The sequence below is a fragment of the Convolutriloba macropyga genome, chromosome 1 (genome assembly GCF_964194025.1).
Source record: "Convolutriloba macropyga chromosome 1, txConMacr16.3, whole genome shotgun sequence".
In the NCBI taxonomy this organism is placed as follows: Eukaryota; Metazoa; Xenacoelomorpha; order Acoela; family Convolutidae; genus Convolutriloba; species Convolutriloba macropyga.
The window spans coordinates 67,468,417-67,540,505 of record NC_134468.1 but is presented as its reverse complement, the minus strand read 5'-3'; the positions used below and the strand labels follow the sequence as shown (position 1 = coordinate 67,540,505).

General features: G+C 37.2%; 2 protein-coding genes across 2 annotated transcripts; one reads left to right on the top strand and one right to left on the bottom strand.

The window, feature by feature from the left end:
• Positions 1–29,755: 29,755 nt before the first annotated feature.
• On the bottom strand, positions 29,756–54,153 carry LOC142341836 (uncharacterized). The gene is made up of 7 exons (XM_075393091.1): positions 52,773–54,153; positions 51,980–52,411; positions 51,402–51,530; positions 45,652–45,873; positions 35,866–35,954; positions 35,136–35,364; positions 29,756–31,239 (listed from the first exon to the last, which is right to left on the bottom strand). The coding sequence occupies exons 1-7, from the start codon at positions 54,022–54,024 to the stop codon at positions 29,837–29,839; spliced, it is 3,756 nt and encodes a 1,251-aa protein (XP_075249206.1). The 5' UTR covers positions 54,025–54,153; the 3' UTR covers positions 29,756–29,836.
• Positions 54,154–57,384: 3,231 nt separating this feature from the next.
• Positions 57,385–60,366, top strand: LOC142347632 (uncharacterized). The gene is made up of 4 exons (XM_075398951.1): positions 57,385–57,860; positions 58,266–58,445; positions 58,579–58,966; positions 59,140–60,366. Exons 1-4 carry the CDS (start codon positions 57,385–57,387, stop codon positions 60,364–60,366), a joined length of 2,271 nt encoding a protein of 756 aa, XP_075255066.1.
• Positions 60,367–72,089: the final 11,723 nt, after the last annotated feature.

The window sequence follows — 72,089 nt, the reverse complement described above, 5'->3', positions numbered from 1 at the left end:
TTTTTGAAATTCTGACGTTTTGATTTTATTTTGTTTCGTTGCCGATTCCCAATACCGAAAAGTCTCAGAAAAACTCAAACCAGTTCAACACAATTATAATTTCAGTTTCTATTCAAATTATAGTTTCTGGCATTGATAACTGTAAAACTAATCGTTTTAGTAAAACTTCAGGAAATTTTTGAATTTCTACTACAGATTTTTCCCCAGTTTTGTCCCAATGGATTTTATGACTAAACTCCAATGGTTTTCAGAAAAAAAATTGAAATTTCGTTTTTGACTGATTTCACAAACAATTTGAGATATTGACTTTTTTCACAAACATTTTCTTTTGATTCATGAATTTTTGAAAAGTAAAAAGGCAAACAGAGCAAATAAAATTCTGAACTTCTAATTAACCTCAGTTATTCATAAACAACTGAAACAATTCAACAATTCGACAAAATTCAACAATTGATTTGTTTTTTCCGAAGTTTTCCAATCGTATCACATGCCTGTTTGCGAAACATATCCATCTGTCACAATTGATTTGACAAAAGAAATCACGGATAGCATATACTCCCCAAATTATTTGACGACAGGCTCGAACAATTAGATTTAACAGAGACTTTTTGACAATAAAATTTTCTGTCTATAAACGGCGTTGCACTTTTAAACTTATTTTTCCCTAAAAGAAACAGATACAGACTTTTTGTAACAAAAGTACTGCAAAATTTTGCTCTGTGGGATTTTTATTGAGCGGTATCACCATAACGTCCCTAAAACATAGAAAGTAAAATTTGAAAAATCTTTTTTTTAATCTTTTTATTTGTTCAAGGAGTTATAGAAAATTAAAATTTTTTGAAAAATTCGCTTTTCATATTGATTTTGCTCTTATTTTTGAGCAGTTTTTAAGTTTCGTTAGTTTTTGCCTCATTACATTATATTATGCGACATTTTCCGGTTCTAGTATCCCTGGCGCGATATTGAGGCTAATCTTCGTCTCATCGTTATTAGTAATTTAGAATAAAACAGATTTGGATTTGGATCAATATTTTGCGGTTTTAAGCGGATTTTTTTATTTCATTCTGCCATTTCTATTAAGTTTGGCTTTTTTCATTTCGGGTTTGCTTTTATCTTGTCATTTTCTTGAAACGCAAGATTTTGTTGAACTGAAAACCAAGTTTTCACAAACATTTTGAAATTTAAACTTTTGTTCTTTATTATGCTTTGTTATGGATTCCCAAGACCGAAAGATCTCAGAGATTTTCCAACAAGTTCCAAACGAGCTTTAGGAATAATTTCAGTTTATAGTTTCTTGCATTGATAAATGTAAAACTAATCGCTTTAGTAAAATTTCGGTAAATTTCTGAATTTTTACTACAGATTTTTTGCTAGTTTTGTCCCAATAGATTTTATGACTGAACACTAATGGTTTTCAGGAAAAGAAAAAAAAATTCGTTTCTGACAGTTTATCTCATTTTTTAAAGTCTTCGTGAGTCAATAATAAGACACTTTTAAATCTAAACTTCGTTTTCATTTGGTAGCTAATCGTGGATATAAATTTGTCGCCATTTAGTTACGTAAGCGTCTGGTAAACTTTCGAGTTTGTTCCATGTTTTCTTTCGTTTTTTGGTTTGTTTTTGTTAATTACAATTGGACACAAAATTTCTGAATACATAGGAGACAATCAAAAATTCGAGAGAAGCTTAATTGTATCCTATGAATGTTTCAAGTAAATAACAGATTACGCAAAAAAATTGGCTACTCAATGTTGCTTTTTCGACTTTCAGTTATTATCAAAAAGAGGTTCTAAATGTTTCATACTCAAACCTCTGCACTTCTATTAGTGATTTTATTTTTTTAATTTACTGAAAATTCAATTTTCTTAAACAAAATTTTGCATTAAACGCTTTTGTTGAAATGAGTTGAAATGAATTTTTACTCTTTTTTTATTTATTAATGTGTTTTCAATTGAATTGTTTACCAATTTAACAAAGTAGTAGTCTGATTAGTTCCAACAGCGAACATGACTCACCTCAAACGTGATTTACCTCTTTGAATAATAGGTCTCGTAACCTCTACTTGATCTGGATCAGATTTTGAACTTTCAGTTCGGATTGATAAGTGCGAGCAGAGATCATTTTTACTTCTGCATCAAATTATAAACTAAATTGAGAATTTAAAATCTGTTTGAAGTTAAAAAGAGTTCACCTGTTACTTGCCTTTACTTACTCGTTACATTAGAAATTGAGATTTTGTTTGAAAATGGGTTTGGTGTTGATTTTCCGATCTCCCTTTCTTTTTACAAGAGATTGATCTCACTTGTAGAAACACTTTTTGTACAGACGTCTGTCATTTTCTAAAAATCCATCAAAGTTTCGAGAACAAAATGTGACTTCTTTAAATTCAATCTATGTCATAGACTGTTAGACAATTGAGATAAATGGATCATCAACAGCTGTGGATCAGCGAGGTCAGAGTATTCTGTGCAGTCTCACATTAGCAAGCTTCTTTCAATTATCATCAAAGAGAACTATAAACTTAAACGTTCTCCACTCGGGTCGCGGTGTCAACGCCATTCAAAGCAAAATTATGTAAGATAAGCGGTGAATGCGGAAAATTTTTTAAGATAAGCAGTGAATGCGGTAAAATTCGACTGTATGGATAAACCATTTTCTGTCGTTTTACTCGCTTCTTTTTGAATTCGAATACTGAGCAAGTCTTATTCGACCTGCTTTTTTTCTGAATCTGTTACATTACTGGATATTCTTTCAAATCTCGCAGTTATTGGGTATCCTATCAAACGACGATCAAAAAATCTTTTGTTTTTTGAATTCATCTCAAACATTTTTCGTTTTTTTTAAAAGCATCAAAACAAGATAGAAAATTCTTATTGGGTATTCTGCCTGCTTCATCACCGTTGAGATCATTCCAATCTTATCTCTACTCAATTTTTTTAAATTTCATTTTCAGGTCACAAACGAAAAATAAAAATGCTTTAGATTTTTTTCAAAAGTCTCAATTAGAGCAAATACGCGTTATCACCATGTTTTCAAAAAAAGTTCTCGAGAAATGCAACAAAGAAGAACTAAATGCAAAGCTTTTGGAGACCCATGAAAAAATACAAGAAAAAGACAATATCATAACAAAACTCGAAAAAGATCTTGTTAACTATGAAATGCAAAAACTAACTGTCGTACATCAAAAAGAAACTATTGATCGCATGGAAAAAGATATCAAATTTTTCAAAACACAAACCTCTAAAGATATTGACAATTTACTTGAGAGACAGGAGACGTCAAAGGGGAACAGTCGTGTTGATCCTCCAGTGAAAATTTATCAACCAAAAATGGTACCCCGATTTGCCAAGCAATTAGTTATATCTGACAGCACTATTCGGAAAGTAAATCAGCATGACCTTTCGCAGTAGACTGCAATCCACTCATATTCATCTGCAACAATAGGAGACATTTCTAATGTAGTTGATTGCTATTCCCCTGGAGCCAAAACGGAAATATTAATTGTACATGTCGGTCATAATTCAATTGACAAAGGTCTTTCTGGACAGGAGGCAGCGACTCAACTCAAAGATACAGTCGAAAAATGTATGCAAAAACACAAACCTCATCGTGTTGCTATATGCAAAATTGGTCCGGTAAAAGACGGTTGCTATGGAAGGAGAACAAACAATGAGGAAATATCTAAATTCAGTGGCCATCTAGAAATGATAAGCCTGGAGCTTGATGGATCCTATCCTTGATCACGAATTGAAGTTTTGGAAAACGCGCTATCAATTGATGATATATTTCTTGATGGAGTGCATCCCAATAATGGCGGTATAAAAAATCTGGTAAAAAACCTACGTCCCTATAAAATAACACATAACCTACCGGCATCACAGAATACAGTTCGACCTCTGAAATTACATAGAAAGTTAAACTTTGCTTGAGTTGTGTAACTTTTTTGACATGATATTATTATCGTGTGTTTTAACTTTCTTGTTTTTTTGGGAAATGTGAAAGACCAGGTATACATTAAGCAACGTTACTTAACTCAAGTAAATAAGAAACATGACAGTTTAGAAATTGTGCTGATATATTTCCAGAGAAAGCTCATTTTATTATTCATTGCGGCTGTTCGTTGTGTTTCACGTTTTCCTAACAGAAGTTTTTTGCTTCCTTGTAGTGACAAAAAAAAAATCCTGGACCTTTGATGCTTCAAAACTTTCTATGTTGCATGATGCTATATTTGGCTCTCAAAAGGGCATCAAATTTCTACTTTTCAACGCTCGCAGCATACAAAATAAGTATCAAGATATATCAAACTTGCTCCAGCAGCTGGATTCGGAAACTATTGTTATAGTAACTGAAACTTGGATGAGCGAAGAACAAAGCTTGAATATAAACCTCAGCGCTGAGCATAATTTTTTGCGTGAAAATCGGTCACATCAAACAAGAGCAGCTAAGGGTGGGGGTGTAGGTATATGGATTCCTAAGAACATAATATTTGAAGGCAGAAAAGATTTTGAGTTAGCTGATCCGAAATTTTTTGAAACGTTGTGGCTAGAACTAGGCAACCCATTAACGGAAAAATATCTCATTAACATCTCCTATTGTCCACATCAAAGCCTGAGTGACTTCTTTTTAGACGAATTAAGCCCAGAGGCTTCTAATGCGATCTCAGCTACAGATAATATTCTCAAATTTGTTGATTATAACATTGACATCTTGAGTGTAAATGAGAAGAAAAGCCTTCAGAATTTTGCGGCGGGACTAGGATTACAGTTATCTAACATTGATATTCCTACACGGATCAGCAACAATAAAAGAAGTTTTATAGATCACTGTTTTTCGACTGATGAACAAATCACTAGTTGGAAAGTCTTACTTCTTTCCGATATTGATCATAATGTAATTTTTTTGGAGCAAACTTTTTTGTTAGAAGAAAAACAAAACTATTGTATTGAACAAGATACAAAAAATTTTGTCGATGAAAAAATTATTAAAGTTCTGGCTCTTGCAGATTGGAGAACAGTTTATCAACAAAGAAACTGCGATGAAATGTTTGTAGAGTTTAACAGAATTTTTTGACATTACTCGAGAAAAATGCACCTACAGAGAAGAAATTAGTTTCTAATATAAAAAAGAGTAATTCAGAAAAACCTTGGGTGACAAAAGAAATTCAACATTTAGTTACCGAGAAACATCGTTACTTCAATGACTACAAATTGCCACAAAAAGTTGAATCATTTGTCTCATTTAAAAAGTACTGCAACCTTGTAATTCGAAAGTTAAAAGAAGCACAAAATCAATTTTCAAAGGAATCTTTTAAGAAAATCATCAATATCAAAAGAGAAATGGAGATTCATTAAGAAAAAACTTGGAAAGAAAAACAACAGTCCAAACATCACAGAAATTGATGAGAATGGTAGAAAAACGAAAGACAAAAATCAATATGCAACGCTTTTAACAGAGTTTTCAGCAATATGGGCATCTACAGAAGGCAGATTGTTCCATTGGACGTCCACAAAATAGAGCGAAAATTTCACTTTCGAGAGTTTAACTTTAGACCTTTTACATTGAATCAACTAATTGACAATCTAGATAACAACAAAGCACCAGGGCCGGAATACATCAATGCTTGGGCATTGAAATCCGGAAAATATGCTCTTGAGACACATCTTCAGATTATATTTAACGATTGTATTCAAGAGAAAGTTTTTCCAACAATTCTTAAGGATGCGCACATCACACCAATTTTCAAGAAAGGCGATGCTTCTGTTTTAACTAATTATCGTCCAATTTCTGTAACACAACATTCGCAAAAGTTCTTGAAAGGCTTTTACTTAATCAATTAGTAGTATATCTCGAAAAATTTGCGCTCTTGAACAAAAAACAATTCGGTTTCCAATCTCGAAAGTCATCTACTGATCCTGTGCTTTATTTTATTGAAAAATAAATAGGAAATATGGAAGATAACAACGACACGGGTGCTGTGTTTTTAGATCTTGCAAAAGTTTTCAATTCAATTTCACATGAGATCATTCTCAAGAAAGCTGAAAATTTCAACCTCTCTCAATGAACAATTTTACTTCTCTAATCTTTTCTCGAATATCGAACACAATGCGTAAAACTGGGTATTGACTTATCAGATAAAACAACTATTAATCATGGTGTTCCAAGAGGAACTGTGTTAGGACCTCTTATTTTTCTGTTATATGTCAACGATTTTTCTGACAAGCTGGAAGGTGAAAATGATGTTGTTCAATTTGCTGATGACACTATTATTATATGCAAATTTGAACGTAATGAAAATATTCTCCAAAAAATTGAAAAAATATTTGAACAAACAGACAAATACCTGACAGAAAATCAACTCACTTTAAATGCCGATAAAACACAGATGTTACTCTTTACAAATCATACTATATCGGATCCAGACTTTTCTTTTAACGGCGGAGTTATCAAACCAGCACATGCATGTCGTTATCTGGGAGTACAAATTGATTCAAACCTAACCTTTGAAAATCACCTGAACTCAGTTTTAAGCAAAATGTCTAATGCAATTCGTTCTTTGTATCTTGTAAGAAATCAAATACCTTTGAAAGTAAGAATTGATGTTTTCAAGCCATTTGTACTCTCTCATCTTTCTTTCAGTGGAGTATTTCTTCAAACTCTTAGAGTGAAAAACATAAACCGCATAAGCAGGCAAATTAACTGGTGAATAAAAGTTTGTTTTTTTGTCAAAAATTTGACCACTCCATTGATCTTCTCATTAAGGATCGTATCCTGTCAGCCGAATTGTTTATCTCAAAAAATGGCCTAAAGAAGCTACAAACAGATATAAGACAATGGGAAACATTATGTTTTCTAGTCGCCATTTTAAAATGTTTTCTAGTCGCCATAACGCTAGACAGAAAAAGAGAACAAATCAAATTATTTTAAAAAAGAAAACGAAAACGAAGTGGAGTAACAAATCCTTAATCTAGAAAAGCGTTCAAAAATGGAACAAATTGCCCTCTTCAAGAAGAACTATAACAGTAAAAATGGCTTAAAAACTGTCTCAACCGAGTTTTTGCTCGATCAACACAAGAAAGTACCCGTTAATAGATAAATAGGAGCCTTCAAATCCTATTTTTACCTATGAAAACGAACAGCCACAATTTGAAGATTATTATATTAACAACAATGTTGATTAGTTTATTTAACGTTTTAGAAAATGTTGATATCTAACCTTAGGGTTATAGTCTGAGTAATTTACATGTTTCGAAAACAAAATTACATAAATCAGGCGTTGAATGCGGTGAAAAGGCCTTTATTGCCTGGTACCGGTGAAATTTCATTTTTTAGCGGTCAAATTACATAAACTCACCGCTTTGAAAAAAAATTGTCCAAATTATGTAAGATAAGAGGTGAATGGTATGAAATTACACAAATTCACCGCTTATCTTAGTGGTGATTTAGCATACTTTCCCCGCTTAGAAAACGCTTCGAATTGTCTATTTTTCCAACGGAGTTGAGATGCATTTATTAAAAGACGCACGGAAAATATGCCACTTTAATGGTGGATATATGCAGTTGTCTGAAATGATCTGTGGGCAGCTAAAGGGTTTGTTGATTTGAAAACCACATTTTTCACAAACAATTTTAAAGTTCTGACTTTTTTGTTTTTCATTATGTTTCGTTATCGATTCCCAAGACCGAGAAACCTCAGAAAACTTCCAACAAAATCCAAACGAGCCTTCGGAATAATTTCAATTTATAGTTTCTTGCATTGATAACTGTAAAACTAATCGTTTTAGTGAAATTTCAGTAAGTTTTTGATTTTCTACTACAGATTTTTCCCTTGTTTTATTTCAATAGATTTTATGACCGAACACTAATGATTTTCAGAACAAGAATTAATATTACGTTTTTGACTGTTTGTCTCATTTATCAAAGTCTTCGTGAGTCAATAATGAGACGCTTCTAAATCTAAACTTCATTTCCATTTGGTGGCTAATCGTGGATATATATTTGTCGCCATTTAGTTACGTGAGCGTCATGAAAATTTTAGAGTTTGTTCAATGTTTCCTTTTTTATTTTTTCAGTTTCTTTTGGTTGGACTTATCAACTATACATTTGGACTTATAAAATTCTCTCATTACATTCGAGAAAATTTGTATTTCGAGAGATGCTTATTTGTATTTTTTGAATGTGTGCTTTCGATGGCAAACGATCACAATTTTTTTTAAAGAAAATAGCAGATTAAGGAAAAACTGATCAAAAAGACTTTCAAAAGAAACTGATCAAAAAGAGGTTCTGGTTGTTTCATACTCAAACCTCTGTATTGTATTAGAGTATTAGTTTTCTTAAATAAATTGAACAGTCGGATTTGTTTTTACAAAATTTAGCGTCAAACGTTTTTGTTGAAATGAGTTGAAATGAATTTTTACTCGATTTTATTTATGCATGTGTTTTCAAATCAATTTCACCAATATAACAGAGTAGTAGTTTGATTAGTTCCAACAGCAAACATGAACTACCTCTATCGTGAATTACCTCATCAAATATCAGGTCTGGTAACCACTACTTGAAAAGGATCGGACTTTGAACTTTCACTTTGGATTGATCTCACTTTTTGCTTTTTTTTACAAAAGATTAAATTTTAATTTAGATGAAAAATAGTCTTGAAGATGTTTATAAAGTTGAGGTAAAAATATGACTGTTCTTTTAACTGAGGTATTTTGCATACTACTTCACCATAACTACACAGCGTTTTTCCCCTGGAGTTAATAAACAATCGCGACCTTCAATTTATTTGGAAGGATGACACTCAAAAATTGGATTACAAAAACCCGCAGTTCCACAATGGAATAAAGTAGTGGTTGTCTAAGTTCAAAAACAAAACATTTTTGTGAGATCGGGTACAGTTCACCGGTTAAAAAACCCATAAGTTTTTCAAGAGCAAGCTAGCCATCAATATTTAGATAGTGACCTAAGTCTTGCAGGAGAGGCTGAACACCAACATTACTGGCAATCGATTTGAAGGAATAAGATAAAGTTTTGGCAGTAAATTTTTATTAAGTTGAGTTCTTTAACGATTGATAATTTGACGGTATTGATGGAACCGTCCCTAGTCGTACACAGACGCCACGGTGGACTTTCTCTTACATGACCGGTGGGCAGTTGATTTCGGTAGTAACTAGCTGGGAATTAGGGATGCCAGCATTAGAGTTAGCGGAGCGGTGGGAGCGGGTCAAGTGATGGCGGGAGTTGGCTGTAGGTGGAACGGTTGGACGCGAGGTGGTCCAAATCGGCAGTTGATGGAGGATGTACGCGGGATGTGAGGGATTGGAAAGGGGTCAAACTATTAAGATTAAGAAGCGCCCTTATTTTGATGAAATTATCTCCTCAAAAAGTTTCCGATCAATCTCATAATTACAGACTAGTTAGGCAAAAGGCTTTTAGAGAACTGCTCAGTCATGCCATCTGAGCTTTACATGTTTATGTTGCTTTTGAGGTTAAAAAAGTCAGAATGGACAGACAAAAATCCATCAATCAAGAAATTGCAAAAAAACCACAGGACTATTAGACTCTTCGCTGAAACTGGGTGTTGACTTATCAGATAAAACAACTATTAATCATGGTGTTCCAAGAGGAACTGTTTTAGGACCTCTTATTTTTCTGTTATATGTCAACGATTTTTCTGAAAAGCTGGAAGGTGAAAATGATGTTGTTCAATTTGCTGATGACACTATTATTATATGCAAATTTGAACGTAATGAAAATATTCTCCAAAAAATTGAAAAAATATTGGAACAAACAGACAAATACCTGACAGAGAATCAACTCACTTTAAATGCCGATAAAACAGAGATGTTTCTCTTTAGAAATCATACTATATTAAATCCAGAGTTTTCTTTTAAAGGCGGAGTTATCAAACCAGCACATGTATGTCGTTATCTGGGAGTACAAATTGATTCAAACCTAACCTTTGAAAATCACCTGAACTCAGTTTTAAGCAAAATGGCTAATGCAATTCGTTCTTTGTATCTTGTAAGAAATCAAATACTCTTTAGAAATCATACTATATCGGATCCAGAGTTTTCTTTTAAAGGCGGAGTTATCAAACCAGCACATGTATGTCGTTATCTGGGAGTACAAATTGATTCAAACCTAACCTTTCAAAATCACCTGAACTCAGTTTTAAGCAAAATGGCTAATGCAATTCGTTCTTTGTATCTTGTAAGAAATCAAAAACCTTTGAAAGTAAGAATTGATGTTTTCAAGTCAGTTGTACTCTCTCATCTTTCTCTCAGTGGAGTATTTGTTCTAACTCTTAGAGTGTGTCGTACTTTATTATTTTGCTGTGGTGATTCGCATTGCGAGTATGCAGACAGAATGTTTATGAGTGATTCGCGGAGAGAGATCTACTTTAACTTTTTTTCGCTTACTTGCGGAACGGGAGAACAAGAGACACTTTTGCAAACTGAATTGAGTTGCATAAATTAAGTGGAATGAATTAAACAGATTGAAGCCACTTGGGCACAACGTGAATACGTGATCAGACATGTCTGATCACGAAGCGGGAAACTATCAGACAACGGAATGAAATCATAAGGTAAACAAATTGAACAAATTAATGAAGGTGAAAGTAATTGAACTAATTTAAGGCATCAAATAAATTTTACTGCAATGATTAAATAAAATGAATAAATATACCATCAGGTATCACATGCCTTTCGCAGCAAGAAGAAAAATTGTAATATACAATTTTTCAGATATAATTAATACTAACAATATTTACAAATTAATACAAGGTCCCCGGTTAAATAGATAATATCAATATATTTGCTGGTTATCATAACTAAAAAGACGATGATTAATACAATATAAAATGTCTTTTCAGTTTCTTGAGTTTTACAAGTTCCAATCTTCATTTTCGTAATCTTGTTCCTCTGCATCAAGAGCAGTCATAGATCTAGCCAATGTCGGGGTGTCCGTCTCTAGCAAAGGTACATTTCGTACCGCGGGAGGCGAGACAGAACCAATCTGTGGTGACACGTTTTGCTCTTCCGGTTGTATTTCCAAGATTTGTTGCACCGATTCGACAACGGTGACAGGTGGTGCAAAGTTTTCGACATCACCCGCTCGTCGGGGTCATTTAGGCGGTGGTAGGATGTCTGATCCTGGAGATGACGTTTCGAAACCATAATATGACGGGCTTCGCCTATTACGGTCAGAAGATCGTATTGAAGATGATGTTGCGGGTGGATCAGTAGGCGCATTTGTAGTCGGTTCGCTGATCCATATCGCTGGAGGTTGAGCGTTTCGAATTGCAGCGAAGTTTGGCAATTTTGGGACGCGCCCCCGCATTGCGCGAGAAATGTTTGAGCGCTGTGAAGAGACTCCGCTGCCCGGCTCTCTCTTCCTATGTTTCATCTTTTTATCACCCTTTTGCTTTCGGGTGAACTCTTTAATGTGGCTGTGGATCAGCTCTTCAACGACCTTCTCCCCAGCACGTGGCCCGCGTCTGTCGGCATATACTTTTAATGGAGTCTGTCTCTCCTGATGGGTGCCGAATTTGGCAATATCGCTATTGCGGACGGTAACAATTTGTTTGCCCGGCTCCTTGATGGTCGATGTAGTTGGACTTACTTTTAAGATGTGTGATCCTGGGGCGAGAACTTCATAGAGGCCTTCAAGTTTCTTCTTGGATCGTCTTTTGCCGTGGATTTTGCGAGCCAAGTTTAGCTCTACCGATCGTTCTTTTAGGGGAATGGGGCGGATTGCTTTTGTTTTTAGAAATCTGGATTCACCATCCGTGCTCGCCCTCTCTCTTGCGCTCGCTTCCGTTGTGGCGCGTGTCATGCCCTTTTCAACTTCAATGTCGCTTCTGTATCCACTTATCCATTTGTCATCGGGCAATATTTCCTCCGGCATCACTGTTTCTTCGTCTAAATAGTGATTTATGATACCCTTATACGACAAATTCATCAAATTCGGTTTAGTTGCAATCACGCTTAGCGGGGTATTAGGTTTTCTCCCAAAATGTGCTTCGAAGGGCGAGATCTTTGTTGTTCTTTGTTTACATATTCGCAATTGGTGAATGATTATCTTTAATGCATGCTTTACATGAAAGGCGTGTGCAGCTAATTTCTCTTCTTTGATACATGCGAGTCTATTCTTAATTGTTTGAATTAATCGTTCCACCAACCCAATAGCACGGTGATCATTTACAGGCGCTTCAATAATTTCAATGTTTTTTTTATTGCAAAAAGTCTTTACTTGATGTCCAATTAAACATTTAGCTTGGTCTAAATGGATAGATCGTGGAATTCCGTGAGTTTCGTTGTACATGTCCAAAAATTTTAGAACATTTGGTCCATTAGCTTTTTCATACATATATGCAGTTGGATATTTAGAAAAACGATCAATTGCTGCCAAAAAATATACTTCATTGTTCTTTTCATCAAAAATTGGTCCCCCAAAATCGATTTGAATTTCCTGATTAGGTTCAACACATGGTATATGAGGAGTAAATTGCTTAGCGGGAGTTACGGATTTTAGATTCCTACCAATTACTGTGCACGGTTCGCACTCAGTGGCCTTGACTATTAGCTCCCGATGCATGTAAGGCCACCAGCAATGTGTTGCCATACAAATCATGCACCATGTACCTGGATGGCTGGCATGAATATCATCTGTGAGTGCTTCGCGATGTACGTTGGGGATAGCTACCTTCTCGTCTATGCATACGCACCCGGAGCGCACGTGAAGGTCCCTCCAGTACGAATGTATGTACGGGTTGATGGCTTTTAATCGGGCTTCGTTATTTGTCAGTATGCAATCCCTGACTTCTCTTAAGACGGCATCTTTGCTAGTGAGGGAAGCGATGAGCGTTTTACTGAATATCTTTGATACTATATAATCACAACGTGGGGACGTGCGGGCTCGGCGTTAACGGGGTACTAGCATTTGAAGAATGGGTAGGGGATGTTGGGGTTATGTTGTGTGCCATGCTTGTTGTCGGCGGAATACTAATGTTTTGCGGGCGTTGATTTGCTGTGCGGGGTGTAGATGTTGAATTAGAACGCGTACTCGCGGTGCGCGTGACGTTTTCACTGGTTGAGGGTTGATCCGCTGCGCGGGATGTATCATTGAATCGCACTCTGGTTATTCTTTTCTTTGACGGCATACTGTTAGCTATTAAATTGATATCTTTAATTATGGATGATGTTTTAGTTGAGTTTTTGAGAGGAGAAGAATGCAACTGAATTCTAGATCAACAAGGGGCAAAAAGCACTGATTTGAATTCTGGGTGGTGACTTTTTGAGTTATTTTCGGAATGTGATTCGATTGGCGGGATTTGTAATTGAGTAATTTGATGCTTGTGCTGCGCGTATGCCACTTTATTCCTAATTTGGATTAATTGTTTGTTATTACTGGTGTTTTGCAGAGCGAGAGGAGTGCTAAGTGGATTTTGAGAGGCGAGTGGTGCATATTTTAAATTGTTTAATTGGTAACTACTATTTGAGGTATGATTTCGCGGAGCGAGTGAATGACTAAATACATGTTTGCATACTTGCATAGCGTGTGTGCTAATTGAATTTATTGAGCTATTAAGGGACTCAAATTTAGGTGTGAATTTGTGTGCGGAGATATGTGTCTCAATTTTAGGTGTGTTTTGCAGGTCGAGTGTATGATTTGTTAGTAACTGGTGTAAACGTGATGTGGGGTGTTCAGTTTTTAATTCTAATGTGTTAATTGATTTCGAGATTAGTTTCAACTTTGCGACTATAAATTCTTCAACGTATGTGGAGATCTTTTTAGCTTTTTGAGATGGATTGCGAGAAATATAATCTACCAAACCCATTTCTGCCCAGGAAGGTGTTCAATATCAAATTGAAAAGCGAGAAGACGATCTACCCATCGGGTTAATCTACTGTTGTAGGATTTATTAGATCGGTGTTCTTTCATAATTGAGAGAAGTGCTCTGTGATCAGTAATTACTTTAAATTGTTTTCCATCCAAATAATTTTTGAAATATTCTGTGGACCAGACTACACCCAAAAGTTCAAGTTCGTTTACGCTATAGCGCTCCTCACATGAGTTTAAAAATCTAGACGCGAACGCAATTGGTTTCCACCCATCACAGTTAGTTGTTCGAGTGCCGCACCAAGACCTGACCGAGATGCGTCGCATTTCACGCGTGTTTCGAGTTGCGGGTTGTAGGGACTATTAGCAGTAGCGTTCGCTATGCGGGTTTTTATTTCTTGGAAACAGTTTTAATGTTCAGTCGTCCAAATGAATTTGGAAGACTTTCTCAATAGCGAACGAAGGGGGTGGCTTATTTGGGCTAAATTTGGGATGAATTTCCCAATATAATGAACGGCTCCCAAAAATGAACGGAGTTTCTTTAATGTTTTCGGTGCATCAAGAGCCAAAATTGCCGCAGTCTTAGATTCGAGAGGCGAGATACCCTCTTGTGATATATGATACCCAAGCCAATCAATTTATAGTTTTCCAAAGTGACATTTAGGTAAATTTTTCCTAAGGTTTTCATCATCTAAGCGTTGTAGGCACTTCATGACGTAATTTTTGTGATTATTCAAAGACCCTTTGCTAACAATTAAAATATCATCCAGAAAGCAATATGTATTTTCCAATCCAATTAAAGTATAATCCATAGCTTTTTGAAATTCTGCTGGCATGTCTGTAAGTCCGTAGAATCCTGTTTGAAATCTATACGTGCCAGTCATATCACCACTAATTATATTAAAGTTGCAATGATTAGCTGTATTAACATCTAAATTCAATTGACTGTAAGCGTATTTCAGATCGATCGTAGAAAAATAAGTTGTGTTTTGCGAGGCGGGAGCGCTTATTTGTTGAGAAATTGATTCAATGAGCGTATCAATATTTGGCATTTGATAATTGTTTTTGTGGATAGCTTTATTCAAAACTTTTGAATCCAATGCAAGCTTTATCGTTTGGTCTTTTTTAACAGTCACCACATTAGGTGAAATGAAATAATTATCTGGGCAGCTCGACAGTTTTATGATATGTTTTTCGGCTAATAATTTTCGAAGTTCTGTATTAACTTTGTCTTGGAGATTGATAGGAATTCGTCTACCTTTTTGGTGTCTAGCTTGGAAATTCTTGTGAAATTTAGATTTTGCTACATGACTTTTTGATCGTCCGATGCGTGATAACAAACCAGGGAATTTTGTGGCTATTTGCTCTTTAAATTCCGAGGATGCAATATTATTGACAGAATTACCTTTTTGAAGTGTTGATTGCGTTACTGCAAGCCCAAGTTGGTCGAACAAATCACGACCAATTAAGGACTTTAAGCCGTCAGCAACAACAGTGAAGATAGCTGTGTTGCATACCCATCCTTTGCTTGTGATCGGAGCTTGGATTTTTCCCAGTACTTGTATTGGCTCGATAGAGAAATTTCGTAGTTGTGCTGGTGACGATTCGTGGATCCAGAAAGCGCGGGGGCTGTTCTGAACTACTTGCGACGCGAGTGAATGATGCAATATGCTGCATGCACTCCCGGAGTCCACGAGTAGAGTTGTATTAACGTTTCCAATCTTGAGTGGCATATTGAGGGGTTCAACTTTCTCTACTGTGGAATCAATCATAGCAACTGTGTTGTCCTCTTCGCCGCTGCTGTAATCAGATTCATAGAGTTTTGGCGGTTGAACAAAGTTTACTGAGTCCTCTGGATGTGGGTCTTCTTCCACCACCCAAACCATCTTTTTCTTGGAATCTTGTGGTTTTGAGTTGATGGTCTTTTGTTGTTTGCGGCAGACTTTCGCAAAGTGGTTTAATAATCGGCAATTGTTGCACGTCTTTCCTTTTGCGATGCATTTTTCGCGATGATTTGGGAGCCAAACTCCACCACAGTTGGAACAGTTGAGTGTTGATCTATTATTCTGTCTTGCAGCATTGTTGTTGTTGTTCTGCCAATACGGTCTTCGTGAATTGTTATTGAACTGTACGGCATTTACGTTCGCCGGGACAACAATTTCGTTATGTTGTTGAATTTGGTGTTGATTTCGCATTCCGAGTTCCATGTTGATTGCCAAATCCAATGCTTGACGCGGTTCCACAGTTTGTTTTAGTAGCTCTTTTTGGATCTCAGGGTCGATCAGGTTTGTGATGAACACATCGCGTATCAGAGTTTCTTCTTTGTTCTCAAAGTCGCAGTTTTCTGCCAGTTCTTTTAGTTTGTCGTAGAAATGTTCAACAGTTTCCCCCCTGAGTTGTTTTGTGATCAGAAAGACGTGTCTATCAAATGTTATGTTACGCGGGCGGATGAATGCTTCTTCTACGATTTTCCAGAAATTAAGAGTTGATAGTGTATCTATCATAATATGCGGGTTCTTACAATTCAAGATACGGCGTCCCTCTATTCCAATACTCAAGTAGAGAAGAGATACTGATTTTCGGTCCGCCAACGACCACGGTTTGTCACCACACATTATGCCTATCTCGATAAGTCTTTGGCATTTGTTTTGCCAATTCATTTTTTGTTGCGCGTTGCGCGCGTTCCTTTCCCTTTCTGATTGTGCAGATGCACCCACAATCGTCTCTTCATAGATGGGTTCCAAGGGTAGCTCCACCATTTCAGGCTTCGGGCCGAGTAGCGTGTCCAAGATGATATTCTCTTTGGCTAAGAGCGCTAATTTGTATTGAACTCTCCACTTCTCCCAGCGAAGTGGTGGGTCCGGTGTCGGTTTGTCCCAGAAAGGGTCGATTCCAAGAGGTGTTCTTTTCGTAGCTGACTGCGCCATGTCGTACTTTATTATTTTGCTGTGGTGATTCGCGTTGCGAGTATGCAGACAGAAAGTTTATGAGTGATTCGCGGAGCGAGATCTACTTTAACTTTTGTTTCGCTTACTTGCGGAGCGGGAGAACAAGAGACAGTTTTGCAAACTGAATTGAGTTGCATAAATTAAGTGGAATGAATTAAACAGATTGAAGCCACTTGGGCACAACGTGAATACGTGATCAGACATGTCTGATCACGAAGCGGGAAACTATCAGACAACGGAATGAAATCATAAGGTAAACAAATTGAACAAATTAATGAAGGTGAAAGTAATTGAACTAATTTAAGGCATCAAATAAATTTTACTGCAATGATTAAATAAAATGAATAAATAAACCATCAGGTATCACAGAGTGAAAAACATAAACCGCATAAACAGGCAAATTAACTGGTGAATAAAAGTTTGTTATTTTTGTCAAAAATTTGACCACTCCATTGATCTTCTCATTAAGGATCGTATCCTGTCAGCCGAATTGTTTATCTCAAAAGTTGGCCTAATGAAGCTACAAACAGATATAAGACAATGGGAAACATTATGTTTTCTAGTCGCCATTTTAAAATGTTTTCTAGTCGCCATAACGCTAGACAGAAAAAGAGAACAAATCAAATTATTTTAAAAAAGAAAACGAAAACGAAGTGGAGTAACAAATCCTTAATCTAGAAAAGCGTTCAAAAATGGAACAAATTGCCCTCTTCAAGAAGAACTATAACAGTAAAAATGGCTTAAAAACTGTCTCAACCGAGTTTTTGCTCGATCAACACAAGAAAGTACCCGTTAATAGATAAATAGGAGCCTTCAAATCCTATTTTTACCTATGAAAACGAACAGCCACAATTTGAAGATTATTATATTAACAACAATGTTGATTAGTTTATTTAACGTTTTAGAAAATGTTGATATCTAACCTTAGGGTTATAGTCTGAGTAATTTACATGTTTCGAAAACAAAATTACATAAATCAGGCGTTGAATGCGGTGAAAAGGCCTTTATCGCCTGGTACCGGTGAAATTACATTTTTTTAGCGGTCAAATTACGTAAACTCACCGCTTTGAAAAAAAATTGTCCAAATTATGTAAGATAAGAGGTGAATGCTATGAAATTACACAAATTCACCGCTTAACTTAGTGGTGATTTAGCGTAATTTCCCCGCTTAGAAAACGCTTCGAATTGTCTATTTTTTCAACGGAGTTGAGATACATTTATTAAAAGACGCACGAAAAATATGCCTCTTTAATGGTGGATATATGCAGTTGTCTGAAATGGTCTGTGGGCAGCTAAAAAGTTTGTTGATTTGAAAACCAAATTTTTCACAAACATTTTTAAAGTTTTGACTTTTTTTGTTTTTCATTATGTTTCGTTGTCGATTCCCAAGACCGAAAAATCTCAGAAAATTTCAAACAAAATCCAAACGAGCCTTCGGAATAAATTCAATTTATAGTTTCTTGCATTGATAACTGTAAAACTAATCGTTTTAGTGAAACTTCAGTAAGTTTTTGATTTTCTACTACAGATTTTTCCCTTGTTTTATTTCAATGGATTTTATGACCGAACACTAATGATTTTCAGAAAAAGAATTGATATTACGTTTTTGACTGTTTGTCTCATTTATCAAAGTCTTCGTGAGTCAATAATGAGACGCTTCTAAATCTAAACTTCATTTCCATTTGGTGGCTAATCGTGGATATATATTTGTCGCCATTTAGTTACGTAAGCGTCATGAAAATTTTAGAGTTTGTTCAATGTTTCCTTTTGCATTTTTTCAGTTTCTTTTGGTTGGACTTATCAACTATACATTTGGACTTATAAAATTCTCTGATTACATTCGAGACAATTTATATTTCGAGAGATGCTTATTTGTATTTTTTGAATGTGTGCTTTCGATGGCAAACAATCACAATTTTTTTTAAAGAAAATAGCAGATTAAGGAAAAAAATGGCTACTCAATATTTTTTTTTGGACTTTCAAGAAAAACTGATCAAAAAGAGGTCAAAAAGAGGTTCTGGTTGTTTCATACTCAAACCTCTGTATTGTATTAGAGTATTAGTTTTCTTAAATAAATTGAACAGTCGGATTTGTTTTTACAAAATTTAGCGTCAAACGTTTTTGTTGAAAGGAGTTGAAATGAATTTTTACTCGATTTGATTTATGCATGTGTTTTCAAATCACTTGTTTACCAATATAACAGAGTAGTAGTTTGATTAGTTCCAACAGCAAACATGAGCTACCTCTATCGTGAATTACCTCATCAAATATTAGGTCTGGTAACCTCTACTTGAAAAGGATCAGACTTTGAACTTTCACTTTGGATTGATCTCACTTTTTGCTTTTTTTACAAAAGATTAAATTTTAATTTAGATGAAAAATAGTCTAGAAGATGTTTATAAAGTTGAGGTAAAAATATGACTGTTCTTTTAACTGAGGTATTTTGCATACTACTTCACCATAACTACACAGCGTTTTTGCCCTGGGGTTACTAAACAATCGCGACCTTCAATTTATTTGGAAGGATGACACTCAAAAATTGGATTACAAAAACCCGCAGTTCCACAATGGAATAAAGAAGTGGTTGTCTAAGTTCAAAAACAAAACATTTTTGTGAGATCGGGTACAGTTCACCGGTTAAAAAACCCATAATTTTTCAAGAGCAAGCTAGCCATCAATATTTAGATAGTGACCTAAGTCTTGCAGGAGAGGCTGAACACCAACATTTCTGGCAATCGATTTGAAGGAATAAGATAAAGTTTTGGCAGTAAATTTTTATTAAGTTGAGTTCTTTAACGATTGATGATTTGACGGTATTGATGGAACCGTCCCTAGTCGTACACAGACGCCATGGTGGACTTTCTCTTACATGACCGGTGGGCAGTTGATTTCGGTAGTAACTAGGTGGGAATTAGGGATGCCAGCATTAGAGTTAGCGGAGCGGTGGGATGGGGTCAAGTGATGGCGGGAGTGGGCTGTAGGTGGAACGGTTGGACGCGAGGTGGTCCAAATTGGCAGTTGATGGAGGATGTACGGGGGATTTGATGGATTGGAAAAGGGTCAAACTATTAAGATTAAGAAGCGCCCTTATTTTGATGAAATTATCTCCTCAAAACGTTTTCGATCAATCTCATAATTACAGACTAGTTAGGCAAAAGGCTCTTAGAGAGCTGCTCAGTCATGCCATCTGAGCTTTACATGTTTATGTCGCTTTTGAGGTAAAAAAGTCAGAATGGACAGACAAAAGTCCATCAAGCAAGAAATTGCATAAAAAACCACAGGACTATTAGACTCGTCGCCAAATCAATTAGACTTCTTTTTATCAGCACGCATTAAATATTATAGCCCACAGATAGCAAATATGGGGTGCTATAGTTAAATGACAGTGCGAAACAATTCATTCGGTTCTTCGAAACCATGAACCTTCAACATCTTCCCAATTTTTTTCGTAAATAAATTCTCAGCATTGCAAAAGAACTTAAAAAATTGGTACAAATTTAGTTCCCTGTCAACAGAAAATCAATACTTTTTCACGGCGGATTACTAAACCACCGCAAAGGCGAATAAAGATAGAGGAGAATGATAAAACTGCAAAAACAAATTTCTGCCGATTTTTAAGCATTCCAGATTCGAAGTAAATATAAAAGAAACTTACAAATTTTTACTGTTCATTAAAAAAAGAAAACCCTCGAAAACTTTGAACCTTTGCAATTGTTTTTGCTAATTTTTTTCTTTCTATATGTTGTCCTTCTATTAATTTTGGGCCCCATTTGTTCTTTATGACACAATATACTATTGGAAAACTCCAATTTTTTTATATGCGACAAACTGTTAACTTCATTGTTACATTTTACTGGGTACAAACTTTTGAAAATAACCGATACTTTCAAACTTTTGAAAATACTTTTTAAAAATTAGTAACAGTGCCCTTTTGGGTACGTTCTTGACAATTTTCAAATGGCTGTAAATTCATTTTGCCCCAACACTTATTTTCCAGATTTAAAACTGAAGGCCGACCCTCTAAGATACTGCATGTTCAAAGATGAGTAATGGAAGATGTGTTAGATTTCATACTTCAGTTTAAAAGATAGCCAATGGCGTAATTAAACTGTGCAAAAATTAAACCCGTGTTGTGATAGCAATAAGTTTTAATTCGCTATCAAATAATTTTTGTACCAATTTTTGTTTTTTATTGCAAGTTTTGTCAACTTTACCCCATTACAAAAGTCAATGAAAAAGATTCTCCTCTAACAAAAAAATTATAAGGCATACCGAAATGAATCATTATCTTGAAAAATTTGGCCAAACTGCTGCAAAAAAATGCGAAGTAGGCTCTCAAATCTGAGTACACTGTAGTTTGCGTGGAAGAGTGTTACTGGATGAGCGTTTTTTGAAGAGTAAAAAGGCAAACAAAGTACAAAAATATGAACTTCTATGTCAACTCAAGAAATCAAAACAATTGAAAAGTCGCTACAACAATCGATTAGTTTTTTCCGAAGTGTTCTAATCGTATCACATATCTTTTTGTGAAAAATATCAATCAGCCATATTTTTTTTTGACAAAAAAACACGGATAGCATAAAGTCCCCAAATTGTTTTGGAAGGCTTGAACAATTAGATCTAACAGAGACTTTTTGACAAAAAAAATTGTGTCTACAAACGGCGTTGCACTTTTAAATTATTTTCCCCTAAATGAGACAGATTTTTTGTAACAGAGCGTCTGCAAAATTTAATATGTAGGACATTCAGTTAGCGGTATCACCAGCACGTCAGTAAAGCGTAGAGAAAAAAATAAAAAAAGTTTCTTTCCAAAATTTTTAATTGTTCGAAGAGTTATAGAGCTTTGAAACCCTTGTAAAAACTTCACTTTTCACATTGACTTTGCTCTTAATTGTGGTCAGTTTTTTAAGTTTTGTTAATATTGGCCTAATTATGTTAACATTTTTAACATTTCCGGTTTTAGTAACCCTGGCGCGTTAGTGAGGCTAATCTTTGTCTCATCGTGATTAGTAATTTAGAATTAAACAGACTTGGATCTGGATTTTTTCTTGAAACGTACACTAATTGCAAGGTATTTATTTTAATGTTGGTTATAAGCAGTTTTCTGAAATGGTCTGTGGGCAACAAAAGAGTTTAGTGAACTGAAAACCAAGTTTTCACAAACATTTTTAAAATTTTGACTCATTTGTTTTTCATTATGTTTCGTTATCGATTCCCAAGACCGAGAAACCTCAGAAAATTTCCAACAAAATCCAAACGAGCCTTCGGAATAATTTCAATTTATAGTTTCTTGCATTGATAACTGTAAAACAATTTGTTTTGATAAAACTTCAGTAAATTTTTGATTTTCTAATACAGATTTTCCCCTATTTTTCTTTCAATGGATTTTATGACTGAACACTAATGGTTTTCAGAAAGAAAAAATTGAAATTTCGTTTTTGACTGTTTACCTCAGTTATTAAAGTCTTAGTGATTCAATAATGAGACACTTCTCAGTCTAAACTTCGTTTCGATTCGGTAGCTAATCGTGGATATACATTTGTCGCCATTTAATTACGTAAGCGTCTTGAAAATTTTCGAGTTTGTTCCATGTTTCCTTTCGCTTTTCCTGGTTAATTTTGGTTGTATACAATTGGACTTATCAATTTTTTTGATTACATTCGATACAGTCTAAATTTCGAGAGAAGCTTAATTGTATCTTCTGAATGTGTGCATTAGATGGCAAATGCTTACAATTTATTTTTCAACAAAACGGCAGATTACGGAAAAAAGTGGCAACTCAATATTGTTTTTTTTTTGGACTTTGAAAAAATACCGACCAAAAAGAGGTTCTGGTTGTTTCATACTCAAACCTCTGTACTTGTATTAGAGTTTTAGTTTTTTTAATAAACTGAACAGTCGGATTTGTTTTTACAAAATTCAGCGTCAAACGTTTTTGTTGAAATGAGTTGAAATGAATTTTTACTCGATTTTATTTATGCATGTGTTTTCAAATCAATTGTTCACCAATATAACAGAGTATTAGTTTGATTAGTTCCAATAGCAAACATGAACTACCTCCTTCGAGAATTACCTCATTAAACATCAGGTCTGGTAAGCTCTGCATGAAAAGGATCAGACTTTGAATTTCATTTTGAATTGATCTCACTTTTTATTTCTTTACAAGAGAATAAATTTTAATTTAGGTGAAATGTTGTCTCGGAGATTTTTGCATACTACTTCACCATAATTACACAGCATTATTCCCCTGGAGCTGCTAAACAATCACGACCTTCAACTTATTTGGAAGGATGACACACAAAAATTGGATTCAAAAAACCCGCAGTACCACAATGGAATAAGAATAGTGCTTGTCTAAATTCAATAACCGAAACAGATTTGTGAGAACAGAGGACAATTCACCTGTTAAAAAGCCCGATATGATTTCCAGAGCTAGCTAGCCATCAATATCTAGTTTATGGCCTGAGTCTTTTAGAAAATGCTGAAAACCAACAACACTGGCAATCGAATTGAAGGAGTAAGATAGTTTTGGCAGTAATTTTTTAATCATTTGAGTACTTCAAAAATCGATATTAAGGGAACCATCCATTATCGTACGCAGACACCAAAATGTACTTTGTCTCATATGACCGGCGAGCGTTTGCCTTCGGTAGTAACCAGCTGGGAAAGCCAGCAATAAAGCTAGTGGAGCGGTGGGAGGTGGGTCAAACGATGGCGGGTGTGGGCTGTAGGTGGGAGGGCTGGACGCTAGGGTCCAAATCGGCAGTTTAAAGAGGATGTACGGGGGACTGTGAGGGATTGGAAGGGGGTGAAGCTATTAAGATTAAGAAGCGCCCTTATTATGGTGAAATTATCTCCTCAAAACGTTTTCGATCAATCTCACAATTAAAAACTAGTTAGGCGAAAAGCTCTCAGAGAGCTGCTTAGTCACTTAACGCCATTGAACTTTAGATGTTTATGTTGCTTTTGAGGGAGAAATGTCAGAAGGGACAGACGAAATATCCATCAAGCAAGAGGTTGCATAAAAAGACCTAAAAAAACAGGACTACTAGACTCATCACCAAATCTATCAGACTTCTTTTAACAGCACGCTTTAAGTCTTATAGCCCACAGAAAATATGAGGTTCTGTTATCAAATGACAGTACGAAACAATTAATTCGGTTTTTCAATACTATGGACCCTTCAACATCTTTCCAACGTTTTTCGTATACAAATTCTCATCATTGCAAAAAACTTTAAAAACTGGTACAAAGTTAGTTATCTGTCAACCGAAAACCAATACTTTTGGACGGCGGATAACTAAACCACCGCAAAGGCGAATAAAGATAAAGGAGAATGATAAAACTGCAAAATCAAACTTCTACCGATTTTTTATGCATCCCAGATTCAAAGTCAATAAATAAGAAAGTCTCAAACTGTTACTGTTCAGCAAAAAAGAAAAGAAAACCCTCGAAAAATTTGGACCTTTTCTGCTGTTTTTGTTAATTTCAATCTTTATATATTTTTTCCTCCTATTGATTTTGGGGCCCATTCGTTCTTTATAACACAAAATACTATTGAAAACTCCAATTCCTCTAGATGCGACAATTTGTTCATTTTATTGTTGAATTTTACTGGGTACAAACTTTGGAAAATAACCGATACTTTAAAATATTTGAAAAAGCGTTTTGAAAATTAGTAACAGTACCCTTTTTGGGTACATTCTTGACAACTTTCGATTGGCGGTAAATTCATTTTGCCCCAACACTTATTTTCCAGATTTAAAAATGTTTCTTACTTTATTTTAAAAGATAGCTGTTGTACTAATTAACCTGTGCAAAAACTAAACACATTGTTTTGATAGCAAAAAATTTCAATTCGCTTTCAAACAGTTTTTGCACAAAATTTGGTTTATCTCTGCTTTCTGTAAGTTTCTGTCAAATTTGTCCTCGTTAAAAAGGCTCAATAAAATGATACCGAAAGGAATCATTATGATGAAAGATTCGGCAAAATTGCTACAAAAAATGCTAGGTAGGTTCTCAAAGTCGAATACACTGTAGTTCGCATAGAAGAGTGTTACTAATCCAAGGAGACTTTTTTCTGAACTAAAGGCATTTCGAAGAAATTTTTTTCCCAACCTCATGAGTGGAAGGAGGAACTATATGCTTAGCTGGATTATATCGTGAAAACAAATTTAGCCGATCGATATATCTATCGTAGTCAGTTGTGAGCGGTATCGCTAGAAAACCCGTGAAGCGAGAAGTGTAAAGTTAATAATTCTTTTTGGAGATTCATCTCCTTCGAGTTATAGAGGTTTTGATGTTTGGTTACCATTTCAATTTTCACACTGATTTTGATTATAATTTAGTCATTTTTTCATTTTGTCCTAATTATGGTACCATTTTCAACATTGGCATCTAGATTTTTTCACTTGTTCTTTGATTTTTTCACTTCTTTGCTTTTTTTCACTTTATCTCGTTGTTTTCCGTTAAAGTAAATTAAATGCAAATTATTCATTTTCTAATGGTAGATATATGATGTTGTCGGAATTGGTCTGTGGCTAACTAATGATTTTGTTGACATTAAAAACAAAAAGGTTTCAGTAAATTTTTAAAAAATTTTTGTTAATGACCTGAGACTTTAGCAGATGCTGAAGACCAACAACAGTGGCAATCGATCTGAAAGAATACGATAATGTATGTTAAACATTTGGTAAATTAACTAAATAAAATTAATTAATGAGGGTGAAGAGTGGTCAAAGTTTGAAGATTATGAACCGCCCTTCACAACATGGAATTTTCTTCTCAATACAGTTTCGGTGAATCTCATACTTAGAGACTAGTTGGGCATAAAACTCTACGAGAGCTGCTCAGCAACTCAATGACATCTGGGCTTTACCTGCTTATCCCGTTTTTCAGGACGAAAAGTCAAAATGGTCAGAAAAAAACTGAGCCAAGCGAAATATTGCTTTAAAAAAGACCGCATGACTAATATAATTGCTACAAACTTCGTTTGCGAGCAATTAAATAGATTGAGAGCCGAGAATCAAGCTAATCAACTCCTAACCCGTAAAAGTTCTGTGAATGTAAATCAGTCCGCTCCAAATGATCAGAAAACTAGCCATGATGTCTCGCAATTGATTGTAGAATATACGTTTAGAAGTACCTAGAATTTGATTTCAGAAACTAAATAGGTTGCTTTTAATGATTTAGATATCAACCAATTGGAGCTACTTAAAATTTAATTTCACGAAATTGCCTTCCTGGGGAGAGCGTAAGTGAGACACTTGGCCACCCCTAGTCACCGCCTTTCTTTCATTTAACTAGCAGCTATATTTAAGCAATACAAGCGTCGCCTGTAAAATACCATATTAAGTAAGACATTACCAAACTTTGATCCTCTAAGTCCCATTCTTAACACGGCGGTTAAAAAAGGTAAAAAAAGACCAACTCAAGGTTATCTTCTTGATTCAACGTAAGTCTTTTCATAGGCAATTTAAGTAGAGCATACGTCTTCATACGTTTTTGGTCGAGATTGTCTTCTCATCAGTCCAAGTCTTAAGACGGCTCTTTCTATTGGACTCAACATCAAACCAATTAAAACATCAGCAAGTTTTTAGTTTTGGGGAGGGGGGGGGGGGCTGATGGCGGGGGGACTGAGGTGGGTCAAACTCTTAAGATTAAAAACCGCCCTTCACACCATGAAATTGTCTCCTCAAAACTGCTTTGGTGAAGCGCAGTTTTAAAGAATATTAAGGCTCAGGGCTATAAGAGAAATTATTTCCCTCCGAGCGCTATCTGTTTATCCCGTTTTTGAGGACGAAAGGTCAAATGTTTCAGATGAAAAATCAGGCAAGCGAAAATTCGGATAAAAAACATAGCCGGTAAAATATCGGAAATGACTCAAGAGCCGTGCATTATAATCTCTAACCCTAACTTACCAAAATCGTAGGTGGAGGGGGATAAGTAGGTGGGGGGGGGGTGTTAGGTAGGTTGGGGTTCAGTAGTTTGGAAAAGTAGGTGTGAATTTATATAGGATCCAAAATCTCAAGACCTCTTTACCTTGAATATTTCCAGCGGTTCCTAATATCTGTACATTACGGATTAAGCTACTGTTAAAGTCCAATGTTCGAAATCAGAAGTCGATAATCAAAAAGGTAATTGTTCGAAACGAAAGTTAAAATAAAAAGTTATGAACAAACTTTTTCTAGTTTAAAAAACCTCTTGGAGTCGTAAAAAAGAGCGCAGGACTAATATAATTGCTATAAACTGCGTTTAAGAGCATTTAAAAACTGGTAAGACGTTAGTTCCTTGTCAACAATTGAATACTTTTTAATGGCAGATAACTGAGCCACCGCAAATTTCCAGAGCTTTTTGGTAAAGATGAATGGAATAACTGCGAAAGCCATTGTCTGTCGATTGGTAAGTCTTCCAGGTTTTAAGTAAACATGATGCTGGACGGTAATTTGCTAAGACTCTTTCAAAAGCTGTTGCAAAATATGCATAAACATGAAAGTGTCTTAACTGATAATTACCCCTCTTTGACAAGGGCATCCATTCAGAGCAGTGTTTCACGCAAATAGTTTTGAAATATCCTAAATCTTTCACAAATCGATTAAATTCAGTTCAGCCGTTGATGGTTTTCCAATAAACCAAGCATTACCATCATGCTAATCAAAACATGCTACAGCTAAGCATGCTAAACTGATCTTTGGCGGCGATTATGGATTTCAAACTCATAAATGGACAACGCTTTTCACCAAGGTTGTATGCCATTCCTCTAACCCATTCTGCCACTTCTTGCTAAAGCTACACAAAACATTATCTTCAAATATTTGCTGCCGTCAAATACATCTAAGCTGGTAGACAAACTTTGTTTGCCGAATGTCAGGAAGGATGGTCTTTCCTTTCAACTATTCAAGGACCACCAACTACCCTGGTACCGCTATTGATTGTATATCTACTTCAGATCTCTCAACTCAAGACAGAATTGCGAACGCGCTTATCTCGCCCATTCATCGAGAGCATGCACTCAATTCCTCCAACTTTTCAATTGTTTCCTGCTTGTATTTTATGTTTTTGCCCGCGGCGTCACTTCACCAATGTGGTTTCAATCAGCATTCTTTAATTAGAAAGCTGAGTAGTACCTGTCTATTTCTGAAAAGTATAGTCAGGCCGTTGGTATAATTAAGTTTGCTCAATGCTGAAGCATTGTTCTCCACGTCCATTTTGCTGACTTTTAAAGAGAAGAGGCTAGTGATAAGGCTTTCGTTGTAATCCTGAGATGTATGTTATCAACTCGTTTCCGTTGATTGACAGTTTCAAGCGATAGCCCGAAAGTTTTTTAGATAATGCAACTTTAGATGTTTTAAGATCCATGATATGTTTAGTATGTTATAGGCAGGCAATTGATAGCTTCGTATTTTTCAGAAGCAGTGTATGTTCTTGAAACTAAAAATAATCGGCAGAATGTTGTTTTTCAGCTCGATGTCGGTTGAAAAATCGTATTTTCCATCAAAACATCAGTTTACTGACCAACTTAGTTGTTTCTCTAATGAAAATCAATTTTATAATTCCACTTAAAAGTATAGACGAGTAATTAATATGACTCAGGACTAATGCGTTCAATAGTGATAATCTGTGTTTAGGCGGGTACGATGCTTTGATTGCATTCAGAGATTTTACGCCACGATCCTTTCTTCTGCGAAGCTTTTTAACCTCATTTTGCATTGATAGCGTTGAATCTAGGACAACTCCGAGATATTTAACGTTTCTTTATTGTAAATTTTGCAGTTGTTCAGAGCAAGTTCATGTGACTCGTGCATGACAAACTTTTTTGTTTACTAAACAGGTTTAATAAATTTTGCCCTTGCAAAAGTTTAATATTTCTCAATTTTTGAGCTTGAAGCATATCGTAGCAACTAGCCATAAGCTCCAAATTATTTCTAGTTATGCAAGACCCTTGAACATTTTCACATAGAAAATGTATGTCATGATCTAGATACGCCTTTGTATTCTGGTGTAATAACATTCGTTCCAAACGCAATTGGCGACTAACACTCTTTTTACTTAGTTTTCGTTCACGTGCTTGAACCAGTCGCCTTTGCCTCCTCTATTCTAGTTTCCCCTTCAAAGCAAGCTGCAATTGAAGGACTGTGAAAACATGTTACAGTTAAATGAATTTATTGTGAATGAATTTAATCGGTATGCAAATTCTGAACATGTGGAAAAGCAGCAAAGAAAATAAGAAGAGAAAGGAAAATTATATGAATAGCTGTAACTCTACTTCTTCATTTAATTAATTATTAAGCTCGCTTTAAAAATATATAGTAGAAACTATTCACACACTTTCTACATCGCATCATATCGTACGTAGTAAAGGCCATATTATATACTAAATGGTAAACTCTGCAAAAAATCTGTAAGACATTTTAATCTAAGCTGACAAAAACACTATTAAAGTTGTTCGATACAAAATATTACTGCAGTTTTATAATTTCGTAAAGAAGGGATGAAAATAGATTTGGATAAAATTTCAATCCAATAAATTAACAAATCTAATCTCAAATGAAAAGCGATCGATGCTATTTGTGAAGTTTCATCGTTGAATCAATCAGTTTGTTTTAATTCGGACCAATCAAACCACCCCATTTTAATCAACAGAATACTTGAAATATCTGTGCAAGTTTCTGAGCTAGAAAACTGGCCAAACAGGAAGTACTAATTTAAGTTCATTCTGAAACAGAATACTGTAACTACAAAATTAAGACGCATTAGTTAATTCATACTTTTCGATGAAATCGGTATGACTTTCAATTCACATCTTAAAAGGTGTAAATCCTAAAATTCAAGTCTTCATAACATGCTTGCGCAGCATGTTCAGAACTATTCCCACATCGATCTAAAAATATATCTAACGGATAATGGAAATTTCTTATTACGCTAAACAAAACATCAAAAAAATTGCGTGAAACGCATTCCAGACTTATGAAGCAAAAATTGCTCAGCAAAAAATGGTCGAATTTTGAATGGTCCGGAATTCGTGTTCATAACAAACCAATACATCTAGCGCTACGAGGAAAAGTCCCCAGTGTGATTTGATCTACAAAGTTCAATGCCACCATTACAAAACCAGGACATCCGTTGTGTGGGCGTTTGTTGGGGCTGAGTTTGAGAAGGAACACTACTTGGCAGAGTCAGGTCAGGGGGCAGCTTCCGAGTCATTGCAGCCAAACCTGGACTAATAATTGCCGCGTTTCCTTCCGCAGCATTTGACATCGAAGCTGTATTACATGCACTGTTGGCTGCATGCGGATTGGTGATCAAAAGGCTGTTTCGAGGGGGAATCGGTGGCGGATTCTCATCAACTCCTTGCGATGGACCAGATGTAGCTGCCAGGTGTTTGTAACATCGGAACTCACCGCACTGTCGATTGTGTGAAGGCACGTTAGATGCTGCCACAGGTGTGGTCGGAGATGGCTTAATGGGAACCCTGGGAGGCAATATGGGAACCTGTTCCGAGGGCGTGATCTCTTGTGATTGCCGAGATCCTGGGGACTTGTTGCTCAAGACTGTCTTGTGGAAGCTCGGCTTAGAGATTAAGCTGGGTCGCTGTACCGAAGATTCTTCGCTACTTTTATTTGAAGATAGATTAAATTTATTAGGGAGAATTTGCTCTGCTGTTTGTGACTTATTACAGGGAGTGGCGGCAGTTGAATTAGTGGAGCAAGCTACTGACACTTCTGTGCTCTGAGGTGCAGCGGGAGTATCGTTCGCAGGATCTGAATGTTGCGCAGCGGTCATATTTATATCTTGAAGGATATCGGCAAAAGGCAATTGTGTGGGTCTGCTAGCGCTTTTCCTGGGAATTAAGTCGCATGGTATTCCACCCATGGGTACAATATTCGGGGGGTTATTCATTAAAAAGGCGTCAGAGTCTTGAAGTATTCGGTTTCGTCCAGATCTATTTGAAGGCAATGTGCGGGAGCTATACTTAGGCACATTAACATTGTTTTCCTGTTCAGCGTCTTGCAATGTCTCCGGAAATGTCAAAGCTGATGTCATCATGTTAATTTCAGCAGCAATTACGCTTTTCGCAGGTGAAACCATTCGATCAAATGTTAGCTCAACTTGACTTGTAGGTCGCACTTTCTCTTTCTGTTGCATTAACTGTAGTTGACCTGGAGCCCTTGGGGTTGAAACTTGAGCAAAGCCCAGCACGTTTGAGGCAATGTTCTCCAATGCATCTTCGGCAAGGAATTGCAAGTTTTCCAGATTGTAGTAATCCAGAGGATTCTGGAGTACCTCAATAACGTCATCAGGGTATCCAAATTCGCGGACAACGCTCTTCTGAATCTCTCGTTGAATAGCCAGCTTGTTTGTGGTCGTCTGTGCCAAGGCCTGCTTGACATCAGTGCTGTTCTGCAACTCGTGCTCTCTCGCAATCATCTTTCGTAAGGCTTCTTGATCGGGGACTAAAATGAAAATCAAACTTGTACAGGCGTACGTACATACATGCTTAAATGACTAGATCCAAATTTCCTTTCAAATGCAACAAAATGTTAGAACATAAGCGACTAACGCCGGGCGAATTGATCTCAAACGACCGGTTGCCTTCGTCAGCTGCTAGCCACAGTTTAGTGAGGCTAGCTTTAGGTTAATTGAAGAGGCGGGAGGTGGGAGCACCGAGGGCTGATGGGGGGGGGCAACAGTGGTGGAGGGGGCAACAGTGGGGGGGGGGGGCAACGGTGGGAGGGGTTTTTTGAATGCACGGTCCCTTATGGCCTGAAAGATGTGCAGGGGTGGGTATTGGGGGGTGGGGTGAAGTGAGAGGGGGCTGGTGTGTGTGGGTGTGGGTGGGGGGGGGGGTTGACCTCTAAGAACCGCCCTTCACACCGTAAGTATGTCTCCAAAACAGTTTCAGTGAATAGCATACTTGGAGATTAGTGAGCTGAAAGTCTCTCAGAGCACTTAATACCCACTGGGTGCTACTTGTTTAGCATACTTGGAGATTAGTGAGCTGAAAGTCTCTCAGAGCACTTAATGCCCACTGGGTGCTACTTGTTTATCCCATTTTTAAGTCAAATGGGTCAGACAAAAACTCCGTCAAGCGAAAAATCGAATAAAAAAGACCGACAAGTCCAATATAATTGCTACAAACTTCGTTTGCGAGCAATTAAAAATAAGAGAACATGAATCAGGCAAGTGTGTAAACTTTAAGCCTACATAAACGACCCTAGATACTTCAAGTCTTAACGGCCCCCTAAATTTAGATACCAGACACTTAAACGCCCTGTCATACTTAAAGACCAGCAAGGCTGGCTCTAAGAGAATTTCAGTAAGTTAATGTCCTAGGGCTTTACCACTTCATCCCACTTGGTCAGACGAAGAAAACTATCGACAATAAAATTGCATAAAACATAACCGACTAACGTCGGGCGAATTGCTATCAAACGACCGGCGAGTGGTTCGCTTCGGTAGTAGCCAGCTGGGGCTTGGGGATGCTAGCATCAGGGTATGGGGGATAGCAGAGTGGTGGGAGTGGGGGGAGTCAAGAAATGAGGTGATATGGTTGTGGGAGACCTGGACAAGAGGTTGGTCCCAATCACCAGGTTGGATGACCGGGGCGTCGGGGGGGGGGGGGGGGACTGAGGGGGGTCAAACTAAGAACCGCCTTTCACACCCCGAAATTGTCCCCTCAAAACAATTTTGGCAAATTGCAAACTTAGAGACTACTAAGGCTCTAAGAGAGCTGCTCGGCCATTTGATGCCCTCCGGGCAGTAGCTGTGCATCCCGTTTTTGAGTATGAAAAGTCCAATGGGTCAGACGAAAAGTCGGTCAAGCAAAAAATTGCATAAAACAGATCACATGACTAACGTAGCCGGCAGATTGCTGGAATAGCTGCGAAAGAATAGACCTGCGTGCCATATAATAGAGATAGAAACAGATACAGATCTAAATTGAAAAAAAAATTGACGGCGCTAAAAAAAACTGGGTAAAAAAAGATTCAGCGATAAATCAATAAAGCTTCTTAAAATTCATTCCGCAGAAGCCTCTTATTAGGGACCTTTACAGCACATATGAGTTCCTTTGACCTTACACAAATTCAAATTGAACTTAAGTTTTAACGTGCAAAAGTCAATTTTTTGAGTGAGGTAAGTCATGATCAAAATCTAATCACGCGAATAACCTAAAATTTTTGCTAAAGCGAGTGAGAAATGACGTCAAGCGCGCAAATGCCGTTAGTGACAGGAAGAAGTCATTCAGTAAAACGAAAAAAGAGCGTCAGACGACGAACAAAAACCAAGAGCACCGCAATATAGCTACGCTCAGCTTACAGCTTCGCAGCTATAAAAATAATTGCTGCAAACTACTTTTGAGAGCAATTAGAAAGACGATCAAAAACTGCTCTTCTATTGAGAGCAATTGATAAACATAACCGACCAACGTCGGGCGAATTGCTCTCAAACGACCGGCGAGCGTTTGACTTCGTCAGTAGCTAGCCACGGCTTATTGAGTTTTAGTTTTCCAGCTTTGTTAAACAAACCAAATAGAAAACTGTATTTGCAAAATAATTCAAAATTTAAAAGAAAAGCTTCCAGATTTCGCAGTGAAAATGTTCAAAACTATTTTTTCTCTCCTGAGTTATATCAAGTCACCCATCTGCAAGACTTGAAAAACTTCGTTGGCCAGTAATGATAGTTAAAGGACAAAAACACTCAAAAATTTGAAAACAATAGCAAATTTTAACGAAATCTTGCAAAAATTCAAGACATTAAAATCTTCAAAACCATTTTTTTTGTCTCAAGAGACTATCCCGTATCACTATTTCAAGCTTTAATTAGTTTTACTGGATCAAAAACATCCATAAACTTGGAACATGAACAATTTTTCGAAAATTAAAAAATTAAATTTTATCAAAAAAGTGCTAAAGCTGGAGTCATTAAAAAATTGATAACAATTCCATGAATCTAGAAACTATGCAACAGCTTTTCATGAAGCCTTGGAGGAGGTCCCTAAGACCCTGGTGCCGGAAAAAATTATCAAAAAGTCAAAAGATTCGAAAAAATTTTAAAAAATTGCAAATAATTTTAAAAATTGCAGGTCTTAAAATCTTGAAAAACCTTCCATTACATCTAGAAGCTATGCAGTAACGTCGGCTCAAACTCTAGAGGAGGTTATGTGGCTGTTGAGGTTGTAGAAACCAAAAAAATGACAAAAAATTTCAAAAACCTTGAAAAAAAATAGAAGTTGCAAAAAAACTGCTAGAATTTGTGATAAAAGTTGTAACCAATCCATGGCCAACAAACATTTTTCAGTAACTCAATATCAAACCCTAACGGAGATTTTCTGTTAGGCTGAAAAACCTGAATAAATGACAGTTTTGTAAAAAAAAATGCCGCAATTCGTGGTGTTAAATCTCGAAAAACAATTCATTACATTTAGAATTTATACAGTACCTACTTTTGAACCCTAGAGGAGGTGCTCGAGTATTGAAACCTAAAAACCAACAAAAACTTGAAAAACTTGAAAAGTTTTACAAAAAAAATGATAAAATTTGTCATATTAAAAAATTGAAAGCTATTCCATGGCAAAAAAATTGTATCAGTAACTTATTATCAAACCCTTAAGGACGTTTTCTGGACCCTGCGTCCGGAAAGAAGTGGATAATAAAAATTAAATGTCAAAAATAGGAAAAACTTGCACGTTTTGTCAAAAAAAGGCTAAAATTCGTGATGTTAAAATGTTGAAACCATTCCACTACCATTAGAAACTATGCAGTAACCTAATATAAAACCCTACAGGAGGTTTCTTGACACACCTAGGGCTGAAAAAACACAAAAAATGACAAAAAATTTCAAAATTGAAAAAATTTGTGAAAATTAGTATAAAATTGCGTGTTTTTAGCGATCGGTTGTTCGTCAGTAGCCGGGAGGCGCGGGGGGGGGGGGTTGTACACCGGGGAACTGATGGGGAGGGGGTGGGCAACAGTGGGGTGGGGGGGGGCAACAGCGCGGTGGCAATACGGGGGGGTCAACAGTGGGGGGTAACGTCAACCTATAAAAACCGCCCTTCACAACATAAGTATAAGTCTCCAAAACAGTTTGAGCTGAAACAGAGCTGAAAGGCTCTAAGAGCACTTAATGCCCGCTGGGCGCTACCTGTTTATCCCGTTTTTGAGGACAAAAAGTCAAAAGCGTCAGACGAAAAATCGGTCAAGCGAAAAATCGCATAAAAAAGACCGACAGGACTAATATGATTGCTACAAACTTCGTTTTAGAGCAATTAATTACAAAATACAGCCAGGACTCAATTAGTTTCTAGAATCGTTATTTGAGGGCCATTTAGTGGGACATTGTTTGAACTCACTAGGCACTAGAGAGGACAGTTTGGCGGAGGAGGCAGAGGTGGTCATGTGTGAGGGGTGTCTGACACTGGGGCAGGATCTGGTGCGGGTCAGGGAGTGGCTCCTCTCTCTCGGATCCACCATGTATAGATTGTCAGGCACTTGGTTGTTCTGTACTCTCGCTCTGTAGTCCTTGAGGAACCTCAGCTGCTCATACGACAAACCAGAAGACAGTCGGTCCGCAAGTGCAATCTGAAACGAGACAACCGAGTGTAAACATAACTTACAAACTACCAAAGAATTAGCTTGGGGCAATACTGTATTGATCCGCTTTGCTTTTGGTTTCAGAAAGGCCCCCTTAACGAATATGGGTAGTTACACGTCAATCCATTATGCCTATATATAGCACGTGCACTTGGGTGTCGCAAATAATATACACCCACTAAGCTTGGTGAGGTGAACAACTCGAGATACGAGCTTTTTAAGTACACTAAATTAGTCGTACCGAGTCCAAAATCACCGCCATTTTTATTCACATTCTCGCACTAAGGTGCAGCCAATTAGCGCGCACAAGCAATTTCAGGAGCCAAATATTCTGAATGTGATAGAATTATTCCATTCAGAAAGGAAAGAGAAAATTGACCAGACCCAAAAATCGCATTAACAGACCGACACGATTATTGGAGTTACATCCAATTTTGCTAGACACAATAAATGGCAACTTCGGATCAGGTTCAGATGATTTTGACTTACTTTAGCTTCGTTGAAATAGGGCAGGAACAGTCGGGGTCTACAATAGTCACCAAAGTTAGCCGAGCGGATCCAGCCATTGCTCGTGTTCTCTATAACAACAGATTTAATTGAACATATACATAATAGAGCTGGATAATAACACTTTTGAATTTCGTTGAAATCGATAAAAAAACAGAAGCAACTGATGATTGATAGGGAGTTTATTTTAATAATAGAAACGTCTCTTCATTGAAAAGTTTTTCAAAAGCGTTTCAAGCGTTTTTTTAGAATGTTGAATGTCTGTTTGCTAACTATTTTGTTTGGATCATCTTTAACAAACAAAGAGAAGCTAATTAATAACTGTTTCCTTCGCAACAGGAAAGCTGAAACAAAAGAAAAGGCAACTCAAGGCGTACAAAACAATCGCACACTCAATTTCACTTCATTGAGAGCGCGAAATGACGTTACACATTACGCCTCAAAACATACTTTTCAAAAATTGGTAACCTTTGTAGACAATCGTGACAGTATCACATCATATCAAATATGAGTAAAGAAAAACTGTAACCACTTTCCAAATCAAAGAAGGCAAGTACTGAAACAGAAAAATGTTAAAATACCAGGTCCTGACTGATGGATGCAATTCCAAAACTCTAAAACGCTAAAACTATAACTAGCAAGCTCACAATAACATTACTATTAGATAGGTTTAAATAGGCAAAATTGATGTAGAAATTTCATTTCAGCGAGCATGAAGGGAAAAAATTGAAATCTGCTATTATATTCGTTGATGAAACCTCCGAGATTTGAACTTTGTGATCAAAATCTCACGCTCCTAAAAACTCAATGCATTCACGTTTCACACTTGTTCTGCTGAGCTATTGGAAAAAAAAGAGAACATAACCGACTAACGTCGGGCGAAATGCTCTCAGAAGACCGGCGAGCTGTTGGCTTCGTCAGTAGCTAGCCATAGTTTAGTGAAGCTAGCTTTAGCTTAATTGAAAGGACGTGAGGTGAGCGCAGGGGGGGGGGGGTGCACCGGGGGAGGAGCTGATGGGGGTGAGGGCAACAGTAAGGGGGGGGGGGGACAACGGTGGGAGGGCCGTTTTTGACTGCATGACGGGAACAGATAGACAAGGTGAAGGGAGACGGCTGGGAAAAGAAGGAGATAGAACGAGAAAAAGACAAACAACAAATATACGACAATAATATAAGAACAGGTAAAATGAAGAAAAACTGAAAAACCAAGAATTAAACTAAACATTGAAAGAAAGAACTTCGAAAAGGAAAAAGATAGGGGAAAAACTACAGCAAAAAAGACGAAGCAAGAAGTAAATGAAGCAGAGAGAAAGGAGAAAAAGTGGGAAAAGAAATAAAGAGAAGAGATGCGTGTACAACGATACGGCGGCTGATGTGGAGGAGAGGGTGCAGCGGGCGGGAAGTTGAGCCGCCTTTCAGACCATGAAATTATGTCTCCAAGTTTTGATGAACCACATACTTAGAGTTACTGAGCCCAAATGTTCTATGAGAACCTAATGCCCTCCGGGCATTACCTTTTATCGTGTTTTCGAGGTGGAAAAGACACGAAAGACAAAAATCGGCCAAGCAAAAATATCTCAGTAAAAAGACAAGATTAACATAATTGCTACAGAGTTTACTTCAGAATTCACTAACAACAGAAACAAAGAAGCAAAAGCACCGACAAAACGAAACGTAAACGATGGACGTGACGGATATGACGCATAAAAACGAAAACAAAACAGAAAGAGCGAATAACGAAAAGAAAGAAAAACACCAGAAAAAGACAGAAAAAACGTCAAGACAAAGGAGAAGCGAAAACAAAATAGGAAAGAAAACGCTCGGAGCGTTCTCTTCAATCCTTTGTGCAACACTGCTTTTTTCACTGATCAACTCTTTTTCGCATCAACACCTGTTAGGAACCATTTTTTATTAAAACAGCCTTTTGGTCTTCGGACTTTCCGCATAAACGCATAAAAAAGAGTTTTCATTTGCTCCATTTACTCCAACTTCATTAACTCCATTTTCATTTCCTCCATTTACTCCAACTTTCAGTAAATCATTTTCTGGTATCTGCGCATTTTCGGACATTGAACTCATTTTTTCTGTGGACTTTCTGTCCTCATATTTGTCATTGAACTTTACTGATCTGTTCACTTAAATATGCTTGTTCTATAGCTCTCTAGAACATGCCACTCGAAGCAGAAAGTTAAGTTTATTTTCAGAAAAAAATTAAATCAGTAGAAACTATAAATTTTGGTTATTACCAACCAAAATTAATCAAACAAAATGGCCAAAATTTGCTTAAATTTACCCATTATCAAAATACAAGTCAAAATCCATAATCATGATATCGAAAGCCAATCAAAACAGCTAATTTGAACCACCAGACCTAAAAGCTATAAAAATTGAAGAAAAATACAAAAACTGCTAACAAAGCATACAAAATAGCAAAATCATAAAACAGCTCAAAACTGATAATAAATTATCCCTTTCTGATTCAGATATCTGAAACATGCCCGGCAGATTGTCGGAAAACAGCCGCCGTTGATTCCCATAATCAAGATTGAGATTGAAAGAAGAGAAAAACTCGCACAAAAAAATGATTTTTGTACACAAACAATTGTGAAGTGCGAACTGTTTTGATGTTATTTTGGAGCTGAACATACTCCTGTTTCGTAGTGAGACGACGTAGGGGCCAGTCTAAATACCAAAAAATTTTAGAGATGGTAACTAAGAACAAAGTTCGAGTAACAGGCATCTAAAATGGCTTTATGTGTTTTTCCCGTTTCTATTTCTGATTTCGTTTTTTTTTATACTGACTACGTTCATTTTGAATTGCTTTGTTAAGCAACTCCTGTCTAAAATTACTTTTAGCACAATGAGAGAAGAGCGAAACTAGCCTGGAGACGTCAAAAAGATTTCACACAAAATGTTGAACAAGCTGTGAACTAAGGTAAAGCAAAAAAAAAATTAGTACGACGAATTAAAAATAGGAGCATATATTAGCCGGCTGAGAATCTGAGGCGGCTATTAGAAATGAAGCAACTAACGTCGCAAAATTTGCTCTCCAATGACAGGCGCGGAAATTTGGGACTGTAGCCTAGGTAAATTTTCACTTATGGGTGCGAAAACATCAGCCAACAGACTATTCAAACCAGGACCTCATAAGTCCAATTCCGTCACCTCGACGGAGGTATGAACCACTTGGCTATCAGGGCCCTGTCATCCATCCAGTCTCTAACAATTGGCTTTGTTTAAACAACAAACTTTATTTCGGAGTGAGAGCAATTGAAATCACACAAAAAGTCACTTGAGAAGTCAAAGATTATTCTAGAAAATCGCAAAACAGTCAAGCAAAAAATTTGCATAAAAATACACACATTACAAAAATAATTGGAAGATTGCCAGAAAATAGCCGCAAAATCTTTGCAGATCTGCAATCTCAGTAAAAGAACGACGAAAAAGGAGCTTTTTTATAAACGCTGAGATGTTATATTTTGATTATGAATCTGTATAACTTATTGCTGTTTCTAATAGCCGCTCTTAAATAACCTTCAATTAGAGTGGCATACACTCGCTTGGGCTTATCTCTGAAATAAATTTAAAAAATTCAATTTCAGAGAGTACGGCAGTTTTGAGAGAGAGGTAAGTCAAGTGTGACCAAAAATTTAATCACGCAAATCAACGAAAAATTCGTTCCACTGAGAGTGAAAAATGACGTCAACAACGCAATTAAGTTGAAATTGGATGAAAAAATGAATTTAAAGCAGATTTTTTTGAAGTGGCTGTGAGGTCATTGGTAGTAACAAAAATCTTGCCGACGAAATAAAAAACATAGCACAGCAAGTTCTGACCCAGAATTCAAAGGAATTTTCATTGAATAAACAAAAAATTGACCTTGAATGCGCTATGACTTGAGTGCAAAAACCATTTACTAAAAAAAAAGCAATGAAAAAATTTTAAAAAAAGAATCAAAGTCAAAATGCCGCATGTGGACAAAAACCACTAGCGAGAAAGGTAAATTTGATTCAAACAAGAAACTAGGCCTAGAAAGAACTATGAATGGATTGGGAATCCCATTTAAAAAAAATGATCTAAAATAAAAGAAAAACAGAAAATAAAAGCAAAATCTTTTGACTTCGACTTTATTCACATTGCGCAATTCAATGCGTGAAAGAATTTAAAATCCAATTAGTTGAAACAGTGAGTTAAGTAAGGCAGAAGTCAAACGTGAAAATCTTGACTAATGTAAAACGAAAAACGTGATCAAAAAGTAAAGCGAATTGAAAAAAAACAGCAGGACAATTCAAAGAATTTTCATTGACTAAACAAAAACTGGACTTAGAGCGGACTATGAGTGAATTGGGAAATGCATTTCCAAAAAATCAGCAAAAAAAATTAAAATTGGTTCAAACAAAAAACTAGGCGTAGAATTAACTATGAATGGATTGGGGAAAGCATTTAGAAAAAATCCAATCCAAAAAATCGAAACAGACCCGGCAGATTGCCAGAAAATAGCCGCCGTTGATTCCAATAAGCATGATTGGGATTGAACGAATAGATATTGAAAAAAAAGATTTTTGTACAAAAAATTTTTTAAGTCCGATTTAATTTGATGGCATTTCGTAGTTGAACATACTTCTGTTTCTTAGAGAGAGGCTACAGGGGCTAATATTAACACCAATAAGCATAAGAGATGGTAACTAAGACTTATAGGAACGACGTTCAAACAGCGGGCATCTAAAATTGGGCTTTGTGTTCTTCCCGTTTCTATTTCTGACTTCAATTTTTTATACTGACTCTGTTCATTTTGAATTACTTTGCTGAGCAACTGATGTTCAAATTCACTTTTTGCAGAATGACAGAAGAGAGAAACCAGCCTAGAGAAGTCAAAAAGATTTCACGCAAAATGTCGAAAAAGCGGCAAAATGGTAAAGCGAAAAAAAGTTGAACAAGCTGTGAACTAAGGTAAAGCAAAAAAAATTAGTACGAATTAAAAATAGGAGCATATATTAGCCGGCTGAGAATCTGAGGCAGCTATTAGAAATAAAGCAACAAACGTCGCAAAATTTGCTCTCCAATGACAGGCGGGGAAATTTGGGAATGTAGCCTAGATAAATTTTCATTTATGGGTGCGAAAACATCAGCCAACAGACGATTCAAACCCGGACCTCATAAGTCCAATTCCGTCACCTCGACGGAGGTATGAACCACTTGCTATCAGGGCCCTGTCATCCATCCAGTCTCTAACAATTGGCTTTGTTTAAACAACAAACTTTATTTCCGAGTGAGAGCAATTGAAATCACACAAAAAGTCACTTGAGAAGTCAAAGATTATTCTAGAAAATCGCAAAACGGTCAAGCAAAAAATTTGCATAAAAAATACACACATTACAAAAATAATTGGCAGATTGCCAGAAAATAGCCGCAAAATCTTTGCAGATCTGCAATCTCAAAAAGATAGCAGATCTGCAATCGCAGATCCGCAATCTCAGTAAGAGGAAGACGAAAAAGGAGCTTTTTATTAAACGCCGAGATGTTATTTTTTGATTATGAATCTGTATAACTTATTGCTGTTTCTAATAGCCGCTCTTAAATAACCTTCAATTAGAGTGGCATACACTCGCTTGGGCTTATCTCTGAAATAAATTTAAAAAATTCAATTTCAGAGAGTACGGCAGTTTTGAGAGAGAGGTAAGTCAAGTGTGACCAAAAATTTAATCACGCAAATCAACGAAAAATTCGCTCCACTGAGAGTGAAAAATGACGTCAACAACGCAATTAAGTTGAAATTGGATGAAAAAATGAACATAAAGCAGATTTTTTTGAAGTGGCTGTGAGGTCATTGGTAGTAACAAAAATCTTGCCGACGAAAAAAACATAGCACAGCAAGTTCTGACCCAGAATTCAAAGGAATTTTCATTGACTAAACAAAAAATTGACCTTGAATGCGCTATGACTTGAGTGCAAAAACCATTTACTAAAAAAAAGCAATGAAAAAATTTTAAAAAAAGAATCGAAGTCAAAATGCCGCATGTGAAAAAAACCACTAGCGAGAAAGGGAAATTTGATTCAAACAAGAAACTAGGCCTAGAAAGAACTATGAATGGATTGGGAAAACCATTTTTAAAAAAAAACGATCTCGAAATCAAAAAAAAACAAAAAAAAAATCTTCTGACTTGGACTTTATTCAATGCGCAATTCAATGCGTGAAAGAATTTAAAATCCAATTAGCTAAAACAGTGAGTTAAGTAAGGCAGAAGTCAAACGTGAAAATCTTGACTAATGTAAAACGAAAAACGTGATCAAAAAGTAAAGCGAATTGAAAAAAAACAGCAGGACAAGTCCTGACGTACAATTCGAAGAATTTTCATTGATTAAACAAAAACTGGACTTAGAGCGGACTATGAGTGAATTGGGAAATGCATTTCCAAAAAATCAGCAAAAAAATTAAAATTGGTTCAAAAAACTAGGCGTAGAATTAACTATGAATGGATTGGGGAAAGCATTTAGAAAAAATCCAATCCAAAAAATCAAAACATACCCGGCAGATTGCCGGAAAATAGTCGCCGTTGATTCCAATAAGCATGATTGGGATTGAACGAATAGATATTGAAAAAAAAGACTTTTGTACAAAAAATTTTTTAAGTCCGATTTAATTTGATGGCATTTCGTAGTTGAACATACTTCTGTTTCTTAGAGAGAGGCTACAGGGGCTAATATTAACACCAATAAGCATAAGAGATGGTAACTAAGACTTATAGGAACGACGTTCAAACAGCGGGCATCTAAAATTGGGCTTTGTGTTCTTCCCGTTTCTATTTCTGACTTCAATTTTTTATACTGACTCTGTTCATTTTGAATTGCTTTGCTGAGCAACTGATGTTCAAATTCACTTTTTGCAGAATGAAAGAAGAGAGAAACCAGCCTAGAGAAGTCAAAAAGATTTCACGCAAAATGTCGAAAAAGCGGCAAAATGGTAAAGCGAAAAAAAGTTGAACAAGCTGTGAACTAAGGTAAAGCAAAAAAAAATTAGTACGAATTAAAAACAGGAGCATATATTAGCCGGCTGAGAATCTGAGGCGGCTATTAGAAATAAAGCAACAAACGTCGCAAAATTTGCTCTCCAATGACAGGCGGGGAAATTTGGGAATGTAGCCTAGATAAATTTTCATTTATGGGTGCGAAAACATCAGCCAACAGACGATTCAAACCCGGACCTCATAAGTCCAATTCCGTCACCTCGACGGAGGTATGAACCACTTGCTATCAGGGCCCTGTCATCCATCCAGTCTCTAACAATTGGCTTTGTTTAAACAACAAACTTTATTTCCGAGTGAGAGCAATTGAAATCACACAAAAAGTCACTTGAGAAGTCAAAGATTATTCTAGAAAATCGCAAAACGGTCAAGCAAAAAATTTGCATAAAAAATACACACATTACAAAAATAATTGGCAGATTGCCAGAAAATAGCCGCAAAATCTTTGCAGATCTGCAATCTCAAAAAGATAGCAGATCTGCAATCGCAGATCCGCAATCTCAGTAAAAGGAAGACGAAAAAGGAGCTTTTTATTAAACGCTGAGATGTTATTTTTTGATTATGAATCTGTATAACTTATTGCTGTTTCTAATAGCCGCTCTTAAATAACCTTCAATTAGAGTGGCATACACTCGCTTGGGCTTATCTCTGAAATAAATTTAAAAAATTCAATTTCAGAGAGTACGGCAGTTTTGAGAGAGAGGTAAGTCAAGTGTGACCAAAAATTTAATCACGCAAATCAACGAAAAATTCGCTCCACTGAGAGTGAAAAATGACGTCAACAACGCAATTAAGTTGAAATTGGATGAAAAAATGAACATAAAGCAGATTTTTTTGAAGTGGCTGTGAGGTCATTGGTAGTAACAAAAATCTTGCCGACGAAATAAAAAACATAGCACAGCAAGTTCTGACCCAGAATTCAAAGGAATTTTCATTGAATAAACAAAAAATTGACCTTGAATGCGCTATGACTTGAGTGCAAAAACCATTTACTAAAAAAAAGCAATGAAAAAATTTTAAAAAAAAGAATCAAAGTCAAAATGCCGCATGTGAAAAAAAACCACTAGCGAGAAAGGGAAATTTGATTCAAACAAGAAACTAGGCCTAGAAAGAACTATGAATGGATTGGGAAAACCATTTTTAAAAAAAAACGATCTAGAAATCGAAAAAAAAAGAAAATAAAAAAAAATCTTCTGACTTGGACTTTATTCAATGCGCAATTCAATGCGTGAAAGAATTTAAAATCCAATTAGCTAAAACAGTGAGTTAAGTAAGGCAAAAGTCAAACGTGAAAATCTTGACTAATGTAAAACGAAAAACGTGATCAAAAAGTAAAGCGAATTGAAAAAAAAACAGCAGGACAAGTCCTGACGTACAATTCGAAGAATTTTCATTGACTAAACAAAAACTGGACTTAGAGCGGACTATGAGTGAATTGGGAAAGGCATTTCCAAAAAATCAGCAAAAAAATTAAAATTGGTTCAAAAAACTAGGCGTAGAATTAACTATGAATGGATTGGGGAAAGCATTTAGAAAAAATCCAATCCAAAAAAAAACGAAACATACCTGGCAGATTGCCGGAAAATAGCCGCCGTTGATTCCAAGAAGCATTATTGGAATTGAACGAATAAAGATAGTGGAAAAAAGATTTTTGTACAAAAAAAATTTTTAGGTCCGATTTATTTTGATGGCATTTCGTAGTTGAACATACTTCTATTTCTTAGAGAGAGGCTACAGGGGCTACTATAAACGCCAATAAGCATAAGAGATGGTAACTAAGACATATAGGAACGACGTTCAAACAGCGGGCATCTAAAATTGGGCTTTATGTGTTTATCCCGTTTCTATTTCTGACTTCAATTTTTTATACTGACTCTGTTCATTTTGAATTGCTTTGCTGAGCAACTGATGTTCAAATTCACTTTTTGCAGAATGACAGAAGAGAGAAACTAGCCTACAGAAGACAAAAAGATTTCACGCAAAATGTCGAAAAAGCGGCAAAATGGTAAAGCGAAAAAAAGTTCGACGAAGTAAAAAAATAGGAGCGCAATAATAGCCGGCTGAGAAGATGAGGGCGGCTATTAAAAAAAAGTAAAAATCAAAGTGAAATTGCCGCATGTGAACAAAAAACCACTATCGAGAAAGCGAATTTTTGTTCAAACACCGTTTTCTCATTCTACTTTAAAATTAGAGTGAAAAAATTTCACGCCGCAAAACCACTCGCTTTTTCGCTCCACTTCCTGTTTCGGTGTGACCAAAATCACTACTCCAATTTGACTTTAAAAATCATGAAAATGTGTGAAGAGATAATTGAAAAAAAGACAGCACCCCAATACAATTCTTTGAATTTTGAAAAACCAAGAGAAGGCTAATAATAACCCCCGCTATTGTTGTGCGGGTATTAATAACTGCTTCTCATTCGAGAGCAATGAAAAACTGTCAAAAATTTGGCTTAGAAAGGACTGGCAAGACTAAAAATTAGTTCCAGATCAATTTAGAACGCAGCTTCGCTCTATGCGCATTGTAATTTATCACATGCCATTCCATTATTTCTAGCCTCACAGACTTTCAATTGAACAGCTGCGGACAATATGCTTTGTTACGCCTGTTATTAGGTCCATAAAAATGCGTAAAATTTGACTTTAAGAATGTGCCCCGGCTGCGTATCTATTGGCTTGACCAACACCTAACAGAGTAAAACGTGCTGTAATGCTAAGTTAATGCTTTAAAAATTTGGAGACAGTACCAAGTGACTGGTGGAGGTTAGCAGGGGCATCTGCAATGTAGGGCACCGTGATCAACTTCCTCTTCACAGCTGATGAGTAGGTGGTGGATGTCTTTGGGATTACATGAGCAACTCGAACCAGTGACAGGAGAGGAGCCGCCACTCGCAACAACAGTTTGTCCATCTTGCAGGCCTCTGAGTCAACGCTGGTACTGGAACAGCTGTTGCGATCTGAACTAGTGCCTAAAGCATACACAATGTGGGTTTCAACAACGATAATTGGGATTAAATTCTAGATCCCACGGGCCCAAAAACCTAATGATGCAAGAAATTGGAGAGCTTGAAAAACTGCCTGAGATACAAAATAAATGCTCTTCTGGTCAGTTTTGCTATTTTAAAACTCCAAATGTCAATCTCTAACTTTAATGATTTTAAATGTAATTTATTGCGCTCTCCAGTTGCCTTAAGTTAGTGTGATGTCCTCGGTTCGTCTTCAGTCGTTTGAAAAAAGTACATAAAAAACAAAAATACACACGGGAATGAGCAGCGAACTTACTCCAATGGTAGCAAAGACTGACGCTCAAAAACCCTTCGACGCTCAAAAACCCTTCGCTTAGCAGCCGCAAATAAAAAATGACTTCCTATTTTCATACAAAAGTCTTTACAACGATTTGTTGCTTCTAGACAAGAGTAAAGACATTGAACTTTAAAAATGGAAAAGTTAATTACTGGAATAATACGCGTCGAGAATAATAAAAGTGAAATAACAACAAACAAAAATCTGTACAATTTCGCAGCAAAACTCAACCAAAGAATTCTAGAGACAACTCGAAGACTTGTAATCACGGCAGACGAATCCCAAAAAAATGAAATTCCATAAAAACTAAGGAGCCGCAAACAAACTCCTTGCGAAAAAGATTTTCCTGCTTTCCTCAGTTATTACTTAGGATCGATTATCAGTAACCTTACCCATAACTCCATCAAGTTTGGGTGTTCACCAATGCCACGACCAGTAAAGCATCACCCGTTGGTTCTGGTTTGTCTGAAGAACGTGTCTCAAAAATAACCGGCCAAAGCCCAAAAACTGCAAAGTTTTTTTCGGAGCCACTAAATGTAATTAGTACCACTAAATAGTAGTAGCAGCAAAAGACTTGAATTACCTTTTAAGGGCTACAAAACTGATCAAGTAAATTGTATACAATAAATGTCATTAAACGAAACAGAAAAGAACACAACCAAAATTAAAGCTATACAGTTGCTTATACACGGAATCTTCGAAGAGCATGAACTACTGTAATCAAATTGTTGGTCTCTCAGTTTTATCAATCCTTTCCTTATGACACATTTTGGAACTGATTGCGATAAAAACAAGGACAGCTTTAGTTCTCTAAAGAAAAACGATTTCTCCGTTAGCCTTACAGCGCGAGACGAAAACCTTTAGCGCAAAAAGACATCCTTCGTCTCTGATGTATAAAAATCGTTAAAATTGAGGCAATTGCTGTTGTTCAAAATGGAGAGAAAAAATCTCTCTTCTCGTTCAATAAGCTGATATATTGGCAAAGAGTTTGCAACCCTGAGATGTCGAACATAGAGGGCATCACCATAGCGCCATTTTAGTCCGTGATAATAAGAGTCCCAATTTACGTTATGCTTTTGGTAAACAAAGGAACGCCTTGCTTTCAACAACTTTGTCTGAATGTGGGGCTCCTATTTCAGCGAACTTGACGTCAAAATTCCAAGATTAGTCAAGCAAGGCACTCACTCAATATCATCAACACCAAAAGATACAGAAAAAAAGACGAAGGAGTAATATGCAGGTAACGACATTTGCTTGAATTGAAGGAAAGTTCAGTACAATGAGACCACAATCATAGCGCGCTCAGTTCTTTCTGTACATTTCCAAAAACACTCTCCACGGCATAATAACTTGGTGTCGTCGGCGAAACAAACTTGACTGAACTCAGGAACTGAAATCATTACGTAGATGTAAATTAGAAACAAAAGCGGACCTAAAACACGACCTTGCGGAGCTCCACCATTAACCGGGAACTCGTCAGATAGAAATCCATCCATGTTGACTACAGGTCTACAGCTTGAATGAGAGTACAAGAGTGAAACAAAACTTATGGAAGCCAAATCTCGACAATTTAAAAAAGATTATTTACAAAAGTGAAGCGAATCAAACGCTTTGGCAAAATCTAAGTAAACTACAACTTGGTGTACCATTTCGTCGAAATTTAAATGTAAATTGTGCAGAAAAACTACTGTATAACTGTTGAGTGGAAACCATGCTGAAGAGGGTTGTGTATGCTCCAATTTTGAATAGATGCAATTGAAAAGAAATGTTTCAAAAATAAAGAATAATAGAGGTAAGATTGAACTTGACCTGTAATTTTCGACGTCTGCTCTGCTAGAGAACCCTTTTTGTGGACTTACAGGACTTACATATGCATATTTCCATAGATTAGGCCAAGTAAGAGACTCATTAACGAGTAAACAGGTAGACAAAAGGAGCCAAAATATCCACTGCTCTGCCATAAATGGTGGGAGGAACACCGTCACAGGCAGCCGTTGAACAATAAGGAATTTTCTGAAGATGTGAATGAATTTCTTCAACGGAAAAACCGACTTCGCCAATATACGTCGTGGGAAAAAATCCAATCTGAGGACCAAATTCTGAGAAAAACTTTAATTGGGACGCAATTTCGGACATTGAGCATGCTTCGGAGAGCAGAAGCGTCGTTTGTTGAAAAGTTGCATGTTTTTGCCAATACAAAGTGCAAGTCTATTCCGATGTAATTTGCTAACCCATTTTCAAGATCACACAATTTCAGAAAATTATGCTGTTTTTGGGCTGTTGAGTTTATTCAAACAATGCATTGTGATAGATAACAAAAAGGAACTGCTTCTCGTGTGCAACGTTTCTTTGAAACACTGTTCTCTATTGCAAAATCAGGCAAACGGCAGCATTCAAGAATAAAGTCAGCCAATATATCGTAACTTCTGCAAACAATAAGTCGGGTCAGGGGTAAAAACTTCATTAATGCTGGGTGAACAAGAACAACAGCCACTTTTTCTTAGAAACACACTCATATACTGATTTGAGAACACGGCCGTAATGGTCAGATACTACTGCAGATTTTAACAAAGTCCCACAACTCTTCCGTAGAACAAAAAATCAGTTCTAAAAAATTGCCATGTTTGTGCGTGGGTGAGTCAGTCATTTGAGTAAGCAAGAGCTCAGAAATAAAATCAAGTAAAGGTTGTCACCTGAGTGACGAGACAAAACAGTACCCTAACATATATAAGGAAGATTAAAGTCACCCAAGAGAACCAACTGGAGATAGAAAATATAACTATACAAAAACGTTTCCAATTCATTTGATAAAACTCGGAGCGTTCCTTCAACTTCGTATGGACTAACAAAATAAACTGAATTCCGGGGTGGCAAATAAACTAGCACAAAGGATAGGATAACAGTTCGTAGTTTTAGAAGAACGCAGCCATAAAAAATGAAATTGAGTGGAATAAATCACTTACAGAAGCGGCAAACTCGTTTCCAAGACAATTAGAAGTCCACTATGCTGCCCAGCAGCTCAGTCTGACCGAGCATTAACTGAACGACGCTCCCACTGAGGTATCATGAATTGATTCATTGAGCCCTATTTCGATTAGACAAACAATAGGGCATTTGTAGAGCATATAGTTATTAACCGATAAACGTTTTTCAAAAGAAAGCATACTCTGAACATTGAGTAGTAAGACAAAAACCGCAGAGTGACATCTATTATCAGCTACTCATTTTCCTCAGAAACTCAGCCGCGTTTAATCTTGAATACATCCCCCGGCATACGACTCTGCAGTTCACGTTTTTGAACATGAAGGTTATAATTTTGCATTTGTTCTGAAGAAGTCACATCGGGAGCGCTATAAAGGTTTTCAAACTTCTTATAATTGCGCAATTTTCCAGAGTTTCGAAAAAATTCTTTTTTAAGGACGTCTTTGAATTTAATCAGAAGGAACTGATGTCCCGTATGCTCCTGAATCTTTTCAAATCGTTTGGTTAAAACCTCATTAGGATTTACAGGAGCACTTAACGCTCTAGCCAAGTCTTGCACAATTGCCTCATCAGAGGTTATATCAGAAGGCTAGGTTCCATTGATAACATTAAACTTTTTAGAATCTTTTCGAGTTTGTTCTCGGGTAATTTGAGAATAGAGCAGCTCGGGTTGACTCATTTTTTAATGAACGCTCAACTGCAGATCCATAGGCTTTTGGCTCGTTTTTCTGAAAATCGGCCGTACAGAAACCACAGATAAAAGTTTGAGTTAACATCGAAAACAGCTGGAACTAATATTTATGTCTGCACAGGACATTTCTATGAACACGACATATAAAACTCTTATATAACTTCACTGGGATCACATTTGTTCCTCTTGCAATCGAAGTTCTTGGTGGAAAATCGGCACTCTTCAAAGCACAATCAAGCGGTTGGCTGTGTAAAGTGACAATCGCTCTTTCTAGGCGCAGTTGTCTATTGCCTTCAGTAAACTCTTACAACCCTTATCAAACACCACTATTCGGGAATCTGCAACAATGTTGTTAGCAAGAACCCCTAATTTACTGTTGTAAATTACTCGCTCACCCAACTAGAGGGGAGATGTTTCGATTTACTAGCACCTGATGAGTGGGGATATTGATAACTTGGTCTTTTCCGTTTGTGCCCTCCAGCTTAGTGGGAGCATATTATTGCCCCCCCCCCCGACGCACGTGCTATTTTCTTAAATAGTGATTTACTATGCAATGGCACGAGCTCTATAACTGGGGGGGGGGGCACAAACGGAAAAGATCCAATGACTTTTACAAAATCTTTTCCGCACCCAATGAGCGGTGAGTACTGAAAACTTTTTTATTCTGAATGTTTTATATTTAAGCACTTTTGAGTATTTAGATGATGCCTAAACCTATAATAATAAAACAGATAAATGAAGATTAAAGTACAGAACAACGGACGGAAATCGGAAAGAGGAGATAGGTAACACTCCGATGTAAAATAATATTTCGGACACAAGTCAACATACAACATCAATGGGCTGTCTCAAACGTCATTAAACTCTAAAAAAACTCTAAGTGCTCCGCAACGAATTGTTTGATGTTCCTTTTTATCTGAGTGACCACAATTTTGATAAACCAGCTGATTTAAGTTAATTAATTCCTATTCTAAAAAAAGATGTAAATTGATAACTTGGAGATTAATAGTCTTCTTCCAACTTTACAAAATCTCAATTTTTATAACCTCTCAATATTTCTCAGACTTCGAGATTTCTATTTTCGTGACAAAGGACTTAACTCATTTGGTTCTTTTTTGAAAGCAAAATTGCGATCAATCTTTTCTTCAATTTGGGTCCAAGAATTTTTTGTTTCAGAAATCTGTGTTCTGTTTGAAATATTCCTTTTTCTTCAGTGTCCACCGTAAAATTTTATGAATTCTTTGTAAAGTGATTGTGGAGATGCTCCTGCAGAGTTATGGCATTTTTATATAAAATGTTCCAAACATAAAGAGCAACTCAAACACCGAAGCCTCTGAGATTTTCGGCTGGCGCACTGAAGATCACCCTGGCTGAGCGAATGCTCTTGATCCCATTGACAATTTGATTATGCAAATAAAAGTTTCAGTCTGCAAATAGCAAAAATTCCTCAACAAACAAGTTCGATAATGCTCAGCTAAATAGCCGACTGGACTGTAGCAAACCCTTCAATCTTAATGTTACCTAATGATTGTCTGCGCCTGTGTGACAACCTCTGCCGCCAATTTGTTTTCCTCCTTGAGCTGTCCGAGGTGCGTCCTCCGTTGGTCGAGTTTAACAGCTCAAAGTCTGTGGAAACACTCGGAATTATTTCTAAACATTTCAAAAACACTTAAAATCACCCCATAACTACATAAGTGATAAACTTAAAAGAGGAGCATTATGGAGTATTTTCTCGCTTTTATGTTCGACACAGCTAATTCTAAAAGAAATGTCTTACCAATTCAGCAGCTAACATCATTCAGTTCACGTAACGAGATAGATCGGTCCTAGATCACCTTCAAATTTGCGAACTAAATGACAGTTACCACAGTGGGAATGCTCACCATTACTTTCATCAATGTATATTGCCATTTTGAGATGATTTCAGTCACTTCTTAAAAAGTCATGATGCAAATAGGATGTGATAGAGCGACGTTTTTATTTAATGTGAATAAACAACAAAATATACTTTAAAGCTATATTAAAAGCCCAAAACATAATACGGCCAAAGGCAAGGGCCTAGTAGCGTCGCGTTAACTAAGTTCACAGCTTAAAATAACCTCCTGGTGTTGCATCCTGAATTGATACAGGTCTTGCTTCTGTAGACGAGGCACTTCTGTGGTACCCCACACTGCTACTACTACAAGGTTCATAACTTGTACTTGTCTGACTGGAATTGTACTCATCCAGCAACCCTGCCGAATCCAAGGCACTTAAATCTTTGCTGTCAATTTGAAACTGCGCCCAGCGCATGACAGCTTTGAGAATTTGCAGTTCGGATGCTTGTACAAAGTCACTTTGCAACACTTCGACTAAAACTTCCTGGTTCAGTTGTAGGAAATGCTCCGATTGACTGAAGGTCGCAAATTCGTCCACGATAAACTGTACACATTGTCTGTAGACGTATTTGGAGCCATGTGACTCTGCGGCCCATGAGATTACTCGAACAACGCTACTTTCGGACATCCGACGCAGAATGATGTCTTCACAGCCTGCAAAACGGAAGTCGAACATTCATTTCATTGTACTACATTGCTTTGCTTAGATAGCGTCAAAATGTAAAAAGTATGAACACAAAATTGTTACCATTCAATTATAAATCCCTCATCTGTGATTAAAAGTTGCCAAATGTTGAGCAAAATATGAAAATTTTTATAGGACCTCATTTATTTTTTTAAAAAAGGCAATTAAAGTCCTTTCTGCTCCTATTTAATACTCCTTAGCATGATATCACAGCTGCTTATTGAACTAAAATTTTGCACCTTCTAGACTCGGTCGGTCGAATTTTCGCATTCAATTATTTGCTCAGCCTAAGTAGAGCATTTCATAACCAATTAAGTCAAATTTACTCACCCTGTGCCAAAACTGGTACGTCTAGTAAGCCAGCTATGACGTACAGCTCCATTGCATCCGAAATGACATTTGAAGACTTTAAACTGCCAGTTTTGCTGCCACTACAGTTTTCCTCGGACGAACTGTTCTCCTGTGCAAAGTTCATTGATATACTTGTAATATTTCGCAAATCTATAGTGTCAAGATATAGTGCATCCATAAGAATTCTGCCGTACTTTGGATTGACAATTTCAGTGTCTAATACTATTTGAGTAGCTCCATTAAACTCGACATTACTATTTGCATTGCTGTTTGAGTCGTTCGTCGTAGAACTTGTCAGGTCATTTTGATTGACGGCCTTTCGTTTCAGATAGCTACTGAAGAATTTAGATCGCGCACACAAGACAGATTTGTGGCATTGGTAAATTAAAGGCACGGGAACGTCTTGTTTTTGAGGATTGCTGTTTTTGAATAGAAGAACTGAATCTGACAGCTGGGTATCACTGAAGCGCAGGTAATTTAAGGCCTCCTTAAAGCCACGATTGCATTTAAATTTGCTTAATAGGAAGTTGAGATAATAGCTGGACAAGATTTTGGGGTCATGGGTGTTGGAATACAGATAACGAATGAAATGTGAAAACATTTCATAACTGACGTTGGGATCAACCTGACTAGAAATATAGAAGGAATTAGTTGTCCTATACTTCATAAACAATTGTTTGAAGTATTCACTTCGTGCAGCGAGTATTGCTTTGTGACATTGGATAGGCGGTCCCATCTGTACTTTCTGTCCACCTTTATTGATTGTCTCATACACCAGTTGAACATCGGCCAGGAGATTTGAGTCAATCAAGTTTGCCAGATCGTTTCGACAAGTTGAAGCGTACTGCCTAGCCTTGCTGGACAACTGAACAAATGATTTGAGCGTGTGCAAGTTTTCATATTCTTCGACCAACGCAAAAAGATCATTGACGTTCCATCCTGCAAGGAACTCTCGCATTATTTTGCTGTGATACTTATTGCTCTTAACTTTTTGAATGCTGGCACTTTGGTAACCAACATTTCGCACATTAGCTGTTAGATGCGCACGTTCCTTGATAAGGTTCAAAATGCAAACCGTTTTATCGGGCAGAAAATTTACTCTTCCTAGGGCGTTTGGTACACATCCAGTTTTGGCAAAGTCACTACTGGATTGATTTATGCCACTACCACTGTTACCCTTTTGAACCATGAGGTTGTGAACAGCCTCATACTCCGATACACTGTTACCCATTACAAGCTTCTATTTGCAGCATCCAGGTCAGTCAAACTTGGTGCCTTTGTAGAGAGTTTGTAGAGAGCGAATAGATAACTTGCATGAAGTAAAAGTATGCACGCATAGTCAATCTAGAAATTACAAATTGCTTTAAAAGTGGGGATCAATTCTGTCGTCTCAACACGGAACGGATCTTTTCCGTTTCTGCCTCCAGCTTTGGATGCATATTATTTGCACTCCACAATTTTACGTGCCATACTACGTTTACATAATGATTTACTACGTTAAGTCGCGTACTCTATAGGGCGGGGGACAAACGAAGAAGATCCCACGGAACAATAACAAACCTAAATATTCAACATTGGACGGTAAAGTATGCACGGTTTGAACAACAGGTCAGCTTTGACCAGGACTCATCGACAACTTATACGGTATACATCAGTATTGACGAAACCCCTTTCTTAGGATTGACGTCGAAACAGGTAGGTAACGTTTGCTAAAAAAAGGACTATGCAGCCGCTGGTTCATCAGCGGATTTAGAGGATGCGCTAGATTTCTGAAGCTTAAATTAGAAAAGAATTTCAGCAACTTTTGCAACTACTGAACTAGTTCATACTTAATTGTTCCAACATTTTTTCAAAAATGGGTGACTATAAATAAGCGAGGCTGGCTTTTTTCCTTCAGTCAAATTTTCACTTTTCATTTACGCATCGTAGAGAAAAAAAGGAACACATCATTTGGTAGCCCTCGGGATCTAGCTGATTTTTCGATGTTGAAATCTAAGAAAAAAACATAATAAATATAATTAGGTTTGTACCAGGAGGCACGTGCTAAAAACTGTAACTTTAAGAAACACCAAGTCATAATGTTGATTATATAGATGTAATTCAATGGTAAGGAAATGGATGACTTTTTCATGGTAGCAAAAGATCTGTGAAGCAAATATCACGAAAGTTTTAATTGTTGACAAGGAACAACAGTGGGCAAAGGGTAGCCCAGGCATATCGCGCCGAAGTTACTATAACTCAAGGGCCTTTTTTGAAACACCACAAGCACTGGCGTCAGTGAAGCAAGCTGATTAGTTTGCTCCTCTGACATCCGGCCACAGCATCACCAACACTACACATTAAATAATAACTGAACGCGGAACACCGCAGAGTTTTTCTGGTGACCCCCTTAACCAAGAATGCGCAACCTCAAGGCAAAGGCAAAAGAAAGGGCAAAGGCAAAGACAAACACTACGATTCAACCCCTAAGACCAAGACCCCCCCCCCCCCTAACCGTACAACACAAAACACAAAGCAGAATACAAACCCCCTGACGGCAATGCTGAACAGAACCATGCAACCACCCGTTTTAAAAGCAAAAATCAGGGTGATGGGGGAGAAGATTGGGAAAAAGCTGCAAACCATGAGCGAATTGATTTACAGTGGGAACATAAAATTTTGATTGACGAAAATCAGCATGAGGAGTACATCGACAAGGTCACTGACACGTGGAACAACACCGACGACTTGAAAATTAAAATTCAGAATCACCTTTCGCAAGAAAACACCACAACAAATATCAACACACAAGACAACAACGAAACAACAGTAACAGCCAATTCCACAGCCGATAACTCAGCAAACAACATTAACATCAACACTAGAGCAATTGGACAACAGCAAACATCCATTAACAGGAGTTTACACAACGAACAACCGGAAACCAGCAATTCCGCTCAACGTGACAACCTCAACAGCTTTTGGTATGACAGACTAGCTTACTCAAGCAGCCTAAACAGCCAGCAGAACAGAGTTACTGGAATGGGGGACACACAGACATTCAATCACCCAACATTACAACCACAGCAATTGTCAACAACGTTATCACAACCAGTTCAATTCTATACGCCTTACGTGGAAGCTCTTCCAAAGATGTAGCTTCAGAAATTCAACGGTGACTCGAGCAAATGGGCAGATTGGTACAGCCGTTTCAGCTTCATGATTGGAGACACTCATCTCAGTGATGGACAGAAGATCGCCTATCTACAGGGACTTGTAGTTGTAAAAGCCAAAACAGCAATTGAAGAATTTGCCTGCAACAGACATCTGTACAACGATGCAATAAACGAGTTGAAACAGCGTTTTGGTAACCCAAACGTCATCATTAGCAACTTGTTGGAGAAACTCATCAACTACAGGCCACCAACAACATCTCTTCCTTGGACAATTGTTAACTTTTCCACTTTCATAAACACCATGACGAAGACACTGCAAGAACTGAACTTCGAAGCCAATCTCAACAGCACAACCATCTTGAAATATGCAACCGACAAACTACTTTACAGCGAAGAATTCAAATAGAATCATTTTGGTTTACGACGAAGAATTCAACAGCCGACACTTGCAGACTTCAACCAATGGATTAATGAAATAGCCGAAGCACATGAACGTTCAACGCATCAGGGACGAAGCAGCATCAGCCTTAGCACAGCCAGTGACACACATTAAAGAAATTTCAACTTATATGGAACCGACAATTTCAACAACCAAGCAACTCATCCAAACAAGGAACAACAGCAGCAACAACAACCAACACAGAACATAACCAACTTTAGCAATATCAAAAGGAACCAGTACAACCAGAGGAGCACAACACAAATGTTTCAAGCAACAAGAGGAAGCAACAGCAACAGGCAGCCTTTGCCTTCTGTTTTCAACGACGGCAATCATCAGTTATTCCATTGCCCAACGTTTAAAGCAAAGATGAAAGACTACAAACAGTTTATCAATTGAATCTCTGCAGAAATTGTTTGGGAGGGAAGCATGGAGCCAAGAATTGTCCCTCAAACTCTAATTGCAGGGAGCAAGGATGCCGACAACGACACAACACTATGCTACACGGTGCCAACAGCAGATACGGACGAACAGTAACATCAATTGTTCAAAAAAATCCCAATTGAACAACTGAAGAGGAAATGATAACTCCTTTCCAGTCATCAACAACAAAGATACAACCACAACAAAGGACACAACAGCAGCAACTAAAACAACAAAATTTTTCTATGTCATGCCAGTTATTTTACATAACAAAGAGAACAAAGTTCGGACATACGCCTTCATCGACCCAGGAAGCAGCTTGACAATACTTCTCTCGAAGACAGCCGACGAACTACACCTTCGTAAAGAAACACGTCAAAAACTTGTCTTGAAAGGAGTCAACGGAACAGACAAGAAAACTTGTTAAACAACTTCAACAGAAATTTCAAATTTGGAAGACGATGAGCGCTACAATCTCAAACAGATATATGTTGTGGAAAACATCAAATTGCCAAATTTGGGGGAGCACCTGGGAGATGTTGCCAGAAAGTATGACCACCTTAGACATGTCAAAATGCCAATTCTGGATAATCTACAAGTCACAGTATTGATTGGACAGGACAACATTAACCTCATCTCATCAGTCAGAGTGGAACAAGGACCATCATCAGCACCAAGAGCAAGTCTTTTCAAACGTGGTTGGACTATTTCTGGACATCATACAGCATTGGATGACAGCAAAACACAACATTCAGTGCATCATACTGCTTTGTTTTGCAGCAATTGCCTTGAAAAGGACAATGACCTCAACGAAAATGTTTCTCATTGGTGGAAAGCAGAGACAATTCCATTGGAATCCCAAAGCAAATCTAATGATCCAGAATCCTTGTTGGCCACCAAGATACTTAACACAACATGCGTGAGACAAACAGATGGACTTTATGAAACGGGACATCTCTGGAAAGACAACAGCAGTTTACCACACAACCGGTCACAAACCTTGAATCATCTTAATCATCTCGTCAACAGACTACAGAAGAAACTTGAACAGTAAAAGAAATACAATGAGCGCATTCAAGCAGAGCTGGAAAAAGGCTACATTGCAAAAGTATCCTTCCATCGACAGAAAGATACAGGATGGTACACACAACACTATGGTCTTGTCAGCCCAAACAAACCCGACAAGATACGAAGAATCTGCAACGCCAAATCACCACAAAGCGGAACAAGCCTCAATGACAAACTCTTAGCTGGACCTGACCTCCTCGGAAATATGCTTGGAATTTTGCTACGATTAAGACAGGGAGCCATCGTAATCCAGGGAGACATCGAAGCGATGTTTATGCAAATCAGAGTACAACAAAAAAACCGACGATATCTGCAATTCATGTGGAGACAATCCAACAGCCAAGCGTTAGAGGTGTACGAATAACAATGACACATCTTTGGAGCCAGGAACTCACCAGCTTGCGCAAATTTTGTTTTGCATCAGACAGTCAAAGACGACATCGAAGATCACCCAAATTCTCTGCAGATAATTCAGCGGACATTCTACAAGGATGACATGGTTGCATTTTTCAGCGACACCATCACAGCATTCACTACAGCCAAGGATGTCAAGGATACCCTGAAAAAGTAAATTCGAACTAACAAAATGGTGCAGCAACATACGTTAGTTTTGTCAGCAGATGCAAGACGATCTTTGCAAATCAGTTGAGGAGCTCTTTAGTAAAACTTTTCACCAAAAAGTTCTTGGAATTCATTGTAGCTTGGACGAAGACAAAATAATGTTCAAAGCGAAAGACAGAAAGAAGTTGGACAGGAAAACATGGACACAACGCAAGTTTCTGTCTTTTGTGTCAAGTTTCTACAATCCTTTGGGAATCATATCTCCATTCCTCATCCGAGCAAATATTTTACTGCATGAACTGTGGAAACATGGACGCGAATGGGACAAAGCCATCAGTGGAGACAATGGAAAGGCCATCAAGGATTGGGTAGAGGAAACGGAACTGTTAGGTACGGTTAGGATAAACAGGTTGGCAGGTGGTACAGGACTTGGGGACACAATGGAACTTCAATTATTCTGCGACGCATCATTGGAAGCAAGAGCAGCGCTAGCATACATCAAGACAACCAGCAACCAAGGAACCACAGTTCGTTTTCTTTTGGGAAAAACAAGAGTGGCATCCTTACGTCAAACAACAATTCCCAGACTAGAGCTACAAGCAGCCCTTTATGCAGCAAGATTGAAGGAAACAATCGAGGATGAAGTGGATTTCAAGTTTGACAAAATGTTTTTATTGAGTGACTGCACGACCGTTCTCAGTTGGATAAAGAACTTCAAATAGAAACACAAGATGTACATCGGAGAAACCGAATTGCCGAAATAAGGGATCTCACAAGCACTAATCAGTGGAACTACGTCAATACTAAGAACAACCCAGCAGATCAAGGAACGAGAAGACTTAAAGTAACAGAGTTGAAAGAAAACTCTCTTTGCTTACAGGGACCACAGTTTCTTCCATCTTCTAACGACAACTGTACAACTGACGAACAACAACATGAAAATGTCTTCTTGAACAGCGCAGAACAGAAGTCTCAAGTAACACGACGACAGGCAATTGACAAGGACTTCATTGATGCCAACAGGTTTAGCCAGTGGCTGAAAGTCAGAGCCGTCAACATCAAAGTTAAAAACCTACGAAACAAAACGAAACCGCGTGACCAACAGTTCATAGATGCAGAGAACTTTTTCTTCCGTTTATATCAGCAGCAATCGCTCGACGAGGATGTAAATCAACTAACACATAACAGACCAGTTCAGAAAAGGAGTAGATTGATTCAGTTGACACCTTCAAAAGACGAAGATGGTATCATTCGTTCAAACAGCAGACTAGCCAACACACCAGTTTCAACAGCAACGAAAAAGCCAATGAATTTAGACGGCATAAACAGGATTATAAGTCTTTTTCTGGAACTGCAACACAACATCAATGACCATGTTGGAGTTGAACAGCAAACACACAGCATTGAGTTGAACTATTGGGTTCTTCAATTCAAAACATTGATGAAGAAGATCTCAAATAGATGCTACGAATGCAGACGACAGAGACAACTCAACAGCCAGCCTCAGATGTCAGATCTTCCGAGTTACCGATTCTCAGTCAAACCTGTAGCCTTCGAAGAAACCGGAGTAGACTTTTTTGGGCCTTTTGAAATCTACAGCCAGATCAAAACAGCCATGAAAGCTTACTGTTGCGTATTCACCTGTCTGACGATACGAGCCGTTCATATCGAACTGACCAGAAACTTGCAAAAGGAATCATGCATAATAGCATTCCAACAATTCTTCAGCCGACGAGGAAAACCGGAAAGAATTCACAGTGACAACGCTTTGAATTTCACCAGTACAGCAAACACCTTCCAGGAAAGCAGCTTCACAAATACAGAGCTACAGAAATATGTGAAGGCGACAAAGATTACAAGAGAATTTTTTCCGCCAGGAGCACTACCTTTTGGTGGAACATGGGAACGCCTCATTGGGAAGAGCTAGCGCCTGTTCATCAGTATCGCCGGATCTAGGAAACTCCAGGAAGACAGTTTCCCAACACTCATTTGCCTAATGGAAGCTCTACTCAACAGCAGACCTCTAACATCAGTCAGTAGTGACATACGTGATGTGGAAAACCTGGCAACAGGACAATTTTTGACAGGATTGACAACAGGACTGCCAGCAGACACTATAATTAGCAGCAACGACAGAGAAACAGGAAAACTATGGAACAATGTCAGCAGTATCATGAATGAATTTTGGACACGCCTTTTAATGGAATATCTCCCAACACTCAGACAACGTCGAAAATGGCATTCAACAGTAGACGGAATAGAAGTGGGGGACATGGTATGGATAGTAGAAAACAACACACCCAGGGGTGTTTGGCCGGTAGGTAGGGTACAGAAGGTAAATGAAGGTAAGGATTATGTGGTAAGGTCTTGCCTGGTTAAAACATCAAGAGGGGGTTTTGTTAAACCAGCTGTTACACTTAGTTTGATAAACGACAAATCAACATAAAAGTCATCAATAGTAAATGGGGAACAGTAATTTAAACACAATCTGAAGCAAACTTGATATCAGTTTTGGGATTATGAGTAAAGTGAATGAGTTATCAAATTAAAGGGACTTTTAAGTATCATTCAGGTGCAATTAAGATTTCAACAAATAACTCACAAGGATACTCCAGTTAGCGAAGCTTATCGTATATTAGAGAAATGTTTTCAAATGGGAAAAATTAGGTAGGTAGGTTTAACAGGAAGACAAATTCTAGATAGACATTAGGTAGGTTTTGGAATTCAAATGCTAAATTAATTAGCTTATTGCAAAACAGCAGAGAGTTGAACCAAAAGGATACCAGTATTTTGTATAGGTAGATGACACTAAACAGCGTAGATAAAACGAAACAACAGAGGTGAAAGGTCTTACAAACATTTGGTTTTCATACGAACTCAGGTAAAATATTGAAAATAGGTACACGGGGAGCCTAGTGAAAATAGGTACACGGTAGGGAACACGGGGAGCCTTGTTCATCATCCAGCATTTTTCAACGAGCAGACAAGCAACAACAATATTTTCAGAAATTGTTCAGAATTTGACATTCGCCAACCAGCCAATACAAAGTCGATTCAAAACAACTACAAATGTACACAGTCAGACGCAATCAGCTTAAAAGCAATTCAATTTTCCAGCGTACATTTTCTTTATATAACACTACTAGCAGCGCGTTGACAACCAGCAAACAACAACAATCTACAGACAACACAGACGGAAGATATCAAAAGAAATTTCACGACAAAAACAAACACTTCAGCAAGAACACTATCAGCAGAAACAGCAGCATTTTTTGAATAGCAGTCAACGCATTCTTCAATAGCAGACATCGTCAAGGTCAGGTCAGACATACTTGTAGATATGGACGAGTCCATAATTTCAAGATCAGCGTTTTATTGAGGACACAACTCTATACAACAATTCAACATAATGATCAGCAGCTGAAGTAAGAAAAACAGTTGGACTGCAAAAAAGACACAACAGAGCAAAAGAGAACACAACGAGACGACAAAGAGCCAATTCAAACAGACTTCAACAACAACAACAGATCGACTACAAACTTTCTTTGTGCCCAAAAATGGTGGCGGAGTGTACCAGGAGGCAAGTGCTAAAAACTGTAACTTAAAGAAACACCAAGTCATAATGTTGATTATATAGATGTAATTCAATGGTTAGGAAATGGATGACTTTTTCATGGTAGCAGAAAAAGATTTGTGAAGCAAATCTCACGAAAATTTTAATTGTTGACAAGGAACAAAAGTGGGCAAAGGGTAGCCCAGGCATATCGTGCCAAAGTTACTATAACTTAAGGGCCTTTTTTGAAACACCACCATCACTGGCGTCAGTGAAGCAAGCTGATCAGTTTGCTTCTCTGACTTCCGGCCACAACAATTTTTGTCCAGTATCAAAACAATTTTGTGGAAAATCAAAGACTTCAGGCAATTTAGATCTACCAAAATTGCAAAAAAAATTACTTTGAAAAAGTGAAACTAAAAGCGGATATATTCTTTTTCAAAATCCAATGTTGACTTTGCAAACAATTCTTTTATTTCAAAAGAATCAACCAAATAGTTATTCTCGAAAACTTGGAGACGTACAAAAAAACCAGTTTCATGATATCAACGTAACATCTACCACTAAAAAGGAAAGATTGAAACCCTTTCTTATATTTTTTGAATTGTATTCTTAATAATGTCACAGCAGATAGTTGGAACTAATCCTCTAGAACAATGGAAGAGAAGAACTTGAGAGGCATAGTGTATTTTGATCACGACACTAAAAATATTAATACAAAACTAAATCATTTTTTTTTGAAATTTATACAGTAAAAAATGTTTTTCTTTTATTTCATTGTATTTTAAAATTCTTCTTCGAAAGGGCCTTTCTCAGTCTTAAGGGAATTCTGTAAAATGATAAACCAAATAGTTTTTTATTTTGAAACTCATATTTTAAAATTAGTTCAAAATTCATTAAAATTTCATTTCCTGAAAACTACACTCTAAAAAAATTGCAGGTAAATTGATTATAAATTGCAGGTAAATTTACCTAGATTTTGCGAGTAAATTGTTCTTTAATGCAATTCACCTAGAATCTACCTGCAAACACATTACATTACCTGCAATTCTAGGTAAAATTTCCTGCAAGTTACCTAGAATTTGCAGTTATATCCTCCTAGAATTTTACCTGCAAAAAAAATTTTCTAGGTAAATTTACCGGCAAAAAACACGCGCAAATTGCAGGTAAATTTACCTAGAATTTCATTTTTGCAGGTAAAATTCTAGGTAAATTTAAATGCAATCTACCTAGAATTTGCAGGTAAAAACACCTAGAATTTTATCTGCAAAAAAATATTCCAGGTAAATTTACCTGCAATTTGCGCGTGCTTTTTGCAGGTAAATTTACCTAAAAAAAACTTTTTTGCAGGTAAAATTCTAGGTGTTTTTACCTGCAAATTCTAGGTAGATTGCATTTAAATATACCTAGAATTTTACCTGCAAAAATGAAATTCTAGGTAAATTTACCTGCAATTTGCGCGTGTTTTTTGCCGGTAAATTTACCTAGAAAATTTTTTTTGCAGGTAAAATTCTAGGAGGGTATAACTGCAAATTCTAGGTAACTTGCAGGAAATTTTACCTAGAATTGCAGGTAATGTAATGTGTTTGCAGGTAGATTCTAGGTGAATTGCATTAAAGAACAATTTACTTGCAAAATCTAGGTAAATTTATCTGCAAATCCTAATCAATTTACATGCAAAAGTTAGGCTGAAAAAACATAAGTAAGCAGCTTCTGTCGGGTGTGCAAAAAAACCTGGTGTGACCAGATTATCAGTTTTGCATTTCCCATTATATTTTAATTTTTACGTGGGTCTCAGCTCGCCATGTACATAGTACACGACTTATACAAAACCACCAACGGGAAGGCGCCCACAGGATTTCGACACTAGGATCAAGGATGGCCATTTTTAAGCACAAACAATTATAATTAGGCAAAGCACAATTTGTTACAAGCTGAGTTACATGTTTTACATGCATAATACATGAGTTGAAACTAATCAAAGGCTCCGGAAAAAGGAATGGCCAACCGAAATTGGCTTCTGCATTGCACTTTTAGATGATAATTTGGAATCCTTTTTCCATTTTCATCATGGAAGAATCTATTATTGACGCGATCAGATGGTCGGGGAAAAGCGTTAGCTCTAACTTGGGTATTTGGGTAGTAATCAGCTTTAAATTCAGTTTTTAAACGACTATTAAAATCTTTCAGTTTGGATAGAAGCGGTTCTTCAGTTTGGTCACCACGATAAAATAATTCTACAACACACAAAATTTGTTTCGGCCAAGATGCCGGCAGATGGTATTTAAATTCCGCAATGTCGTTAAGCATTTCATCCACAGATCTTGTACTTAAATCGTTGCCGCCCAATAAAATACAAATATATTTGAAATTAGCAACTGATGGAAACAACTCAGGTAAATGCGACAGTCGACGACCACCCTTAGCGCAAATTGTAAACTTGTTATGGTAAGACTTTAGAATATCAAATGATGAGCAAGTTTCATAAGCGTCTCTTAAATTTGAGTCTCCGATGAAAACTATCCTATTATCCAACTCAACATAGCCATTTTGTACTTCCCATAATAATCTTATAGCATAGTTCGATACCAACTCTCCAGCTTGAAGTCGTCCAACTAGTAATTCTTCTTCCTCCTCGTGATGCTCCATTTCTGAAGCGGCATAAGGCCCACTTAAAACAAAAGACTAAACAAAAAATTTATGGACAGGGACAAGAACCCAGACCGAAAACAACAAAACGCAAAAAAACATAAAAAAAATCCAGACCTCTATCGAACCTACTGTTTGACGAAAAATAGAAAAAAGATATGCAAAAGATACGCAAAACTTTGCTGTTTTAATTACAGCTCTCTGAGTCAAAATAGCTAGCATAATTGTTGAAAGTAAGTCTATGGCGTAAACAGACATGAGAGAATTTACAGGTGTTGAGAAAACAAGAGTGCAAAGAGAGGGGATGATAATCAAAGAGATCTGCATATGCGATAAATGAAAACTGACCGGACGCTTCCTGCGTTACAGCATAAGATCTTGAGTGAGCATCATAGTAATGCAACTTCAAATTCACAACAACGAAGTATATATCAGTTTTATCAACCAAAATGTGTTTTATCAATCCAAATTCAGGTTCACTTTGAGAAGATATTGATTTGATCACTGCCTCGTTGATGTTGTAGCGAGTGCCTTTGATAACAGCATGTTTGGAAATAAGCACATTGCAATTTTTAAATTTTTCTTCAGTTTTACAGTCTTCAGATTTGAAAAATTCAGAGAATTCTACAAGCCTAGCACCAGGAAAATCGTCTTCTTTCACCGGCAATCCATTTCTCCAATCAACAAACTGCGCTGTTTGGTGTCTCATTGCCAAACTTTTAGTCAAATTCTTAAAATTGCAAATATTGTTTGCCAATTTTTTAAAAAACTGATGTTTGCTTTCATAACGAAGCACACTTAGATATAACAGAGGGCCGCACGACCTAATGACCGTAGGATAATGAATGAGATGGTGCTGTTTAAATATAACACTACTATCAGGAAACACTTCAGAGAACAAATTAAGGTGATTGTGAACCAAAACACCAAGGATTGAGATGTCATCTTCATCGAAAGCGGGGCTCAGCAACATCTCGACGAGATTAAAATAGTCCAGTAGAAAAGCCCAAACCGAGTTACCCTCGGGATTCAAGTCACTCAGCATCAACGGTAAGAAGCGGAAGAGGGTATACATCTGATCGTACTTCTCTTTGAGTGACTTGGACGTTTTCTCTTTTATCCTAAACCAAAAACAACAATTATTTTTCCGAATGAACCAATGCAAGGATTGAGCAAGATAAGAACCTTTCTTCAGCAAACTCGGAGGGTTTTCCATCAATATCTCGTCCATAGTTGAACCAGTTGATTCGTGAGTTCAGATCTTGCAGAGAAAGAAAACCTAATTCAAAAATGAGACTGTTAAGAACAAGTTTCACAGTGTGCATCAGGCTTCCCTGGAATATATCATGGTGCAAGTCCAATGTAAAATTTTCATACGGATCGAAAAAAGAAGTTTTGAGTCGACATACACTTTTTATACCTGAGCCAGCTACACCTACATTACTTATACAAGAAGCGGGTGAGCGGAGCTTTTCGGCATCTTCCTCAAAAACTTGCTTAAATTTCGATTGTGGCACAAAACATTTTTCGCAGCACATGCCCGATGAAAGGTTCTCATTGAAACCAAAAACGGCGTGATAAGCTAAGTTATCTGCAACAAAACTCATTTTTTTGCTTTTATTTTTAAAACCTTTCCATTTTTTGTGGTGATTGATATTCCATTTTCTAGTTTTATCAAATCATTCGTTATGGCGTCTATAACGGGAGAAAAACCATAAGATTTTACATCAAGGTAGCACACAAGAGCAACGACGAAAGTGTATCGCATATCAGAATTTAACCATGGGGGCAGACTTTTCAAGCACCAGTAGAAGCATCCTATTTTGTGTATCGTTGCTCTAGACCCTATGGGATTAGCGGTCTCCAGTTCGTCAAAGTAGAGCTGTAATGTTACTTGTACTGAAATTCCCTCATCGCACTCAACAATTGAACTTACTTCTCTAATAACGGATTTTGCATCAAGATTCAAACTACCTTTGCTCTGATTAATGTCGAACAAAACCCGTTGACAGGACAATTTTTTCAAAAAATTTTCATAAGCCAAGCAAACTTGAAAAACATCTTCTTCCTGGAAAATTATTTTTGACAGAACCTCAGATATGGGGATAAACTGACCCGTTCTAATGGTTTCTTTAAACTGACTCTTACCACCTACGCTCCTTAGTTCATTTTCCTCCCCAAATTTTAGATCGAGGGGCTCCACAAACTTTTCCTGTTTTTTGAGAAAGGAGATCAACTGATATTGGTTGCTCACATCAGTAGTTTTAAAGTTCCTGGTACAACTATGTAGTTTTGCAAAGATTGCTGATTCTGATACCGAGGGAGTATCTTTCTGAACTTCATCCAAAGCTAGCCTCACTGAACTCATTACTTCCTCTAAAGCAGAGCATGCTATAGACGAAAAAGAGAGAAACTGTGTCCAAGTCGATGACGTTTGGCAAAGACTCATTAGAAGCACTTCACAGAAACCATTTTGCAAGCTATCAAGTTTCGCAAATACGTCCGGTTGTTTATCTATGTTTTCAAGATCCTGCGCAATTTCAGCTTCCTCTATTGATAACGGCAGTTCATCAATCACACTAGGACTTTCAGCTACCGCATGCATTTTTCTAACATGTCTTTGTGAATACCTCAGTGATGTATGCTCTCTAGGACAAAAGGGGCACAAAAAACTTGACGCCCAGCAATGGAAATCGCTTAAATGTCTGTCGTAATTTTCTAGCGTCATATAAGAAAAATTGCAGTCGTCTTGTTTACAATTGAATTTTTCTGTGTTTTCTAGGTTGTAATTGAACTTTTTTTGTGACCAAGGATAAAATTTTACTGGCTTCAATTGCACCTCAGTTCTTCCTGAATTATTTAAACCGTTTTCAAAAATTTGGGGTAATTCATAAGCGCTTGAATTACTTATTACTGTCAATTTAGAATCAGAGTTTATATTCGTTTTCTCCAGTAGTACATTGGTTATTTGGTTAGATTTAAGTCTTTCCGATGTTGGCTCAGCATTATTAGTTTTACTTTTTTTGTTTTTTGATGACAATAAGAACTCAAAACCTTTCGAACTCATATCAAAAAAATGATTTTTCATGTGCTCTACGTAACGCGGATAACTTCCAAAGATTCGCTTGCAAAAAGGGCAAGTAAAAAAAAGCCTCAAGCTTATGAACCCTTAGGTGCGACACAAAATCCATTGAAGTTTTTAGTGTTAAACTGCAAAACTCGCAATCTAGGATAACATTACTAGGCTCCAATTCGTTACATGCTTCTAATTGTTCCTTGACTCTTCTGGAGAACCGTTGGCTTGATACTAAACCGACACTGATGCCACATAGGGCATCCTCAGAAGCTGCATTCTGATCTTCTGCAGATTGTTCTGACATCGACTGATCCTCATCTATGGGAACCATCGTTTGAACAAACGTCTTTTGCTTTTTCGCAGATACCTCAGGAGCAACTGAAACAATAGAAGGACCCGCAGAACATTCTTCTAACAAAACATCAGCCGTTTCGAAGTTCACATGATTAGTAGATACACTCTCTTCGTTAGCTGATGTAAGAGATGTAAGACTTTTATTAGGCGCGACATTTTCGTTTCAATATTAGGAGCAGTAGAGGAGTTAATAGTTCGTTTCAGTCCTGATCTAATTTTTGAACCTGAAGAAACATTTTCGAGTAAAAAATTGAAATCTTTTGTCACATGCTTTTCATTATGAGGGCACAAACACAACTCATTATTTTTCCCAAAATATTCTTTTCCGTAAAAAACTGTTACTTCATCACCTGTTGCAATTTTTTTGATCACTTAAACCACCACCAGACCAGATTTACCCTTGGGTTCCTTATACCTACAATTTGGGACACAAGCATGGTTCACGAAAGACAGTGGCCCTTGTAAAAAGTACGAAAACTTTCCCTTGAAAAAAGTTGAATAGTTTAACTCGGGAGTGTCATCGATATCTTGAGGGCATGAGGCAACAATTCCCTTCAACCCAGGTATTACTTCACCAACATTAAAATCGTTTTTTGCAATAATTTTGTAGCCACAATAACCTCTATTTTTATCCTCAGAACACGAAAGTTCTTTTTCATATGAGACAAAAGAAAAAGATGTTACATACAAATCCTTCAGATACTTATAGAGTTCGGAGTCCTTTGACACTTCAACCCTTTGATCCAATCTAATTGCACAATGACTTCTCACTCCGCCTTTATCAATCAACTCATCCAGTAGCATCCAATCAACACTAGCAACTTCGAAGTAGTCCTGCACATTTGTTTCAATAGATTTACCCATGTTTGCACTGAAAAAGTCGATGAGCGGCGAGAGTTGTCAAGAAAGTTGATTATCCATTTAAGTTCAAACTTTCAAAAAAAGACTGAATCACACGAACTATTTTTATTTTGAACAAAAAGCTTGTGAACATTTCAAATGAAAGCAAGCACTTTTACAAAACCGAACAATTTTTTTGGCAAAATACATTACTTCGTGTTTACCGTTCTCCAGATAGTATGGCCGAAAGAACTGAGCCTTAAAAATACTGTTATTATAAAAAACCCTCAGCTCCAAAAATGGAGAAAAATAAGTTAAAATTATTACACATGGATAGACCGGATCTAGGGACCGCAACTCTGGCTTTACCTCAATTGCCAGTTTTGCATACCGAAGCTTGTCTCTTGAAGTTGGATTTAACTTTGCGTCCTCGGGTTGTCTCTGCAAAAAAGCAAACGCACTCAAAATTCTATTACATTTTTGTAATAAAAAAAAGAGAAAAAAAATGGACCTTTATGATTTCAGCCACCAGAATTCTATTGAACTCATTCTTCCCTGCGTAAGTCCCAACATCAATGCTTTGTGTCAACAAGCGGAGTGCATCTGCTGTCAACTCAGGCAGTTCGTTTTCCTGGTTACTTATCCTGGAGGCATCGCTCAATGGTGAAGATACCTGGCTCGGTTCAAAGGAGCTGCCTCGAAACGATGTTTCGATTGCAGAAGTTGACGGCGTCATTGCAGGTACTTTCTCGGTCATTGTTCCAATAATAGCCCGCATCTCAAGCACTGCTGGTTTAGGAAAACCAGCCCCCACTAGATCCTGGTCCGAGAGCAATTTGAATGACCTCAATGTCATGCACGAACTTTCAATTATGCCACTGAGGCGCTCACGCTGTAAGGTAGTCAGGTCCATTTTTGCCAAAACGTTGAAAAGAGCCATTACTCTGTAAAACGCCACCTTATTTGAAGCACCGATAGACAATACTGACAACTTTCCGTAGGTAGGGCGGTGCCCTCTAGCCTATGAGAAACCGTCAGTGACGTCTTTGTTCCCTTTGAAAAATTCAACAGCCAAAATTTAGCGAGGCGCCACAGGAAAAAGCAGAGGGCATTTTATTTGTCTAACGGTACGCAGTTTCCAGCGCAGACTACCAAAAAGAGATATTGACTTTTTTCGAAGATAGGGCGGTGCCCTCTGACCTATCAAAAATTTGTCAATATGTAGGATCTTGGAATCCTTTGTAGAAATTTGTGAAACGTTCGAAGCGCCAAAAAAGCCAATTTTTATTCTTAGGCGGCTCTCATTTACCAAACGCTATTACCAAAAAATTTTTAAAAATTGACCCTTTTTCATAGGCAGGGCGGTGCCCTCTAGCCTAACGAAAAACTGTCAATTTAAGTGCGGTCTTTAACAACTTTGATAAAATTTGCAAGAATTGAGAACGTTCGAAGCGCCAAAAAGACAATTTTTATTCTTAGGCGGCTCTCATTTAACAACGATGATAACCAAAAGTTTTTAAAAATTGACCCTTTTTCATAGGCAGGGCGGTGCCCTCTAGCCTTACGAAAAAGTGTCAATTTAAGAGCGGTCTTTAACTACTTTGATAAAATTTGCAAGAATTGAAAACGTTCGAAGCGCCAAAAAAGACAATTTTTATTCGTAGGCGGCTCTCATTTTCCAACGGGGATTAACAGAAAACTTCAAAAATTGACCTTTTTTCATAGGCAGGGCGGTGCCCTCTAGCCTAACGAAAAACTGTCAATTTAAGTGCTGTCTTTGAATCCTTTGAAGAGATTTGCAAGAAAAGAACGCGTTCCAAGCGCCCTTCAAATGAATATCAATTGAAATAAATAAAACACCAAACAAGCCACCAACAATAATAGTATGACAAACAATTCACGAAAACATTAATCAAACCAGCAGATTGCACTTTTTCTGAAGCAAGATTTACATGTGCAAAGGCAGCAACTTTCGCACAGAAATCCTAATTCTCCTCTTTGCTTATTTCCCATGCATCTGACGCAAACAAAATCGTTTCTTTGAAAGAACTTTCCTTTGACAATAAATAAGTTGAGATGCGAAAACTTCTTTAGAAAACCAATCATCCATTCTACTCCAACAGTTCGGTGGGTGTTCCAAGTGGCTGGTAACTTGACATTTAAATTTTTTCCAAATATGTAGGCTCTTCTTCTCATTTTTTCAAAGGTCAAGCACTGGTAAGAGAGTGCCTTCATTAGTGATCTCTGCTGATACTCGGAGAAGATTGGCGGCCTTCCAATTTTATTTGCTTGGTTACAAAAGCGTCGTCTCAGAGTCGAGTAAGGAAGATTGAACTTTTGAGACGCAGCTCTCAAAGACGAACCAGCATCAACAGATTTTAGCGCACATTCCATTCTGTATTCCTGGAAGATTGTTGATCTTTTTTTGTGTACACCCGGGGCATCCCTGTTAACACAATATAACCAGTAACGACCATCAGAAACCAATATATGTTTCTCCGGGACGTCGAAAAAAAGGACACCAACAGCCCCTCTCGCCAGCCAGAAAAAAATGCACCCAAAAATCAAGTTATTTTTCACCAAATTGAGAATTCGAGGTTTTTCTTGCCTAATCCACAAACTATAACGTTTGTAAGAACAAACCATTCCTAGAAACCAGTCGAAAAAACTCACTGTCTTGGAATTCCGACCACTCAAAAGTTCGAAAAAAAATTCAATTCTTGTAAATTTCCCCATATGGCATAAATTTTCATCTTTCAAAGCCCCTCATTGCCTTCTTTGGGGCTCCAATTGGTCACACTATGTCTACTGACAAACATATAGGAGCTTTTGGACACATTAAAAGCAAAAAAATTCCAATACATGATAAATTTGATGAAACAAACAGAGGACATGAGAAAAAAGGCAACCTCACTCAGGCCAAAAAAGCACCAAGATGAAAACGCATCAGAGGCCTCAGATTTTCTATGCACCCGTTTAGAGATGTCTACCGAGCATTTGGAACCAGTAAAGACCATCAGAAACCAACATATGTTTCTCCAGGAGGTCGAAAATAAGGACACCAACAGCCCTCTCGCAAGCCAGAAAAAAATGCACCCATAAATCAAGTTATTTTTCACCAAATTGCGAATTCGAGGTTTTTCTTGATTAATTCACGAACCACAACGTCTGCTAGAGC

Excerpts from the sequence above, each read along its gene's own strand:
- LOC142347632 (XM_075398951.1), top strand. The coding sequence starts at position 57,385 with ATGCCAATTCTGGATAATCTACAAGTCACAGTATTGATTGGACAGGAC. Across the intron at positions 57,861-58,265 it reads CTACAGAAGAAACTTGAACA|GAACTCACCAGCTTGCGCAA; the intron begins GTAAAAGAAATA and ends CTTTGGAGCCAG. Across the intron at positions 58,967-59,139 it reads CCAGCAACCAAGGAACCACA|TTGGATAAAGAACTTCAAAT; the intron begins GTTCGTTTTCTT and ends GACCGTTCTCAG.
- LOC142341836 (XM_075393091.1), bottom strand. The coding sequence starts at position 54,024 with ATGGGTAACAGTGTATCGGAGTATGAGGCTGTTCACAACCTCATGGTT. Across the intron at positions 51,531-51,979 it reads TCAGGATGCAACACCAGGAG|AAATAATTCCGAGTGTTTCC; the intron begins GTTATTTTAAGC and ends TGAAATGTTTAG. Across the intron at positions 35,955-45,651 it reads TAACCTCCACCAGTCACTTG|AGAACACGAGCAATGGCTGG; the intron begins GTACTGTCTCCA and ends CTGTTGTTATAG.